Genomic DNA, 72,089 nt, shown 5'->3' on the forward strand with positions numbered 1-72,089 from the left:
GAGTTATGCATACTAAATAGGCACAGCTAATTGAGAGCTCTTCAATTAACTACAATAAGAACGTAGTTGAACAAATAGAGATTATACTACGGCTCAATTATATAAAAATATAACAAGAATTTATCCTACAAAAGGTTCCATCAAAACCTTAGATAACAAATTAGCTATTCATAATAGTATGTAAAACTACAATACTAAAAGTCATAACCAACAACGAAAAATAGGAAGAGGAAAGAAAAAACTTGTAGAAGAATTCCCAAGCCTTGCTCCTATTGTGTCTCTGCCTCTTTAGGTCAAATCTATGTCAAAAATATGTCCAATTCCTTTTCTTGGCCGGCTTCCTTGGTTTAATATAGGGTTTAGGGATTAAAATCCCGTGTTTTGTACTTTGGTCCCTGAAATTTACGCATCCTGCTGCAGTTCCACCGCGGTTACGCCGGAACCACGGCCAAACACCCTCTCAGGTTCTTCATTTGTCCGCGACTGCCTTCTGCCGCGGTCCTACCGTAACAGCATATTCTCACCCTGTTCCGTTTGGAATTTGGAAAAACGTAAAACATGAAAGTTGTAGACTTTTGAGTTATATTTCCAACCATATATTATGGAGCCCAAATGGAGTTCTGAGCAAAAGGTTATGTCTATTTTAGTAGACAGTATGCAATATGCCTCTTCGAATTTTCGTTTTGTTGTTTTATCATCCGTTGATCCCCGAACGCGATCCCGGCTTAATCTTGAGCTCTTACTCAGAATTCAAAGCTCCAAACCACTTAAATTCATTCCATAACATCTATATAGCTCAGAATCACACCTACCAGGCATAAAACACACAATTAGTGCAAAACACTAGCGATTAAAGCGCAAACTCAACTAAAGTGCAGTAAATTAGAGTGTAATAATCAACTAAAATACGTAATTATAGCCTATCATCAGATCTCTTTGGGTGGGATCGGTTTGTAAAGGTTGAGGCTATTTGGTATCTTTGATGCGCCCGATAGCTGACATGATGGCAGCTACATCAAACATAAAGTTGCATTCTGATAATCGTGGTGCTTCTTCAGGTTCGATAGGCTTGTCGAAGTCGTTCTTGCTCATGATCCATCCAGAGCTCTAGCCTCATTCATTTCTCCTTTCATTTCGTACAGAATTTATCCCAGATCCACTACTTCCGCAATCTCCATTATATGGCTGGTATCGATCTCTGTTCAATCTCGGTTCTTAGTCAATATCCCTCTTGATTCTATCAACGGGTCTGACAGGATAAACGGACCGGAAGGTGCCCCAAGTTGATCGTCTTCGACCCTGATCTTCAATTGGTACCGGTTATGCACATCGGCCCAAGTAACAATCAGGTATTCGATCAGATTCTACTTCAACCGTTGCGAAGCCACCGAGCTTCGAACATTGAGTCCTTGGGTGAAAGGTTGAACATCCCAATCATCAGCGATCGGTGGTAGGTCCATCTGTTCCATTTGGAATTGAGACACGAATTCTCTGAGCATTTCGTTGTCCTTCTTCCTTGCCTTGAAAAGGTCTGACTTCCTGGTCTCAACCTTGATGACCCCGGTGTGTGCCTTTATGAAAGACTGCAAACATAACAAATGAGTCAATAGAATTTGCTGGTAAATTGTGGTACCATATCATAGTTCCCTTTGACAGGGTCTCTCCGAATTTCTTTAGCAAGACAGATTCGATCTCGTCATCCTCTAGATCATTCCCTTTGATAACACATGTGTAAGAGGTTACATGCTCGTTCGAATCAGTCATTCCATTGTATTTAGGAATCTCGGGCATGCGAAACTTCTTGGGGATCGGCTTGGGAGCTGCGCTCGGGGGAAAAGGTTTTTACATGAACTTTTTGGAATCCAGACCCTTTAATATCGGTGGTGCTCCCGGATTTGATCGACCCCGGAGTTGTAAGTTTCCCCTTCTTGTCATTTGCCTCAATATTCTTTTTCCCCGACTCAATTCGTTTTGTTAGATCCTTGAGCATCTTCATGATTACAGGATTGATCCCCGGTTCTTTATCATTAGATTCCCTTAAGACCGATTCAACTCTATGAACAACTTCCTGGGACGGCTCGGGCTCAATCCTATTTGGTGGATGATTCTGGTTCTGGAGCTATGCTATCGCCGCCTGTTGAGCCTGCAACATTTTGAAGATCACCCGCAGGTTGATTCCGTCATCTTCGCCGCCATATGTGCTTTGAGCGGCTGATCGAACATCCCCAAGGACACTTCACTCGGGATCAGTGGCCAAATTTGCATTGATGGCTATATGTGAGTTAACATTGACTGGATTTACAGCAGGGACTCCGTCGAGATCGATGGGGGGTACGTCGTTCCCTAGTGCTATGATATTATTTTTGTCGTGGTGGTCGAAATCATTGTCAACGTGTAAAGGTGCTGATTGAGAGTTCGACATTTTGGTCTTGGAATCAAAGATACTCCAAAGAACAAGTGTAAAGTAATATCTGTTATGAAAGTTTGTACAAAGTAACCACTATTATTCTTAGCCCCACGATGGGCGCCAAACTGTTTACCCTTAAAATCAGATAACAATTGAATTTATACACAATTTTAAGGATACATGATATAACTTGATACAAATTAAGAAAACAGATTAATATTGAAATTAATGATAAGAAAATAAATGCAAACCACACAAATTGAACAATCTTAGCCTTTAAGTTTGATCACTCTCAAGCCAAGAAATGCCTTAACTGATGTTAGAGCAGAATAACAAGATGATAAGAACTAGAAATAGCAGTGTATTGCTTTTCGGTGCGTATTACAATGTGTATTACAAATAATTAAACCTCCTTTACATAGTAGGGGAGTCATACTTTAGATACAATTCCACAAAAGGTAAGAAATCTCATGATTTGCTAATTGTTCGGTAATTCATTGATACGTGCCGAGATTCTCTCCATGATATCCGACCGGTTATGGATATTTCAGCCTTCCTTCATTCGGTTCGATAATATTTCCTCGATCTGGTCGGAATCGGGGTCGGTTCAGGATCTACGGGCTCGATGATCTTGAAGAGGCATGCTCTAACTTCATACCTTGGTTTGATATAATCTAGGGTCGATTTTTAACCCATCACATTTCAGCCCCGGCATGTCATGTAATAGATGAGCCCGATTTTGACCGTATACACATCTGAAGTCAAAATTATTGTTACTACGTCAAGGGTTACTATCATGCTCTGTAATAGGAAAATGACTCGCGTTATTAACATCTTAACTTGCACAAATATTAGGATTTATATGATACGCAGTAAGTTAATTATATAAGAAAATAGTATACCATGCACTTGAATTTGTAAACAATTTTGGGAGGGAAGAAGACTTTGAAACTTACCACTAATTTAAATGAATAAGGTGATATTTTTCGAACTTGTTTCACAAAAAATCCCATTAATTAATTCAGATAGCCAAGATGAGTTTGTTCCCCGTTGTAGTTAAGGGTGGGCGTTCGGGCAATTAAAATTGAATATGAAAATTTCAGTTGAATTTTCGATTTTCGGATTGAAGAAATTACAATCCAAATCCATATAAGATCAAATTGGATCGGATTTTTAAATCCAATTTCAGCTTAATCGGATTTGGATATTTCGAATTTCTGATTTTGAACTGATAATTGAGATTCTTCGTTCTTCCTAAAAAAAAATTCAAGCAATATATTCATGTAACATTACCTTAATAGTTCCTCATTCTCACCACAATCATTCAAATGAAGTATTCATTCTAGCAATAAATCATTATTAAGGAAATACAAGTATGCAACAGGCGCATTAATAAGGCCTACGAATTAACAAGTCAAACATAATAAAACCATACCAAATTATTTAGTAACGCAACTTCAACCTCGAGTGTTCACAAACGCAAAAAATAGAAATTGGCGTGGGTAAAAATAAAAAGAATCCTATAAGGATTTAGTAGGCTATCAATATTGAACTTAGCAGTTAGTATTGGATATATAAGCTAATGTTTAATGGGCGGGGTATTGAATTACTAGTATTCAGTATATGAAAAAGGAGCATCTAATCGATATGGCTAAATATGAAGTATAAAAATTTTAAATTTTTGGATCACCAAAAATCCGAAGTCCCAGATCCGAAATTCAATACAAAATCTAAAGTTTTTAAAAATTAAATCCGAAACTAAATCTATAATTCGATAATCCAAGTCAAAAATCCAAAAAAGTTGGATGTCGATTTGAATTTCGCATTTGCCCAAACTATGCCCACCTCAATCGTAATTGTTGCCATTGTGCCATGTTAAACCTATTGGTGGTTGAAGCTTTTACCATTGCTGTTTCTTAAAAACAATTTTTGCCTAATTTTCTTTTTAGTTCCTTTTATAATTTGAGTAGTATCGTACGCCGGAAGTCATTTTCAATGGGGAATTTTCTCAAAAAAAATTTGGAAAATATTTTCTGATTTTTAGTTGATGATATAACTATTTTCAAAAAAATATATATATTAAAGATTAATAATAATAATAATAACAACAACAATAACAACAAATTGTAGAATATTTTGATGAAGTTTTTTAATATTAAAGATTAGCAATAAAGGCTAAATACTAGTAGGAGCAAGTAATATAATGTAAAAAGTTAAAATTATTGTAAGGAAGATGTAGTTACCTATAAATAAGATATTTCTTTTAATGCAACATGTTTTCCTTTATGGTAACCAAAAATTGGAAAATAACTTTTCAAGAAAAACATCCCTAACGTTGTTATGACTGTATACGTTAGACATAGGGCTACCAGATATCGTGGGCTCGAGGGTCACTTCAAGAGCGAGATCGAAATCGACTTGGAGCGAGCCTGATATATACGGTCAAAATCATATGCATCCGATTTTGTAGGCTCGGAAAATCGCATCGAGGACAAAAGTTCGATATAGACCAAGCTCGGGCTCGAAGGTAGAATAAGAGGCTCGAAGACCTAAGTGCTCAAGGAACATTGGAGCCAAGTACGACTGACTCCTAAACAGTGCCGTTATGAGTCTGTTACAGAAGGAAAGATTCCTGTCACGTCCCCAAGATCATGGCGTAAATTCCAAAATTTATTCGTGCGACCTAGTACGAATCCGTACTAGGCAGTTATACAGTTGTCCCCAATAAGATTCCTTAGTATAAATGGAAATGTACCCTATTTTAGGGTTTCCCTATTATATAAAGGGGACCCCAATCATTGGTAAAGATCATCTAATCATGGACAAAGAATATACTCTCTACTTTTCGCTCATTGTTCATCAGAATTGTCCTTTAGTTTTATTATTCTTGCCTTATTGTTCTTGACCCATCTCGAGGTCACTGAGCTCAAGGTCGATACTGTCTAGTAACACTGGTTTGATCTACTCATTTCTTTTATTTATACATTATACTTCTTGATTATTAATTGGCATTGAACTGAATCACATATCTTTAAAACTACAAATCAAGTTTAATTGTTACTCGTATTTTCGAGGTAAATAGTTTGGCGCCCCCCGTGGGGCTAAAGATAATAATGGTTATTTCAGTACTGATTCTGATAACACACGTTATTTTCACACTTGTTCTTGTCAAAGATTCTTTGTTTTCATGTTAAAACATGTCAAACTCGCAAAACGTGCCTGTGCACGGCGATGACGATCTTGGATTTCATGGGGAAAACGAAAATGTAGCTGCTCTGGGAGCCGGTGTACCACCGATTAACCCTGAAGAAGTGCAAAATGTGGAACTAGTGGATGTTAGTTACCGCATTACTTTGAATGCAGATTTAGGCGCAGGCCTCGAAAAAAGTGTACACAGGGAAGTCAGATCTGGTGGCCAAAGAACAAAAGGTGTAGTAGATGGGGGAATCAGCCTCCAAGTAATATTCGAGATACTACAAGCTCAACAGATTGCCATCGCTCAACTTCAAAGTCAGAACAAAACTCCAAGTATAGTCGAGCCAGAAAATACTCGATGTACTAAGCTGGTGCCAGAGAGATCAAATGGTAACGGCTTGGGGACTGACCCCACAATTATAAGGATGCTCAAAGAACTCACCAAGAGGATTGAGTCCGGGGAAAAGAAGATTGAGGATAATGACAAAAAGTTGGAGACTTATAACTCCCGTGTTGATCAAATACCAGGGGCATCCCCGGTCTTGAAAGGTTTGGATGCCAAAAGTTCATACAAAAGTCGTTCCCTCCAAGTGCGGTTCCGATGCCCATCCCTAAGAAGTTTCGTATGCTCGATATGCCAAAATACAATGGAACAAGCGATCCTAACGAGCATATTACTTCATACACTTGCGGGATCAAAGGGAATGACTTGAATGACGACGAGATCGAATCAGTATTGTTGAAAAGGTTTGGGGAAACATTGTCGAAAGGAGCCATGATTTGGTACCACAACTTGCCCCCGAACTCTATCGATTTGTTTGCTATGTTAGCAGTCTCCTTCGTAAAAGCACATGCCGGGGCCATAAAGGTGGTGATGAGGAAATCAGACGTTTTCAAGATAAAATAGACGAACGACGAGATGTTAAGGGAGTTCATGTCTAGGTTTCAGATTGAGAGAATGGAATTACCACCGGTATCGGATGACTGGGTAGTACAAGCTTTTATGTAGGGTTTGAATGAGAGGAGTTCGATCGCGTCTCAACAATTAAAGCAGAATTTGATCGAGTACCCAACTGTGACGTGGTCGGACGTACATAACCATTACCAATCGAAGATTAGGGTCGAGGACAACCAGTTGGGAGCCCTCTCGGGTTCAGTTCATCCTAACAGGTTGGCAGTTAAGCCCTTGAGGGTTACAGACAGGGAATCAAGATCCAACAAGGAGCGATATCAGCCATATGTCGATTAGAGAAACAACGACTTAGGTCGTAACGCTCCTTAGAATGATCGAAAAAACGATCGACGTCAAAGCTCTCGGGGACTCATGAGTAAGAACGGGTTCGATAAACATACCGACCCCATAGATGCACCTCGATTGTCAGAGTATAATTTAGTGTAGATAAATCAGTGATTGTGTCGGCTATTGGAAGAATCAAAGATACCAGAACTATACAAACTGATCCCTCTATAAAGAATCCAAACTTGATGTGTAAGTATCATGGTACACATAGCCATAAAACCGAAGACTGTAGGAAGATAAGGGGGGAGGTGGCTCGGTTGTTCAACGAGGGTTACCTTCGAGAATTTCTCAGTGATCAAGGTAAGAATCTGTTACGCCCCGCAGTGTTACGTCGATGTTATGCTTTGTAATAATATATTACGATGATGTTAACCTAGCAATAATATATTATGATGATGTTATGCCTTGTAGTATTACATTACGGTGATGTTACGCTTCACAGTATTAAGTTACGACGATATTGTACCCTCAAGTATTGTACGTTGAATTTATCTTAAGGTAATTGACATCAGTCCAAGTAAAAGATTATTTGGAGATTATAAGGATTATGCTATTTCACAAGTGATTAGTAAAGGTGAAAGGGGGAGCAAGTCAAAGAAAATGAATTTTCGTCCAAGGTTGTCATGTTGGGATAAAATACCTCTCGAGCTAAAATACTCGGTATTTATGGACTATTGCCATACAAAGTACCATATGACCATAATAGGAAGGTGTATAAGATATGTAAAAAGTGAGTAATATTTTAAGTAAGTGGGAATAATTTTCAATTTTGTGGGTAATTGATTAATTACCGGGTAACGAGACATTACCTAGTTAATTAATAAATTAAGTGAATAAATATCCTTTTTGGGGTTGCCACTTGGCATTAATTTAAGCCAAAGTGGCAACAAAAGGCTTGATGAGTCATTAGGCATGAGATGCCTTATTTACACGTACAATTCTTGAATTAAAAAAGTTAGGCTAAGTTACTTTGGTCTCTTTACCAATAAGTAACGTAAGGTTTTAGAAGAATATTCATCATTTCATAAAAATAGGAAGGGAAATGTTATTCCAAAATCTTTCTTCGGCCAAGATTTTCTTCAAGCAACATGATTGCGTTGAGCTTTTTATATGACTTGTTCCATGTTTTGTCGCAATTAATGTGTGCTGAAAAATTGTTAAGAGAACCGGTTCAAGTATATTAAGGCTATCCCTTCTTTCTTTTGGCATGATCCATACGATACGAACGAAACGTGCAAATGCACAAATTCCATAAATGACTCTATTCATAGAAGTATTAGAGATATCTATGTTCTTGAATTTCTATGTGTCATAATATTTTATCATCTATTCATGGGTCTCAGAAAAATATGAAAGTTGAAAAGAGTTTACTTTATGATATTACTCAAAGGCAAAATGGTCTTATGACATTCCGAAAGATTTTATTAACGTACTTTTCATGAATTGCATTCATGTACATTGACCTGTGACCAGATAGTGTTATATACGCATATATATGTATGTATGTGTATATATGTATATGGGATATGGGAAAGGTTATGGCGTTATATATGCACCACCACCTTATCAGCTGGTATACGTTGATGATTTTGCCCATAGTGGCCAATATGATATGATGGGATGCCCTCAGAGGCTGATGATGTTATGAAACATGTACCTATGCACGACATGACATTCATACGCATATACATGACGCTAAAAGTAATTTATGATTTACAAAGTTTTCCAAACTTACAGGTTGAGTCATTTACTCCATATTTCTTCCATGTCTGTTATGTACTTATTTATGTGCCTTACATACTCGATACATTATTCATACTGACGTCCATTTTGCCTGGGGATGCTGCATTTCATGCCCGCAGGTCCCGATAGACAGGTCGAGAGCCCTCCAAGTAGGCTATCAGCTCAGCGGAAGATGTTGGTGCGCTCCATTTGCTTCGGAGTTGCTTGTTTGTTTAGTATGATTTAGACATCTATTGTTTAGCATGGCGGGACTCTGTCCCGATTTTTATGACATTTATGTACTCTTAGAGGCTTGTAGACATATGTCGTGTATATGAAAGATTGTACTGCTTTGTCGGCCTATGTTTTGAGTTTATAAATGATCATGTTGGCCTATTAGGCCCGTATATCACGTGTATATGATGATGTAATAAGAAAGATATGTTACGTTGGTACTCGGTTGAGTAAGGTACCAGGTGCCCATCGCGGCCTATCGGTTTGGGTCGTGACAAAGTTGGTATCAGAGCAGTTTTGTCCTAGGGAATCTACAAGCCGTGTCTAGTAGAGTCTTGTTTATGGGTGTGTCATGCACCATACTTATAAGCAGGAGGCTACAGGACATTTAGGATTGTCACTCTTTCTTCTTGCTCTAGATTGTGTGGTAGAGCTCACTTATAAGAATTCAAATTCCGAATTTTTTTTATTCGTAATAAGACGATACCTACATTCGGAAAGAAGGTTGGAAAGAGAGATAGTTGTGGAAGAGCTGAGTGAGAGGAATTGGATTTTTGTATGATGCCTATGATAAGTAAATGTGAGGTCTTTAGCAGATCATGGGTGTACTGAAAGGTTTAAGCTTCCTGATAAAAAACCTTAAGGCAAGAATGTCTATCGATCATTATGGTGAAAGACAATGAGAAATTAAGAAGATAAATACAAGTTGCAACAAGCAAAAGAAGTAAGATGAAGAAGGGTACGAGGCGCCCAGTTAATGAAGGTTAACAGCGTTTATAATTGAGGTAGAGGAACATAAGCTTTTTGAGTTATATTCAATAGTAACAGAGCTATATACAATTGGTTGCACCCATTCCAGAAATATCATATGGGGGTTAACAGAAGTAGTATAAGATATGATGGATGAATTGTTTGCGTCAGTTGACATTTCCGAAGGATATTGCAATTGTGCTAATAGATCTCTTTATAAACACCCAGATGGTGCACTCTAAAATAGTGCAGCCATATATGAATACTACAAAGACATGCACTATAAGCCTTGAAGGGATAAATATTACCTTAGTGTGGCTTGCGTCCCTAGTAAAGCGAGAATGTTAAGCAACTTGAAGAGCTACTAGATGGAGCAAAGGGAAGATAAAAGCAAAAGAATGTCTTGTTCAAGTTTTCAGAATAAAGTGATAGGCATAAATGTTAGCAAGAAATAAGAAAAGAGTTAATGAAGCATTACGAGGAAGATGTGGTACATGGATGACAACGGTAGATCAAAAGATGACAATATTACAAAATCTATAGTCAAGTGAAGGAAGAGACAAAAGGTGACAGGCCTTAGGACAACATATGAGTATAGGCCATACAGTCATGTCCTCATTTCGAGAGATAAGTTTGCAACTCTAGCGCGATTACCAAGAGGAAAAGTTAGACCCCTGAGTAATAGAACTAATATAGATTGGTGAACAAGATAAACTAAACATGAATTAGGGACTGAGTGACTGATCATAGTCGCCATCATAAGAATTTCAAATTTTATTCCGGCAATAATAGAATGGACGACAAAAGAAGATTCATGAGAAATTCAGAGAATGGTCATTAGGAAGACGTTTCCCTACAGCAAGCAATGTGAGCAAAGTTCAGCTTAAGAGACTGTATGTGCCAGTTATACTAAATTTCACCCTCGTGAGTAAGGAATTTTGCTATCCTTGGTATGGAAGGATTACCGCAAGGTGAGTAAAGGTCATCGACGATGTGAAAGGATGCCAAAGATGAAGAGTTAAAATATCTATAGGTAGGTCACGTAGCTCCACTTTTTAGTACTCTCCAAAAGGGGGAATATGGAATGATGTGACATTAAGCCAGAATTAAGTGGTTCTAGTAATTATGGAATGATAAAGGAAGAATGCGAAAAAAATGAAAAGAGATGAGATTGAAATTATCTGAAGCCTACGTATATGTTACGATTCCAGAACATTATGCAAATATGACATCAAGGAGAGGAAGTAAAGGTTCCTGCCCAAAATGTTAGTAATAGATAAGGAGTCGGTACGAGCGGTAAGTTAAAACAAAGGAAATAGCCTAGGAAAGATTACACAAAAAATTGATATGAGAATGGGCCAACAAGTAGTCGGTAGTTGATTAAGGAAGAGCCTAGTTATGGCCAAACAGGAGGTTATAGATGAGTCAACATATCGTGCAAGATAAACATAGTAAAACCCAATATAGTGAACTCAGCCTCGCAGTAATATCATTGTAATACTTAAGAAGTATTCAGATAGGAGTTAGGGTTGTTAAGGGTACCTTATGAGTATTGTGGGAATGAAAGATAGTGCTACTGGGAAGACAATCAAAATATCAGTTCAGAAGCAACCCTACAAGCACAACGGTACTGAGGTAAGCAACTACGGATAATATAGGCAAGGAAAGACATCAAAAGGTCTGTAATAAGCTCACATCTTTACGAGGGTCAAGGGTTCTCCCTAAGTACTACAACGAAAGACTAGCTAAGGAAATAAGGAAGAAGGTTTCAACTTAAGCACAACAACTTAAAGAGGAAATGGTCATGTAACAACAGTCTTACAACAACATTATAAGCACTCCAAAGGAAAGTGGCACTTACCGTGACTAATGAAAGGGAAGTAAAATTAAAAGTAATATTCGAGATCATATGAGTTGCACGAAAACTCTAGCATGTGTAGGCACTAAGATGAGCTAAGTATGGACGCAACAATGGGGTAGAAAGACCAGGAAAAGTAATAGCTTACATTGAAAGAAAGCTAAAATGGAGCAAAAGAAATGAGCCCAGGTCACAGACGAAAGATTAAGTTGTTAAAGGATTGTATCATGCATATCCCATAGCGCCATGAAGGGCTAAAAGTAATAACTAACACCATGAGCCGCAGATCAGAAGATAGCTTAAGCCTACAAAAAGGTTGACCAGAGGAAAGAGAAAACTAAAGAGTTACATCACCCAAGTAAATCAGGAGTTTGATTATTGGACTCAGAAAAATTAAAACATCATGATCGAGAACATTGCAGGATCTCTCATAAAAATCAGAGGTACGAGAGAGATAGTACAACAACCATAGTCTATAACGGCTCTACATAATAAGTCAGTATAAAGCTCCCACCGAATTATAATGATATAATAGAGCTTCAGGTTGTGGTGTGAATCATACCTATGTGGAAGGGAGATTATAAAAGAGATAGAAGATATGGTGCAAGATTTTAAGTAAGTAAGATAAAGGTGAACAACGTACGAGATACTCAAATGCAGAAAGTTGTGAATAGTCCATACTTCGGGTAGAAGACTAGAAGCACGTGGATCCAATAATCGGGATGATAGCGGCATCGTCAGTGGCATGTCTTCCAGCCTATTATTTCTAAGTACTGAGAAATCTATCTAAGAGAGTAGAAAAGTGTTAGATACGATGTGATGTATCGCTTGACATTCCAGAATAACATAAGCAAATATATGGTGCAAGCAAATTTAAGGAAAGTTGTGAGTAGTATAAATAGATATGTATAGGTCGCAAGCTAAAATATAGTAAAGCGATAAAGTTTTATGACAAGATGTAAGAACGAGAAAAGGCGAGTGAGAAGGTGACTAGAATGGATTAGTCCTCGGGATTAGGACCATGAAAACAAGGGAGCTAATGGATTCTCTATGTTATAGTAAGCTTAGTATAGCCTTTATGGACTCAAAGGAGTTACTCTTCATAAGTAGCATTTAGAAGAGATGGAATGCTGCTCTAATAGTAGAATATGGGTGTAATTGGGATAGATAAAGGATGACGTTTGGGCCTTTGATTGAGATTTGAAAAAAAAAGGGATTCATGAATTATACGGAATTAAAATACTCACGTAAGAGAATCACCTTTGGATGCTATAGAATACGGTTATTGAAGTACAGTATCACCGCTAAGTGGATCAGGAAAGTTACTTCGAATATTCTTTAATGTAACGTAAGCCCTAGGGGCAAGGTATTACGTAAGAAGTTTCAAGTTATCAGTGGTATATTATAGATCAATATTGAGGTGAATCAACAATGGATGGACAAAAGTCGCAAAGCATGAGATGAGATTAGGCCGCCATTCTAAAGATGAGCAGTAATAAGGAAGCATTAAAGGACTTAAATTTATACATGTCGAATAAGCAACAAGAGTAAGCTGGGATTTGGTAGTAGACCTCAGCAACGGTAAATTAAAGTAAGAGTTATGGCAGTAAATTCATACGGATGGCTAAATAGACCTATGTGATGAGATATAGCAATATTTGTGAATTCAACAAAGTACCGAGCGAAGAACTTCAGTATACTTATAGATGCCTAAAGGGACATCTTATCAAGCTCTACATATAAAGCCTAGAGATTGGGCACACTTACAAGGTCAAAATTGTACAGGCTGCATGATGAAAGGTAGCAACAGATACGAGATTGAAAGGATTCCAACTACAAGTTGTGGTGTGAGAAGGAGGCCTAAAGGGGGAATGCCCTGGACTTTGGAGTTATTCACATAACATCACCTATATGGCAAGAGAAGTTCTAAAGTATTAAGAAGATATAAGTTATGAAACTGATAAGTGCATCAGTCAACATTCGAGGATGAATGTTCCAAAGGGGGGAATAATATTACGCCCCGCAGTGTTACGCCGATGTTATGCTCTGTAGTAATATATTACGATGATGTTACCTTAGTAGTAATATATTACGATGATGTTATGCCTTGTAGTATTACACTACAGTGATGTTACGCTTCGCAGTATTAAGTTACGACGATGTTGCACCTTGAAATATTGTACATTGAATTTGTCGTAACATAATTGACATCAGTCTAAGTAAAAGATTATTTGGAGATTATAAGGATTATGCTATTTCACAAGTGATTAGTAACGGTGAAAGGGGGAGCAAGTCAAAGAAAATGAATTTTCGTCCAAGTTTGGCATGTTGAGATAAAATACGGCTCGAGCTAAAATACTCGGTATTTATGGAGTAGTACCATACATGGTACCACATGACCATAATAGTAAGGTGTATAAGGTATGTGAAAAGTGAGTAATATTTTAAGTAAGTAAGAATAATTCTTAATTTTACGGGTAATTAATTAATTACCGGGTAACGAGACATTACCTAGTTAATTAATAAATTAAGTGGATAAATATCCTTTTTGGAGCTGCCACTTGGCATTAATCTAAGCCAAAGTGGTAACAAAAGGCTTGATGAGTCATTAGGCATGAGATGCCTTATTTACACGTACAATTCTTGAATTAAAAAGTTAGACTAAGTTACTTTGGTCTCTTTACCAATAAGTAATGTAAGGATATAGAATAATCTTCATCATTTCATAAAAATAGGAAGGGAAACGTTATTCCAGAGTCTTTCTTCGGCCAAGAGTTTCTTCAAGCAACGTGATTGCGTTGAGCTTTTCATACGACTTGTTCCATGTTTTGTCGTAATTAACGTGTGTTGAAAGATTGTTAAGAGAATCGACACAGGTATGTTAAGGTTATCCCTTCTTTCTTTTGGCATGATCCATACGATACGAATGAAACGTGCATATGCACAAATTCCATAAATGACTCTATTCATAGAAGTATTAGAGATATCTATGTTCTTGAATTTCCATGTGTCATAATATTTTATCATCTGTTCATGGGTCTCAGAAAAATACGAAAGTTGAAAAGAGTTTACTTTATGATATTTCTCAAAGGCAAAATGGTCTTATGACATCTGAAAGATTTTATTAACGTACTTTTCATGCATTGTATTCATGTACATTGCCCGTCACCAGATGGCATTATATATGCGTATATGTGCATGTATATATATGTATATGGGATATGGGAAAGGTTATGGCATTATATACGCACCACCACCTGATCAGCTGATATACGTTGATGATTTTGCCCACAGTTGCCGATATGATATGATGGGATGCCCTCAAAGGCTGATGGTGTTATGAAACATGTACCTATGCACGACATGACATTCATACGCATATACAAGACGCGAAAAGTATTTCGTAATTTACAGAGTTATCCAGACTTGCAGGTTGAGTCAATTACTCTATATTTCTTTCATGTCTGTTATGTACTTATTTATGTGCCTTACATACTTAGTACATTTTTTATACTGACGTCCCTTTTGCCTGGGGACGCTGCGTTTCATGCCCGCAGGTCCCGATAGACAGGTCGAGAGCCCTCCAAATAGGTTATCAGCTCAGCGGAAGATGTTGGTGCGCTCCATTTACTTCAGAGTTGCTTGTTTGGTTAGTATGATTTAGACGGGTATTGTTTAGCATGGCGGGACTCTAAACCGACCTTTATGACATTTATGTACTCTTAGAGGCTTGTATACATATGTTGTGTACGTGAAAGATTGTATTGTCTTGTCGGCCTATGTTTTGAGTTTATAAATGATCATGTTGGCCTATTAATCCTGTATGTCACATGTATATGATGATGTAATAAGAACGATACGTTATGTTGATACTCGGTTGAGTAAGGTATCGGGTGATTGTTGCGGCCCATCTATTTGGGTTGTGATAGAATCACTTCAGTGAGAGAGATGCAAGCAGAAAAATGAGCAGGAAGAAGCTTAATATGTAATCCACATGATCGTTGGTGGTGTCTATGTCCCACAAAGACTTGTATTCAAACGCACCAAGGTGTCGATCACCAGAGAAAAATGAACTCGGAGCTATGTGCATGAGGACGCCCTATCATTCTATGAAGAGGAAGCAGAAGGCATATCTCAGCCGCACAATGACGCCCTAGTAATTTCTATTCTCTTAAATAAGATTCAAGTTAAACGTGTTCTAGTGGATCTAGGTAGCTCAGCAAACATAATCAGATCGAGGGTCGCAGAATAGCTCGGCCTATAGGATAAGATTGTACCTGCATCCCGGGTCCTAAATAGCTTCAACATGGCAAGCAAAACAACAAAGTGAGAGACCATCCTTCCAGTAAACATAGCCGGGACCATACAAGATACAAAATTCCATATCATCGAAGGCGACATGAGGTTTAATGCGCTCCTCGGGAGACCATGGATGCACAACATGAGGGCAGTACCTTCAACTCTTCATCATCTGATGAAGTAACTAATAGAGGATTGTGTGAAAACGATTTACGGAGAGCAACACGCTGTAAAGGAAATGTTTGCAGTCGATGAAGTGACGCCAATACTAGAGCCCTCGACCTCGGAAAAGTCGAACACCAAAGGTAAGCAAGCAGCCAAATAGCAATCACCGATCACAGTCTCGATTGAATATCAACCTCGAACGGCCATCAAATCTCATATCCTAGCTAACTTCATGACCGATTTTACGCCGACCCTCGTATCCAAAGTGGAGGAAGAACTCCTACTAGGATCGGGTACATCATCGGGGATATGGACCCTTTTTACAGACAGTGCCTCGAATGTGAAGGGGTCCGAGATTGGCATCGTCTTGAAGCCACCTACAGGTAGTACCATTAGACAATCGATCAAAACTTCTAGGTTGACTAATAATGAGGCCGAGTATAAGGCCATGATTGCAGGTCTCGAGCTAGTTAAGAGCTTGGGGGCAGAAGTTATTGAAGCCAAGTGCGATTCACTGTTGGTGGTGTCGAGAGGATAGGATACAACCGTACTTGGATAAGCTACAAGTAACTTTTCACCGCTTCAAGGAATAGACTCTCGATCATGTGCCTCGAGAACAAAATAACGAAGCCGATGCACTTACTAATTTGGGATCCTCGGTTGAAGAAGATGATATCATCCCGGGGACTGTCGTCCAGTTATCGAGGTCCGTGGTCGAGGAGGGTCATGCCGAAATAAATTCTACGAGCTTGACTTCGGATTGGAGAAATAAGTATATCGATTATTTGAAATATGTAAAGCTCCCATCAGATAATAAAAAATCGAGAGCTCTACGAACCAAGGCCTCGAGGTTCACATTGGATGGAGATGGAACATTATACAGGAGGACTTTCGATAGACCGTTAGCGGTGTGTTTGGGGCAGGGGAACACCGATTATGTTCTACGATAAATCCATGAAGGTACTTAATTTAATCACTCTGGCGCCGAGTCTTTGATTTGCAAAATTATTAGAGCAGGGTATTACTGGGACAACATGAAAAAAAAAACTAAGGAGTTTGTCAAAAAATGTGATAAGTGCCAACAGTTTGCACCAATGATCCATCAGCCCGGAGAACAACTTCACTCGGTCCTATCCCCGTGGATTTTCATGAAATGGGGAATGGACATAGTCGGCCCTCTACCAACGGCCCCAAGTAAAGCTAAATTTATTCTATTTATGACTGATTATTTTTCTAAATGGGTGGAAGCACATGCCTTCGAGAAGGTCAGAGAAAAGGAAGTTATTGACTTCATCTGCGACCACATCATATGTCGGTGCGGGATGCCTACCGAGATTGTATGTGACAATGGAAAGACTTTCATCGACAGCAAGGTGACGGAGTTCCTCGAAGCACATAAAATAAAGAGGATCTTATCAACACCGTACCACCCAACTAGAAATGGACAAGTAATTCAAAACCTAAAGAAAAGGTTGGACGATGCAAAGGGAAAATGGAGAGAAGTCCTACCCGAGGTTCTTTGGGCATATCGAACAACATCAAAGTCTAGCACAGGGGCTACTCCGTTCTCTTTAGTATATGGCTCTGAGGCCCTTATCCCTGTCAAGGTCGAAGAACCCAGTGCCAGATTTTGACATGCAAGGAAGAGTCAAATTACGAGGCCATGAATACTAGCCTCAAGTTACTAGATAAAAAAGAGAAGCACCACTTGTTTGGATGGCGGTGCAGAAACAATGAATTGAGAGATATTATAATAGGAGGAGCAACTTTTGACACTTCAGGATAGGGGACTTAGTTCTACGGAAAGTCACCCTCAATACTCGAGACCTGAATGAAGGGAAACTAGGCCCGAATTAGGAAGGATCGTACCGAGTCATCGGAGTTGTCGGTAAAGGATCTTACAAACTTAGCACGATGGAAGGTGAACAACTGCCAAACAATTGGAACGTATCACTACTCAAACGATACTATTGCTAATGTATGACTTTTTCCTTTTGTCCATTTGAATATAAAGCTAATCCATTGCAGGTGACCAATAGAAGATATCGAAGACACATTTCTACACGAAGGCCTTAGGTTTTAAATCACGCATTGCACTCTTTTTCCCTTAGATCGGATTTTGTCCCAAATGGGTTTTACTGGCGAGGTTTTTAACGAGGCAACAACTATGTGCTACCTATGGAGAACTCAACAGTATCCAAGGCTTCTTTTCAATCAACCTCGAATACTGGGGAGCATCACCCTCAAAGGATATATTTTCGAGGAAAATACTTCACGCCAAAGAGGTCCTGGATAAGAGAACTTTGTAATGGGCCAAACGGTCAAATGAACCGTGTCCATATAGAATAATCGAGCCCTGATGGCAAAATATATATGCATGTATCAATTATCCAAGGAAGTATTCTTTCTATATCAAAACACTTTGTGTATCAAAGAAACTTGCTACTATATGAACATCATACTTGTGGTTCCACGAGAAACGGCTCAAGGGCCAAAACGCAAATATACCTCGAATACTTGGGACTATCATCGACAGTCAACACATTCGAGTATCTGAACTCGAATTTGTAAGACCTCAAAGAGGCATCCCTCGACGCAAAGGCCAAGGCCTTCATACTTAGGACTAATCTTTCGGACAAGTTCGAAAGGTTATCGGGAAACGAGTCCAAGAGGCATACCCGAAGGCCACTGCCATATTAAAGACTACAGCCATATTAAAGGCTACGGCCATATTAAAGACTACAATCATATTAAAGACTACAGTCATATAAAAGGCTACGACCGAAATAATGCGGCTTGAAAACGTCCGACTTCCACTATAAATTAAAGGCCTTCAAATACTTTGAAAAATCAGTTAAACTCGGCTACCCTCGGCAAAAGCAAAAAGAGCTTCGATAAAATCAGCTTTCGAATAATTTAAAGGCTTCGATAATATAAATTTCGGGATAGATTTGTATGAATTAGTACAAATCAGTACTAGGCGGTTATACAGCTATCCCCAATAAGATCCTTACTGTAAATAGAAATGTACCATATTTCAGGGTCCCCTATTATATAATGGGGACCCAAATTATTGGTAAAGATCATCTAATCATTGGCGAAGAATATACTCTTATTTTTACCTCATTGTTCATCAGAATTGTCCTTTAGCTTTATTATTCTTGCCTTATTGTTCTTGACTCATCTCGAGGTCGCGGAGCTCGAGGTCGATATTATCTAGTAATACTGGTTTGATCTACTCATTTTTTTCATTTATACATCTTGATTATTAATTGGTATTGAACTGAATCACATATCTTTAAAACCACAAATTAAATTTAATTATTATTCGTATATTCGAGGTAAATAATGACAACTAGGTTTAGTGCCAATTTGTTAGGATTAAACTAGAAATATAAGGAACACAACTAATTACACACAATAGTCAAGAAATGTTCTTACAATAAGAACTCTAATATTTTTGTCAAACCAACCACTAATTATCTACCAAAAGTACTACTTAATTATCTATATAGAAGTTGGTTCGATTTCCATTCTTGACGGTTGTTCACTGCAACAACTAAATCCAAGATTTAGCTTCCAATTTTTCAAAGTCAAAGCAAAGATGTTTTAGTTTTCTTTTTCTACTAAGCTGTATCAAATATTATCAATTTTGTTCGATAATATAGACAACTTCTTCTTCTATCTCAATATTCGACTATCGTCGTAATTTGTTTGATTATACGGGTTCGACCGAAATTAATAAATTTTGTTCAAATAGAGTATTTATAATTAATTAAGGATGTACACATGTTAAATTTAGAATTAAGTTATTAACAGTTGAAGCCGACGTTTTAAAATTCAAAACTTATAAAGTTAAAATCCTTGTTCTGCATATGTAAATTTGGCAGTAAACTTATTAATGATGAACGTTTTGAGAATTTAAGATGTTTGTTAATTTTTCGTACCTTTTAAACAAAAACTCTTAAAAATTCAAAATCTATTTGGAGACTTTGAAGATTAGACTTAGGTCATAGCTATTATGTTATTTAAATTAAAATTGACGATGAACTTTAGTTTTTGCTCGCTAAATCAGAGCTATCATCTGAGTTCGATTTAAATATACATCTTATATATAAAAAAATATTCAACATATTTAATAGATGTTAATTATAACTTATAACGAACCGTGTACATAAAATAATTCCACTACATTATATATTTCCATTAGGATCGCATAAAAATGCTGTAGGTGTCACATAGGCTTAAAATGTGATATTTATTCCTAAAGCTTAGGTATACAATTGAAAATTCGGGACAAGTACCAGGGATATTATGTATATCCCAAAAAGAAATTTGAATATATGATGTTTAGCTTAAAGCATATATATTTCTATGTATATCGCCTCATATTTTACTTTTGTTTCGTGAATTTGGGATGTTAAATGCTATGATTTATATTAATTTGAAGTGTTTTATGTGTAGGAATGATTCGGGAGCAATTGGTGGCGAAACACGCAAGATTTGAGTCAAAACGAACGAAATCGGGAAACTTGTGAATTTGGGCGCCACGCTAAAAATATTGGAGCACCATGGAGAGCGCCAGTGACGTGAATTTTCTCCAATTTCGCCCGGGACAAGGTTATTTCGGCCCTAGACCTACCCAACACGTATAAAAGCAAGACTAAACCTATTTTTGAGGAAAGAGACGCACTTTGGAGGAAAATATACGCACAAGAAACATCCGGGAGCAAGAACATCTCAGTTTTCTTTATCTTTTCTAGTATTTTCAATTAATTAAAACTTATGCAATTGTTTGATTACATCATGAGTGGCTAAACACCCATTGTTCTGGGGTTGTGATTTAGCCATGAATATTGTTGTTTGATATTAGCTTGACCTTGATTATAATTCACCAATATATATGGTTGTTTCTTCAATTTTGTGTTTAATTGCTTAATTGTCTGGCCAGCAGTTACGTTCTATATACTATCTATGCTATGCTTGGGAAAGCCGTGTTTAGATTAGAGAAGATTTAAAGAGAGCATGATCTTAACTCTTAGGGGGAGCGGATTTGTGGTTAGGATAGAAATATACCTAGTCATCGTGCTTAATTAAATATCGTAATCTTAATGCGTTCTTAATAGATTGATTTCATAGGAATATATGCGTTAATCTATTGAGAATAGGTGAGTAGTACTTCGGAAGAAGGTTATGAGAGCATTTATCGATTAATTAGCAACCATGAGTGCATTATATGAAAGAGAGAGTTAATTAGAACACAATACGAATGGTGAATCGATCACAACCCTAGAATACTTATCTCTACTGAATACACAACAATCAACTCGTTACTTGATAATTTAGTTATTATTTAGAATCGTAGTATAATATAATCATATTGGTGGACCTTGATTTTAGCTGGATTGAATAATTTAGTGATTTAGTGAGTAGTTTATACAAGTCTTTGTGGGTACGACACTCAACTTATCATTATATTACTTGTCGACCACGTATACTTGTGTGTGCGTTTGGGAGCAACAAGTTTTTGGCGCCATTGCCGGGGACTTGAATATAAATTACTTTCTAGTTTTTGCTTTAATTATTTATTTCATCTAGTCTAACGTTACTTGAAAGTTGCTCTAATCTTAGGAACTTTGATTGAATGCGCAGGGTCAGAAGCCAGGACAGACTCAACGGCTTTGACCCAGAACCTGAGAAAATATTTCACAGGAGGTTGAGGGAAGCAAGGGATACAAATAATATTCAAGCACTCATTCAATTTCCTGTGAAGAGGAGCAACATATGACTGTTCAGGAGGTAGCAAGGCCCAGTATTACTAGTGTTACCTCCAGCATAGTGATGCCCATAATCACTGGGCACTTTGAGCTGAAACAGAGAATGATCCAGCTACTTCATGCAAACAGGCAGTTTATGGGTCTTCCACACGAGGATCCATAGCAGCATATTCTAAACTTCTTGGAGATTAGTGATACTTATATCACTAAGGGGTCACTCCAGATTATGTGAGGCTTACACTTTTTCCATTCTCTCTGTTGGGCGAAGCTAAGCGATGGCTAAAGGCAGAACCAGCTAATTCCATTACATCATGGGATGATTTGGCAAGAAAATTTCTGGCAAGGTTCTTTCCTTCAGGCAAAACTGCAAAGATCAGAAGTGAGATAGTCGCCTTCAAACAAAAAGTAGGAGAATCTTTATACTTAGCTTGGGAAAGGTTCAAGGGGATACTCAGAGACTATCCTCATCACAATCAGACAAATGAAGTGTTAGTTCACACTTTCATAGAAGGGCTCCATCCCCAAACAAAAATTGTAGTATATGCTGCAGCTGGAGGTCAAGTACTGGAGAAAAACTTTGATGAAATTTATGCATTATTGAACAAATTCTCGAAAAGCAATCCGGATTGGCAAGGAGAGATGGGTAGGAACATGGTAGAAAAATCACCAGGGGTTCTTGAATTAGATGTTGTTTCAGCATTGTCAGCACAGGTCTCCACACTGACCTACCAAGTCAATCAGATGACCATGATCATTAACAAGCAAAAAGCCCAGCCATTGCAACAAGATCCAAAGAAAAAGAAGAACACAGCTCATCCTGAAGAAGAATTAATTCCCAAGCCAGTTGATGGGAATGAGAAAGATAATAAAGGACCCGAGCCAATAATTGAGACTAGGCCACCACCTCCGTTTCCACAAATACTGCAGAAGCAAAAAGATGATGCTACGTACAAGAAATTCCTAGATATTTTGAGCCAAGTGAGTGTGAATTTGCCTTTGGTGGAAATTTTGCAGGAAGTGCCTAAGTATGCAAGGTATCTCAGAGATATTGTGGCAAACAAATGAAGACATGAAGAGTTCGAAACAGTTGCACTTACTGAAGAGTGCAGTGCCCGAGTTCAGAGTAAACTTCCTCCTAAGTTGAAGGATCCTAGGAGTTTCACAATTCCTTTGTCTCTTGGAAAACAAGAAGTTGGTAGAACGCTGTGTGATTTAGGGGCTAGTATAAATTTAATGCCATCCTCTTTGTTCAAGAAACTCGGATTGGGGGTGCTTAGACCTACTACAATCACTTTACAGTTAGCAGATAGGTCACTAGTCATGCCAGAAGGAATTATTGAGGATGTGTTAGTTCGAGTGGGAAATTTTATTCTTCCTGCTGATTTTATTTTTCTTGATTACGAGGCAGATGAGGAAGTGCCCATTATTTTGGGGCGGCCATTCTTAGCTACTGGTGGAGCAATTATTGATGTGAGGGCAGAGAAGTTAAAAATGAGAGTTGATGATGAGGAGGTCACTTTAAATGTGTACAAGGCACTTAAGCTCCCTAAGCATTATAAAGACTTGTGTATGATTACTGTGGTCGAATTGAAGGGAATAGAGAAGAGTCAGTATGTAAATTATAGTGATCCAGATGGAACAACTAAGTTAGAGGAGGTGGTGTTTGCAGCTGAGCGTGTAAAGATGATTGAGAAAAGAGCCAGAGATGAAAGAGGAGACCTTCCGAGAGCGTGCAAAAAGGCTAGACTTCATGGGAGAAAGAAGAAGAGAAAGCGCTCAACTTGAGCAAAGTAGCAGAGTCGTGTCACGACTATAAATAAGGCGCTTGTTGGGAGGCAATCCAACATGTATATCTTTCATTTATTGATTATTTTTTAGTGTCAAGTTTTGTATTATTTTTTTTTTGCAGAGTAGGGGAAGTCTGAGTACCCAAAGTTGAAGCCGGAGAGCATGTTTGAGCTTAAGTGTGGGGTCGTCCCGGCCCTTAATATTGAGGATCATGTTCGAGCTCGGCCCGAGAGGGTCTCAGGGTGTATTTCTTACCCCTTTTTAGGATCATGCATCGAGGACTATGCATAATATAAGTGTGGGGTGGGGAAACTAATTTCTGAAGTGTAATTGTATAAAAAAAATTATTAGTTAAGAAACGAAAAAAAAATAGAAAAAAGCTCGGACTTTTCCCAATGATGGATCTGTTGGACAATTTTCTTGAGGGATAAAGTCTGACTAAAATACCAAAAAGATTTTTTTTAGGATAGTTAGGTAGTATCCCTTGATTTTTCTTTGGGCGCCGGTTCTTTTCCAAGGGTGTAGCTCGAACCGGGTACTTTATTTTTTTAGGAATAGTTATGAAGAAACTAAGTCGCTCTGAGATACTCATTGACATGGTTGATGCTGGCACATTAGGCTAGGACATACATTATGTTTTCCTGTGTATTTGGTTTGAATTGTGAAGCCTAAGTAGAGTAAATAGCCTATTTTGTGACGCCTTGTCTCAGTCGTTTGACTCGTATACCACATAGTGCAATATTGCTTAAATTTCTCAATTATGTGTGCTTGCTTGACATGAGAGTTGAACAGAACCGTCTTGATTGAGTCATGTGCAATGTGTGTGTGAGGATTTCTGATTTTCTGTGCTATCCTGTGTAGTCTATAACTTTCCCCGTGTGTTAATTGAAGCGAAATTGTAAGTTGTGCTAATCTAGGAGATGACGTAGGCATTTTCTTGCTTGATCATGGATGTGCTTGTGACATAAAAATAAAATTTTCTGTTGCTAGCTCCTTTGAGCCTATAGGCCTTTCTTTTGGCACCCACATTACAAGTCATACCTCTATTTTGTTCTTAATTGGATATTGATTGAACCTTTACCTCCTAAGGCACTTAGTCGCTAAAAGAAGTACGGTTAGAGATTGGGGAGTAGCTTTTGATTGGAACCACGGAAGGGCGCGTTGGTGCACTAAAGTTGAAATCAAAAGACACTAGCCAATGAACCTTAATGTATGGTGTTTGTGAAAAGAAAAAATATTGCAAGAAAAAAAAAATGATAGTTCAAATAATGTAGAAAAACACATACACCTCCAATTCTTATTGATTTGTGCTAGTGGGATTATAGAAGTGCTTAATTGAAAAGAGGGTTATGTTGTATATGGTGTGTGACAAGTGAATTGGTTTAGAAGAATATGTGCTTGAATTGTGAATGTAGTGTATTAAAGTGCTTAGGAGGGTTAGTCACTATCTCTAAATGTATCATACCCGCCCCTTAGCCTACATTACAACCTTAAAGTCCTAATTGATCCTAGATATGACTAGCTTAAATTAGTAGAAATATACACTACGGGCAAGCTTATGGTACGACCACGGGATGCATATGAACTCTTTGTGAGAGTGAGTGAATTTGGTTCAATTGTGTGATGTCCTTAAATTATGTTCAAAAGCATATTTGAATGTGTGGACTAGTCTATATTGACTCTTTTGTTTGTTGGTGATGGAACATGATCTCATGAATGATTGGTAATGTTGTAAATTTTCTTGTTAGGTAAGTGCATGAATTGAGGGTACTTAGTAGTTACAAGTCGGTTTTTGAGGTTGCGTGGTGACAAATATGCTGTTGGAATTGATTGAATTGAAGGGTTATACTTGGTCATGCTTAAACGGGAAGAATGTGAATTTTTGTGTGTTCATGTTTGTGTGTCGGTATTGATCATAGTCAAGGGTATAGTGTATGGTTAAAAGTTAAAGTGCTCCTCTATAATTGATACTTGTACATAGTTGGAGGGTAGTAGATTGTCCCATTGCTCGAGGACGAGCAAGAGTCTAAGTGTGGGATGTTGATGTTTTGCTTAAAGCATATATATATTTTTATATATATTGCCTCATATTTTACTTTTGTTTCGTGAATTTGGGATGTTAAATGCTATGATTTATATTAATTTAAAGTGTTTTTATGTGTATGAATGATTCGGGAGCAATTGGGGATGAAACGCGCAAGGTTTGAGCCAAAACGAACGAAACTGGGAAACTTGTGAATTTGGGTGCCACCCTATGGCGCCTAGCCCTACCTGTTGCGCCAAAAATAGTAGCTAAAAATATTGGAGCGCCATGGAGGGCGCCTGGCGCTAGCAGGGCGCTAATGACGTGAATTTTCTCCAATTTCACATGGGACAAGGTTATTTCGGCCCTAGACCTACCCAACACGTATAAAAGCAAGACTAAACCTATTTTTGAGGGAAGAGACGCACTTTGGACGAAAAAAATACACACAAGAAATATCCGGGAGCAAGAACATCTCAGTTTTCTTCATCTTTTCTAGTATTTTCAATTATTCAAAACTTATGCAATTGTTTGATTATATCATGAGTAGCTAAACACCCATTGTTCTGGGGTTGTGATTTAGCCATGAATATTTTTGTTTGATATTAGTTTGACCTTGATTACAATTTATCAATATATGATTGTTTCTTCAATTCTATGTTTAATTGCTTAATTGTCTGGCTAACAGTTAGGTTCTATTTACTATCTATGCTATGCTTGGGAAAACCGTGTTTAGATTAGAGAAGAATTAAAGAGAGCATGATCTTAACCCTTAGGGGGAGCGAATTTGTGGTTAGGATAAGAATATACCTAGTCACCGTGCTTAATTAAATATCGTAATCTTAATGTGTTCTTAATAGATTGATTTCATAGAAATATATGCGTTAATCTATTGAGAATAGGTGAGTAGTACTTCGGGAGAAGGCTATGAGAGCATTTATCGATTAATTAGCAACCATGAGTGACTTATATGAAAGAGAGAGTTAATTAGAACACAATACGAATGGTGAATCGATCACAACCCTGGAATACTTGTCTCTACTGAATACACAACAATCAACTCGTCACTTGATAATTTAGTTACTATTTAGAATCGTAGTATAATATAATCATATTAGTGGACTTTGATTTTAGCTGGATTGAATAACAATTTTAGTGATTTAGTGAGTAGTTTATACAAGTCTCTGTGGGTTCGACACTCAACTTATCATTATATTACTTGTCGACCACGTATACTTGCGTGTGCGTTTGAGAGCAACAATATACATTAGTGCCCGTTTGGACATAAAATTTGATGGAAGATTTTTTCAACAAAATTTCACTTTTTTCGAAATCAGGGTTTGTTCATAAAATTTTCAATTTTCACTTGAAGATGCATTTTAGAAATTTTCGAAAATTTGAAAAACTGCAAAAAACTAATTTTCAAAATTTACTCAAATCACTCACAAAACTTCAAAAACAATCCAAACTGAATTTTATGTCCAAACACAACTCTAAATTTCAAATACCATTTTCACTTGAAAAATATTTTCACCATTCTTTTTGAATTTTACAATTCTTATGTCCAAACGCCTACTAAATCCTTAAAATTTGTGCCAAAATAATACTAGAAGCCAAGAAGAAGAAAGTCTTGGACACGTAATGGATTTTTGAAGTATTATTTCTATATCTCTATGACCAAATCTAGCTACATTAGTATTACTCGTTAAATGGTTGATTCAATGTGATAGATTTGTCTTAAAAAACAAAAATTTCTGATCCGGAAGAGATAATATCAATCATTGAGCCGCACCCAAAATTTTGAGTTTTCCTTCGATAGCATGAAAAAATGAGTATCAGTCAACATGGGCACCACTACTTGCCTTTATCACTTTGCTTTATCCTTCTTAGTCAATCTTTTAAGGAGGGCAGAAAGGAGAAACAATATTAAATTTATTACGCAACTTGCAATTTGCAAAGATAATTCTTGGCATTTAATAGACAGTGACAATTTTTCAACTTACTTTAAGATAATTATGTTTGATACAAAATCCGGGAGCTGTAGTACTGCTGAAATTAAGCACATGGTTTGAATATCATATTTAAGTTATATCCATCGAAAGTATAAAGGCTTTTTATGTAATCTGTGAAGCTTAACCTATTATAACTTGTCGCTCTTTCCGTTTTAATTTATGTGAACTTATTTAATTAGACACAAAATTTAAACAAAAAATACTTTTGAAATTTATAGTCTTAAACAAGTCAAAAAGGGGTCAAGAATATTTGTGTAGTTATAAAAACTTCTCATTAAAGGTAAAATTGAAAGTTTAAGCTAAATTGTTTTCAAATTTAGAAAGGGGTTATTCTTTTTGGAACAGACTAAAAAGGAAATATGTTCACATAAATTGGAATGGAGAGAGTAGTTATTATTTTTATTATGTTGTTAATCAATACTTGGAGCAACGGTAAAGTTGTCTTCGTATAACCTACATGTTATGGGTTTGAGCCGTGAAAGCAGTCACTAATGCTTGCATTATATGATAATCTATTTACATCACACCCCTTGATCGTGCGGTTCTTTCCCGGACCCTAACGCGAGATGAGTTGTACCAAGCTGTCCTTTTTCTAATTAATATTTATCATGAATGTTTGCTTAAAGTTATTTTATTAATGACTTGATTATATAAATATTTTTTGCATTATCAATACATTTAACTTAAAGTACTCTTGAATGGCTGAGGCAAGAAGATGAGGTCTATATAAAGGCAGCAGCAAAAGCATACTTGATATGCTAACAGAGAAACCAGTGTTTTCTTTTTGTCAATGCACACTTACAATTTCTAGCATAACAAAAATAAAGGGGTCATCCATTTTCCACAGTCATGGCAGCTTGTCAAGTGGATGAAAATGGATATGATGATGGATATACAAAAGATGGAACAGTGGATCTCAAAGGCAATCCTGTTCTTCGATCCAAGAGAGGTGGATGGAAAGCTTGTTCCTTCATTGTTGGTATGGTATCTTACCTCCCTCTCTCCCCCCTCCACCCCCACCCCCCCACCCAAAAAAAAACTCCCCCATAGACGGACAACAATGGCATGACGCTTCAGCTTCAAATAAGTTAAGGTCGGCTATATAAATTCTTACTGTTTATATCGCTTCATTAGTCCTGCCAAAGCTCCATATGAATCATCAATGTCTAGTGTCTTTAATTTCTTTAGCTTATCCCTTTGTAAACCTGTAGGAATCATCTTCTACCCAAAACTTTTTTTACCTGATTAATCTCTTTGCCTCTTAAGCAATATATACTGTTATATCCTGTTGGGGCGGGGCTAGAACAAGACGTTCGGGTATGGCCGAAATCAGTAACCTTTGTTTAAAATATGTATTTGTTTTAAGAAATTCATAAAATATATATAATTTTTTTAATTAAAATCCAGTAAATTAAATATATTAGATTCCCGAATAAACTTCAAATTATAAATCTACCTCTGATATCCTAGCAAATAGTTGTTGCTTTTACACACACGTTTCATCCTCTTTTGGATGAATTGGTTTGCTGTGAGTTATCTTCCAATAATGCAAATCCCATGCTACTGTATTAAAATCTGTGTCCCACGATGAGAAAAAAAACATCGTTGAACTTAACTACCCGGCGAATTTAAGATTTGAATTTTATTGGTTCAATTTTTAATAATTTTAATTAGCATTAAACAATTATATTTTTAGATTTTATGAATTAAACTTTTAAATTATATTCCGTATTAAAAGTAATAATTTCAAATAAACTCAATATCGTAACACTGCATCCGCATATGATGTTAGGTCCTTCAACTAGGGATGCTTACTAGTGACATATCTTTAGGTCCCTACTTTATGTTGTATTCAATTTTCAAGAGAAGTTTCTTTTTTAAGTCAGGACTATGACAGTTTTTTCCGATTACACGTTGGTCTTTTTTTTCTAATTTATAAGCTACATCTTGATTACATTAAGTCTAATTAAAAAATTATGTTTGGCTGATTGTTAAGTCGACGAAAATTTAAGGATCCGTTTGGCCATGAATTTTGCCAAAATAAATTTAAAATTTATTTGGCAAACTCATGTATGGCCATAAATTTTGCCCATGCAAAATCTCAAATCCCAAACCCTAAATCCCAAAATCACCCCAATTGCTGATTTTGAGCCAAAATCTCAAAACTTGGGAATTATATATATGTTTTTCCAAAATAAAGTTGAGAAATATATTTTGAAAACGTATGTCCAAACACATTTTCATCTTCAAACCAAACTTCACCCAAATCAAATTTTTCAAAACACATTTGGAAATCTATAGTCAAACGCTAGCTAGGAAGCTTTTAGGACTTTCTTCTCCACCGAAGAGTTTCTGAAATGCCATGTGATGTAACTTGTAAGTCATGAAGTTGCATTTTATCAAGTAGTACATACAGTGAAGGACCCAGGATTTTGTGCAAGCTGGTTCAATTTTAGATGTATATAACTTTAGTCGTAAAATAGTAGTTGTCAAGTGGGTTCAAATAAATATTTATATAAAATTTATACAGCTTTAATCCTAATTTATACATATACACGGTATTATTTTTTTGGTGAAGCGGGTTCAGTTAAACCCGCCAGCCACCACTTGGGTCCACCACTGAGTACGTAACTGTGGAATCCATATTCTAAATAAAGAAAGACTCTCTTCATACCCAATTCCAAGAAAATGCATTCAAAATTGGGATTATCCTAAAGGTAGTTTACTCTAATGTCAGGCACCGTCTATGCCACATTTTTTGGGTACAGTTCTTTCTGAAATATTTTGTGCACCGAATTACCATGTTTCAGATTTACTCAGATATGCTTTAATGATACTCAGATATGCTTTAATTTCTCCATTCTTTGGGTATGTAATTTGGACTGTTTTGTTCCATATCTTTTGAGTCGCACCAACCCAAGTCTCCCAACCAACTCAACCATAATGAGTTAAACAACCAAAGACTAAGGAGCTCATTACTAAAGCTACCTATCATATCCAGAGGCAAACTTAATGTGAAATATTGAGGGGGTCACGAGGGTACTCCGTAAATTTTGGCAGGAATTTAGTATGTATATGCTTTAAAAATAATTAATTTAGGTCACTCGACACTCTGAACAACACTAAAAGCTTTTACGGAATTCTGATTAAGCAGAATACTATGCCCCTATCACGTTAAAATCCTGAGTCCACATCTGAACATATTAAACAGTTTGTCTCCTTACTTTCTCGTCTACCTTCATTTAAATAGTTTAACAATTCTCTTAATTGACTTACTTTTAAGTTGAATATTGCAGTTTATGAAGTGTTCGAACGTATGGCATATTATGGAATATCATCAAACTTGGTAATATACTTAACTGAGAAACTGCACCAAGGCACAGTGAAATCTTCAAACAATGTGACAAATTGGGTGGGCACAATTTGGATGACCCCTATCTTGGGCGCCTACTTTGCTGACGCTTTTCTTGGACGTTATTGGACTTTCTTGATTGCCTCTGCTATTTATCTCTTGGTACGTCACTACTCCTCCCACTCCAACTTATTACACAATCTCTATAATAGTCTTATTTGTTATTTTTTTGGTTGCTATGGTAAAATAATGTCATATAGCATGTATATTATAGTATAATATAAAAAACGATTCCGAAAAAAGTTTGGCCATTATAATAAAAACTTATATGACTGTTATAGAGAAATTTGACTGTATCTGTATTTTTTGTAAAAATACAACTTGTTTCGGGTTGAGTCGCAACACTTGTACTTCGTCATAGAACAACACAACATCTTAGTATAATCGCCTAGTGCCAAAAGTATGTTGGACATGTTTGAAACCTATGTTATGAGTCGTAACCTACGGTTAAACCTCTCTATAACACTTTATTTTTTGCTTCTATGTGGAGTGTTGTTATATAAGACATATATTGTAATTTAACATGAAAAAATTTAGTTGTTAAAATAAAGTATTAATATTATAGACGATGACTGTTATAGAGAGGTTGGACCGTATTATATATTCCATCGTTACATTAAATATGTCATGTCGACAAGTTACTGATTTTCTTAGAAGATTTATGACTATTATGGGGTGCAATATTTCCTTATATCAAACTTGTTGAGTTCATTTTGTGAAATAAAAATTTACTTACCAAAAACTTGTTGAGCTCATGTTATCAAATTGATGCTTAGTAATCGATTGCATAAAAAGTCTACTCAAAATGTCTTGATAGCTAGGGTAAGTCGGTTTAAATAAAAAAAAAGTTTCATTTACTCCTTCAATACTTCATTTTCTTAATTAAATTTGACGTTGAAAATTTTTTCCTTTTATTTATTTCATATGAACTTTTCAGATGGTGACATAAATAGACCCATACTTGTACGTTTGTCTCTTGTCGCATCCTACAACAATTTTGATTATTTTAATTGGCTATAGGTCATCAAAATGATAAATTGACCATGAATGGTCATGCTCTTGTACTAAAATATAAATTAAGGATAAGGCCATTGCTAACTTGAAGGCAAATCCGATGTACAAAGTGTTTGATATTCGCATAGGGTTTGGGGAAGAATCATACTTATAAGCATATGATGCAGGTAACCTACACTTAATGCAAGCATTAGTGGTTGCTCCACTACTCAAACTTATGACCTAAAAGTCATACGAAAATAATTTTACCGATACTCCAAAGCTGTAAAACAAAAGCTATAAAACAAATAGAAAAGATGAAGTCATGACAAAGGTAACAGTACTACTCCCTCTATATCAATTTAGATAAGGTAGAGTGACTCAACAAGGAGTTTAAGAGAAAAAGGGAAGACTTTTAAAACTTATGATCTTAAAAGCTTTATGGGGTCATGATATTTGTATGGTTATAAAATTTTCTCATTAAGGATAAAACAGATAAAATGAAAAATTTAAAGTTGAATTATTTTCAATTAAAGAAACACAAAAATATTTCTTGTACTTAGCATTTGTCAGCTCAGTCCATTATTGTGACTCTAATTGACGTTCCTAGTATCTAGCTAGAGAGAATCTATTTTTGGAATTTTCCTTGCTTATTCCAATAAGATACAGACACCCCCCCCCCTCCCCCGGCCCCCCAACCCACCCTTTTTCTTTTCTTATTTAGTTTGTTTTCTTGTGCAAGTAGGTGGTGCGCTTATCCAGAAAATTACTTCAAATTAATCATGATATACATTAATTTGTTTCTTATTAAGATTTGAAGTTTTTTTATTTATTCTTTTAAATGCTTAACCAGCGGACCAAGTAGTCCAAATTAACCATGTGGTATAATTCTATATTATTTATACAGAATTTGTTATTTTTTGCATATTATTTATATGTGTATTCAGTGAAATTTTCCGGCGAAGCGATGTCACATGATACCGCTTGGCCTAAGATAAATCCACCCCTGGTCACGAATATAAACCCTACATCGGATCATAAAGGACAGTCTTGTGCATAGAGTATCTCGCATTCTCTCATGGTTCGGAGAAGTGTCGCACCCAAGCAGTGGCGGAGCCACATTGAATCAAGGGGTGTCAAGCGACACCCCTTTGCCGAAAAATTACACTATATTGCTATATAAATTTTTTTATTTATGTATATTTACTATACATTGACACCCTTGACTTTTCGATGTATCCAATTATTTATATTTTGACACCCCTTGATAAAAATTCTGACTCCGTCACTGATCCCAAGGGTATGATCTAAACAACCTATCCTAATGCAAGTATTGATGTCTGCTTCCACGGCTCGAACCGAGACCTATAGATCAAAATGAGACAACTTTACTGTTGCTCTAAGGTTAAACCCTAGCAGAATGAACTGTAAACTTGATAATTAAGATATTTATTGAGTTTTGAACCATTCCTGAGCCGAGGGTCTACCTGAAACAGCCTCTCTGCCTTCTTAAAGGCTAAGGTTAGGTCTGCATATACTCTACCCTCCCAGACCTCATTTGTGGGACTATGCTGATATGTTGTTGTTATACTACTGAATTTTGAACCATGCGTGAGCTAATCATTATATATGGTATGTCACTAGTATTGTATATACTTATACCATGATTAACCAACGTTTATTAAAAATTGTAACAGGGTATGTCTCTACTAACACTAGCTGTATCAATCCATGGCCTAAAGCCTCCTCCTTGTGCCAGTCCAACTGCAGCTAACTGCAAGAAAGCATCCACACTTCAACTAGCTGTGTTTTTTGGTGCACTCTACACCTTAGCCGTCGGCACCGGCGGCACGAAGCCCAATATATCGACAATCGGCGCCGATCAATTCGACGAGTTTCATCCAAAAGAAAAATCTCAAAAACTTTCATTTTTCAATTGGTGGATGTTTAGTATTTTCTTGGGAACTCTCTTTGCTAACACTGTGCTTGTGTATATTCAAGACAATGTGGGCTGGACTCTTGGGTATGGGCTTCCAACAGTGGGCCTTGGTATATCAATAATGATATTTTTGGCTGGATCATCTTTTTATAGGCATAAAAAGCCCAGAGGAAGCCCATTTACAAGAATGGCTAAGGTCATTATAGCTGCCTTAAGGAAATGGAAAGTTACAGTCCCTACTGATCCAAAAGAGTTGTATGAGCTTGATTTGGGAGAATATACCAAAAATGGAAAAGTCAGAATTGACTCCACACCTACATTGAGGTTTGTATTTAATTTTGTCTTTTAGTTATCTTAAACTAATAATGGACGTAAAGAAATTTCAGGGCAAGTTACACATTTGGCCGGTCGGCTAAAAATAATTACATCTAATAGACAAAATAGTCTTTTAATTATTTTCCTATTTTTTAGCACTTTGAAATCACCTAAAAGTTTGGTTACTAAATATTTTTTTCATTTGAACTATATGGGAAGTATTAATATTTAGGTCTTTCAAATCGATTAGCATTTTACATACCTTACATATTAATTTTCTAATATTTAATATTTTAAATATTATTATGTACATAGAGTTTAAGAAATTAGATATACTAATATAATATAGGAGTACTAATTATGATTAAAGAGAATACATAATAAAGTGTGACTAGTTTAATGAATTTTAAATTTTGACAATTGTAAAATTTGTATGGTATCAAAAATATTAGAACTTTTCAAAATGGAAGGAGTGTCATGAAAATTGGAATGAGGGACTACTTGTTTTGTTTATGTCCATTGTTTATATAGGTCTCTAAACCATACATAACAAGAAAACACACACACTAAAATAGGATAAGAAAGAAAAGAAGAGGAAAAAGAATCCCAAGAGTATTTTTGTATTCGAAATGGCATCTCTACCTTCACAAGATAGGTGTAAGATATGCATACACACTATCAAAAGCTGACTCACGATTTGAAGGTCGGGGTGCACTTTTGAGTTCAACCAAATTCTGCTTTTTATATAGGGGTTCATCTACTAATATATCACTATTTTCTAAAGACATATATATGTGGAATTTTTGCCGAACTTTACGGGTGCTGATGACCCCTCTCGATATAGCATATGTTCGCCTCTGCACACTACCCTCCCAGACCCCACTTGTGGGATTACACTAGGTTTATTATTGTTGTTGCTATTTGTTTTGGATGACGTAATAATCCGGTAAAACATTTTGTTGCAGGTTTCTGAATAAAGCTTGTGTGAAAACAGATACAAATGATCCATGGATGTTATGTTCAGTAACTCAAGTGGAAGAAACTAAGCAAATGCTAAGGATGATACCAATCTTGATAGCTACATTCATTCCAAGCACAATGATAGCTCAAATCAACACACTTTTTGTCAAACAAGGCACAACCCTAAAGAGAAACATTGGTAATTTCAGTATCCCTCCAGCTAGTTTAGGTGCATTCGTTACCATATCGTTGCTAGTCTCCGTTGTGCTCTACGATCGTTTCTTCATGAAAATCGCCAAAAGACTGACGAAAAATCCAAGAGGTATAAATATACTTCAAAGAATGGGAATTGGAATGGCATTCCATATTCTGATCATGTTAGTAGCATCGTTCGTCGAAAGGCATAGACTTAGTGTAGCTAAGGATAATGGCCTAGTTGAAAATGGTAAACAAGTACCATTATCTATATTGATTTTGCTACCTCAGTTTATTCTTATGGGAACAGCTGATGCATTTTTGGAAGTAGCTAAGATTGAGTTCTTTTATGATCAAGCACCAGAAGGAATGAAGAGTTTAGGAACTTCTTATTCTATGACAAGTCTTGGAGTTGGGAATTTCATTAGTAGTTTCTTGCTTTCAACAGTTTCTGATATTACTAAAAAGCATGGGAATCACAGAGGATGGATCTTAAACAACTTGAATGCATCTCATCTTGACTATTACTATGCGTTATTCGCGGTACTTAACTTATTGAACTTCATCTTTTTCTTGTTTGTGAGCAAGTTTTATGTGTATAAAGCTGAAGTCTCAGATTCATTGGCTGTGCTAAGGCAAGAATTGGAGATTGGATCAAAACATAGGGTGACTAATAGCCAAGAAGCTTCAACCAACACACAAATTTGATGGTAGGATATTAACTAACCTATTTAGTTAGGTAGTGTACTATATAGTTAGGTAATATTTGATGGCGCGGATCCTCCAAAATTGGCACAACGCATGTCGGATCTTCCGAAAATGCATGTCACTTCAGACATATCGGATCCTCCAAATATTATGTATTTTTGGAGGATCCGACATGAGTGCTGCAGCATTTTTGGAGAATTCGATCGTCGTAGCTACATAGTCCAATAATTTTCTTCATCATTCTCTCCTGTCTCTTTGTTATGATTTTCACACGATTGTAATGATAATCAGTTAAATTTAGTTCTTTCGAGGTATGAAATGTGTGTATCTTCTTGAGCAGCATTTTCAATTCCATAGCTGGTATTTATAAAGGAAATGGTTCTTTATATGGGTTGAATATGATGGTCTGTTTAAGCTCTTCTAAAAAAGGCAGCACAGTGTACTAAGCTCCCGCTATGTGCGGGGTGCGAGAAAGGATCGGATCACAAGGATCTATTGTACACAGTCTTACCCTGTATTTCTGCAAGAAACTGTTTCCATGGCTTGAATCCGTGACCTCCGGGTCACATGACAGCAATTTTACCAGTTACGCCAAGACTCCCCTTCAACTCATATACTAATATAATAATATTCCTTCACTATATACAATAATATGTGGTCAATAGTAATCTCACAAGTAATACAAAACATATCAAAAGAATTATACATTAGAGCATTCCACCACAAGTGTAAAGTACTGATAATGCCTTGTCCAATAAAGAAGAAAAGAAAGAAAAATTAGTACACTGCTTCCTCAAGTAACTCTAGTACTCCAGCAGCCTTTTAACTTATCATCTTTTCTTTAAAATCCTTCAAATGAATCAACCTAATAGCAGATTCCCTGCAAAATGTTCTTCTTTTCTTCCCTTTTTCCCTTTCCTGTTTATTTTTCAATACATTTGGTTCTTTTTCTATAAGTATGTTGGCCTGTTTTCTCAATATGGCCTCTTCTTCTAAGTTGCTTAAACTCGGGTGTGGGTGCATGATGTAGGTGAGGATCTTTCATGATCTAAATTTTAAGATTCGAGGTTACGGATCCAGGTAGAACTACTAGTACAGAGATTCGGCTACAAATAATTCAAATATCTAAAAAAAAAAGAGATACAAAAACATCTCTAAATTATTTATATTATGCGAAAAACATACAAGGTCTCTGAGAAGGAGAAAATATTGATTAATACAAAAATTTCTATATATAAATTATTCCATTTTCTTCAATTTCACCCTAGCTTTTGTTTTAATTTCAGAAATCATTGTATCTGTGCCAAATTTCTTGGCCGATTTTGGTCAAAGCACACAAAATTGGTTGACCTTATGCGGTACAGATCCCACACCCGTGTCGTATCTACATGGATACGACACCGAAAGTGAAGATTCCGAGCAACTTAGCTATTTTTTGCTAATTGGAATGTTTTCTTCAAAAACTCATTAGCAACTTTATCATTTCTATGACAAATTACCCTCAAGATTGTATTAGGATCTGATCTGTTCCATCTTCATGTTGTTGGAGGCATAGGTATTTCCTATCCTGATTGTATACGGTCGAAGTTGGGCTCAACTATTGCACGACAGATTGCGATTGAAACGCGATGGGTTGAAGATCGACCTCGGGATCCATCGAACCGACATACGAGGTCAGGATGCCCGTCTTCGAGAACATCGAGTCCATGGTCCCGGAATCAACCTTGACCCCGAATGAGCTCGAGGAAACATTGTCAGACCGAATAACGGGAGGCAAAATATCCGCAACCGGTCGGGTATCACGGCTCGAATCTCACCACGTATCAATGAAAAACCCGCTAATTAGCAAATCATGAGATCTTTTACCTTTTATAGAATTGTACCTAAAATAGGACTCCTCTACTATATAAAGGGGGTCTGATCATTTGTAAAACACATTGTAACTCGCATCCCAAAGCATTATAGTACTATTTCATTTCAGCAAACCACTGCTCTTATGTATTTGATATCATTTGAATTACATCTGCTTCAAGTGAAACTTACATTTCAAGACTATAATTGTTCAAGTCACACGGTTTGAATTTACTTTATTATTGTTCGTTTTATTTATAATTCAATTTATCGCTTTGTGTCAAATTAGTCCACGTATCCTTAAAACCACTTATAAATTCTATTGCTATCCAATTTTGAGGGTAAACAGTTTGGCACCCACCGTGGGGCTAAGGATAATAGTGATTATTTGATACAAATTTCCATAACACACACTATTTTACACTTGTTCTTTGAAGCGTCTCTGATTTCAGGCTTAAGCTCAAAATGTCAAACTCACAATTAGCACCTTTACTTGCTGACAATGAGTCTGGTCACCACGGTGAAAATAATAACATATCATCCGGTAATGAGGTACCGCCCGCTGATCCCCTAGGAATTCCAATTGAGGACTTGTTGGATTCTAATTCGCATATGGATATCGATACAAGCTTCCCTACTGACCCCGAGAATAGCATATGTGGTGGAGCCCGGTTGACAACCCAGAATACTCAAAACAAATGAGGAGACGGGATCAATCTACGGATGATCTTTGAAATGTTACAAGCTCAACAGGCAGCAATAGCTCAGTTACAAAACCAAAGCCACGTACCGAGCAAAATCAAGCCTGATTCATCTTGAGAGACTACCCGCAAAGAGGAACAGCTCACGGAGAGGTCGAGTAGGAACGAGTCGGGTAATAACCCCGAGATCATAAAAATGCTTGAGGAACTGACGAAACGAAAAGAATCAGGGGAAAAGAAAATCAAAGCGAACGACAAAAAGGTGAAAACCTACAATTCCAGGGTCGACCAGATCCCGGGAGCACCGCCGATATTGAAAGGCTTGGATTACAAGAATTTTATACAAAAACCTTTCCCTCCGAGTGCAGCTCCAAAGTTGATCCATAAAACATTCTGCATGCCCGAGATTCCTAAGTACAACAGGACGACTGATCTAAACGAGCATGTCACTTCATACACATGCTCCATCAAAGGAAACGACTTGGATGATGATGAGATCGAGTCTGTCTTGCTGAATAAATTCGGAGAAACCTTGTCAAAGCGAGCTATGATATTGACTCATTTGCTATGCTTGCAGACTCTTTTGTGAAAGCATACGCTGGGGCTATCATGGTCGAAACCAGGAAGTCGAACCTCTTCAAAGTAAGGTAGAAGGATAATGAAATGCTTAGAGAGTTCGTATCTCAGTTTCAAATGGAACGGATGGACTTGCCACCAGTCGCTGATGATTGGGCCATTCAAGCTTTTACCCAAGCACTCAATGTTCGAAGTTTAGTGGCTTCACAGAAGTTGAAGCTGAATCTGATAGAATATCCGGCTGTCACTTGGGTTGTTGTGCATAACCGACATCAATTGAAGATCAGAGTCGAAGGTGATCAACTAGAATCTTCTTTTAGGTCCGTTTATCCTGTTAGACCCATCCACAGAGTGAAGAGAGATATCGACCGTGAACCAAGGACAAACAGGGATCGATATCAGTCGTATAATGAGGATCGAAGAAGCAGCGGGTCCGAATGGGAGTTCTTTGCAAAATAAAATGAGAAATGACCGAGGCCAGAACAGTCGAGGACTCATGAATAAGAACATATTCGGTAGGCCTATCGGACCTAAAGAAGCACCAAGGTTATCGGAATATAACTTTAACGTTGGTGTTGCTGCCATCGTATCGGCTATCGCACGCATCAAAATACCAAATGGCCTCGACCTCTACAATCCGACCCAGCCCAAAGGGATCCAAACCAGATGAACAAATTTCATGGCACTCACGGCCACAAAATAGAGGATCGCTGGCAGTTGATAGAGGAGGTAGCCCGGTTATTCAACCACGGGTATCTTTGAGAAATCTTGAGAGACTGAGCCAAGAATTATTTCAGAAATAGGGACTCTAATAAACAAATCAAGAATAACCTCAACACGTCATTCACATGATCATCGAAGGGATCGATGTTTGATAACTACGAATTCTAGCCTATCTTATGCTCTCTTTTGCTTAGGTTTTGGACAAAAAATGTGTAAAAGTATTCCCGAAAACTAGCTTAGTATGCTTGTTTGCAGGGTTTGGTCAAAATGAGGCAAGAAAGTCATAACCAGCTCATAAAGGAGTTAAATCTGCACAAGTTCAAAGCTGAGATAAAAGCACTAACAGCGAAGGAAAAGGGCAGTCGTGGAAGGTCCACCGCTTAGGCGACCATAATTACGCTGACATCAAAATTAAGGTTCAGAGAAGATGTTTTGGATGCAAACAGCTACCGCTGACCACAGTGAAATAGAGCGGCCGCGGTGCAAATTCTGCTGAGGGTGGAATTGAGATTCAGAGGCCTGGAAATCTGAGCTCATATAAAGAGTGCGGTCCACGAACATTTTATGCGGCCGCGGTTGAAGACAATGCTGAGGCGGTTTCTTTTACACTCCCAGTGAAAGCAAGCCCAGTCCCAGTCCAAAATCGCAGAAACACAGTCCGCGCTCGCTTTTGCGCGGCCGCAAAAATTCATACGCTGAGGCGCTCAGTATTCCGCTGACTGCGGAACATCCGTAGGGGTATTTTTTTTCCAGTAATTTTAGCTATGTATAAATAGATCTTTTTCATATTTTTAGGTCATTTTTGTATTAGGGAGCTCGTGAATAACCGTACTTTGCTATTTGGAGTAATTTTAGAGTAGCTTTAGCCTATAATCTTAGATTTTATTCTTGTAATTAACTTTTATGGCTTATATTTCATCTCCATATTTGATTTCTACCTTGATTATGAGCAGCTAAACCCATTAGCTAGGGTTGTGACCTAACCCTAGTGTGGGTATTTAATGGGTCTTCTAATTTAGGGCTTATTTGTTTATGGGTTAGTGATATTTAGCTTGATTCATGCTTTAATTGTAGAATTGGTGGTTGCAAACACTGATTCATGCCTTTATGACTTAGGATCTTCTTGAGAAAGAGAGACTAAGTCTAGGAAAATTAGGCTAACAAGGAATTAGGGTGCACTCAAGAGATTGATAGCCCCAATTAAAGGGTTAAACCTAGAAATAGTAATACCTGACTTGAGTCAATTTTACTTGTATTATTTGAACACCCAATTGGGCTTGAGAAATCCAATTAGGGCAAAGTCACTCAAACTACCGAGAGGTATAGAGTGAGTAGTTATGTGTAATGGTTATATCAGAACCCCAAATATAACAAGCTTGTCCTAAATTTTAGATCCCATTAGATACTTGCCTATGTGTAAGTCACTTCCCTAGTGCTTTTTATCACTTGAGAAAACTTTACAAAAATATTGTACTTAGTTTATTTTCAGCAATTATTAGCATTAAAAGTAGTATAGAAACAAATCCAAACATGGTTAGAAGGGCAATTAAAAGTAACACGCATAGCTAGATTAGATAGAAACTCAACTCCTAACCAATATTAACTCCCTGTAGAAATCGATCCCGACCTTTCGGGTAAAAGCTACATTGATCTCTCCTCACCATTATATAATGGTGCAGGGTTGGAGCCGATCAATGTTCCTCAAGGACCAATGTTAAAGCGCACCAAAGTATCTATCACGAGGGAAAAATGGACTCGAGATTACATACCAAAAGGAACCTTGTCTTTCAGTGACGAGGACGCAAAAGGAATTGTGCAGCCCCACAATGATGAACTGGTAATATCTGTACTCATGTATAAGTCTCGAGTTAAATGTGTCTTAATTGATCCAGGTAGCTCGGCCAGCATCATTTGATCGAGGGTCATAGAACAGCTCAACCTACAAGACCAAATCGTTCCTACATCCTGAATTCTAAACGAATTCAACATGGCATGTGAAACTACTAAGGGAGAAATAACATTACCAGTAAACGCCATCGGGACCATCTGGGAAACCAAGTTTTATGTGATCGAAGGGGCCATAAGGTACAACTCCCTATTTGGGAGGCCATGGATCTACAACATGATGACAGTACCCTCGACTCTTCACCAAGCGTTAAAATTCCCAACGTTAGGAGGGATTAAAACGGTCTATGGGGAGAAACTAGCTGCAAAGGAAATGTTTGCAGTTGAAGAAGTGATTCCGTTATCAACACTGGCGACATCAAAGGAACCGAGTTCGGATACAAAGCAGGAAGCTAAATAGCATTTATCAACACCAGTCGCGCCTCAATCGGATAAATAGGGGACTGATGAAGACGATGATTACAGGGTTTCCAGATCTTTTATAGTCCCCCATGATTTTGACGCTACAAAATCAATGGTCGAAGAGCTGGAACAAGTCACATTACTGGAACATCTACCCGACCGGAAGGTATACCTGGGCACAAGGCTAACCCCCGAGCTCACGAAAAATTCATTCAATTTCTTGTAATTAGCATAGATTGTTTTGCTTGGTCCCATCTTGATATGAAAGGGATCCCACCGGAGATTACCACTCATAAGCTAAGCCTGGCCCGGAAATTCCACCCGGTCAAACAGAAGAAGAGACCCCAATCCGAGATCAAACATGCTTTCATCAAGGACGAGGTAACTAAAATCTTTAAAATAGGGTTCATTCATGAAATTAAATACCTGAAATGGTTAACAAACATAGTGGTAGTCCCTACAAAAGGGAACAAATTGAGAATGTGTATAGATTACAAGGATTTAAATAAAGCATGTCCCAAAGACTCTTTCCCTTTGCTCAACATCGATCGCATGATCGATGCCATGGCTGGCCATGAGATCCTCAGTTTTCTCGATGCATACTCTGGGTACAACCAAATACGGATGAACCCGGATGATCAGGAAAAAACCTCCTTCATCACTAAGTACGGCGCGTACTGCTATAATGTGATTCCATTCAGGTTAAAAACACTAGTGCCACTTACCAATGCCTAGTAAATCGGATGTTCGAAGAACAAATAGGGAAATCCATGGAAGTTTACATTGATGATATGTTGGTTAAGTCCCTGCGAACAGAGGACCATTTAAAGCATTTGCAGAAAACCTTCAGCATATTGAAGAAGTACAATATGAAGTTGAATCCAGAGAAATGTGCGTTCAAAGTCGGATCAGGTAAATTTCTCTAGTTCATGGTATCCAACCGGGGTATCGAGATCAACCCCGACAAGATCAAAGCTATCGAGTATATCACGATAGTGGACAACGTGAAGGCTGTGCAAAGGCTAACCGAGCGCATTGATACCCTGGTATGATTTATCTCGAGGTCCTTTGATAAGAGCCACCAATTTTTCTAGTTACTACAGAAGAAAAACAACCCGGAATTCCAATGGGCCTTGGAAGAACTCAAGCGATATCTATCGAGCCTGCCACTGCTTCACATGTTGAAGGCAGACGAACAACTATATATGTACTTGACAGTACTGGAGATAGAGGTAAGTGGAGTCCTAGTTCTGGAAGAGCAAGGTACATAATTTTCAATTTACTATGTTAGTAAGACCCTGGGTGAGGCCGACACTAGGTACCCTCACCTAGAAAAATTGGCGCTCCCTTTGTTAAGCGCCTCTAGGAAACTAAAACTATATTTTTGGTACCATCCTATATGTGTTGTGACTACTTACCCATTGCAAAATATAATGCACAAACCCAAACTCTCGGGACGATTGGCCAAATGGGCCGTAGAAATCAGCGAGTACGACAATGAGTATCAATGATACTCGAGGTTGAAAGAGAATTGTTGGTAAACTCGGGGACGTCTTCAGGAATCTGGATCCTCTTTACGAATGGTGCCTCGAAAGCAAAAGGGTCCGGAATTGCATCGTATTGAAGCCTCCCATAGGCAATATAGTTAGACAATCTATTATAGATGTGAAATTAACTAACAATAAAGCCAAAAATGAGGCCATTTTGCAGGTCTCGAACTAGCCAAAAGCTTGGGGTGGAGATGATCGAAGCTAAGTGTAACTCCGTCCTTGTGGTGAACCAAGTTAATATGACCTTCGAGGTCAGAGAAGAACAAAAGCCAAGGTACCTAGATAAATTGCAGGTAACATTACATCGGTTCAAGGAGTGGACTTTGCAACATGTACCTCGGGATCAAAATAGCGAAGCCGATGATCTTGCAAACTTAGGGTCGTCGGTCGAGGACGACGAATTTAACTCGGGGGCATTCATACAACTCATGAGATTAGTAGTGGAAGAAGGTCACGTCGAAATAAACTCTACAAGCTTGACTTGGGATTGGAGAAACAAATATGTAAAATATCTGAAGACTGGGAAAGTAACCTCAAATCTAAAAGAATCAAGGATCTTGTGTACAAAGGCAACCCGATTTAGCATGTCCGAAAACGAGACCTTGTTCAGAATAACGTTCGATGGCTCATTGACAATATGTCTAGGACCCGGAGATACCTAGTACGCTATGAGGGAAGTTCACGAGGGCACCTACAAAAATCATTCAGACGTCGAATCATTGGTTCGAACGATAATCGGAGCCGGCTATTACTGGATCGACATGGAAAAAGACGCGAAGGAGTTCGTACAAAAATGTGATGAATGCCAAAGACATGCTCTGGTGATTCACCAACCCGGGGAGTTGCTGCATTCGGTCTTGTCATTGTGGTCATTCATGAAGTGGGGAATGGACATCGTTGACCCCCTTCCATAGGCACCTGATAAGGCTCAATTTATATTATTTAAGACTGACTATTTTCATAAGTGGGTGGAAGCTCAGGCATACGAGAAGGTCAGGGAGAAAGAAATCATCAACTTCATTTGGGATCACATCATATGTCGTTTAGGAATGCCGTCCGAAATCGTGTGCGACAATAGGAAACAATTTATCGGCAGCAAGGTAACCAAATTTCTCGAAGACCATAAGATCAAAAGAATCCTGTTAATAACTTATCACCTTAGTGGAAACGGACAAGCAGAATCGACCAATAAAACCATAGTCCAAAATCTCAAAAATAGATTAACTAACGCCAACGGAAAATGGAAGGAAATCCTACCCAAAGTCCTATGGGCATACCGTACGACCTCGAAGTCCGGTACCGGGGCCACGATATTATGATTGGTTTACGGTGTCGAGGCTTTAATACCGGTCAAAGTCAGAGAACCAAGACGACGTCATGAATATGAGCCTGGAGCTATTAGATGAAAGATGCAAAGCCGACCTTGTCTGGTTGGCTGCCCAAAACAGCGGATCGAGAGATATTACAATCGAAGGGCCAACCTCCGACACTTCAATATTGGGGACATAATACTAAGGAAATTCACACTAAGCACATGAAACCCGAATGAAGGGAAGTTAGGACCAAACTTGGAAGGACCATACCAAGTTATCGAGATCACCGGAAAGGGATCCTACAAACTCGGAACAATGAAGGGTGAGCAACTACCAAATAATTGGAACATAACTCACTTAAAGCGATACTACTTCTAAGGTACGACCCCTTTCATTTCCTTTTACTTATTTTTGAACTAACATTTGTAGGTAACCAATAAAATGCGGTATAGATTTGTAGGTCTGAAAGCACGTATTGCACTCTTTTTCCCTTGAACCAGTTTTGTCCCAAATGGGTTTTCCGGCAAGGTTTTTAACGAGGAAATAGTGGATCGTGCTAACTTAGAATAGAAAGACGGTCATGAACCAGTATCAAAGATTGCATCAACGGTATCTGAGGTTTCTCTTTACGATCAACCTCAAATACTAGGAGGGCATTACCCTCGGATATCGACTTTAGTAAGGAAAGAAACTTCGTGATTGAAGGTCCTCGATAGATAGGATTTATTATAAGGGACAAACGGTCAAACGAACCGTATACGTATAGACTTCACAAGCCCTGCCACAAAGCATGTAATCATGTATAACTATTTTTCACAAGAATAAAAAAAAAGTCTCTTCCTTGCGGATAAATAACTTGTCCTTTTAAAAACAATTCTTGAATTTTCTCAAGGAATTTCCTACACCCCTAATGGTATCGAGCCCAAGAGACACCTTAACCCAAGTTCGAAAAACTCTCACTGGGGGCTGCTGTCCGAAAACAAACTTGAACGGTCTGGATTGTCGGAACTCGAGGGAACAAGACCTATTAGGCAAGCGCCCGAATTTTAGAGGCTACAGCCATCTCCCTCGGGGACTGTTATCCTAGGTAAGCAGGGATAATTCGGGGTGACAAACCCACTAGGCAACACCTAAATTAAAAAGGCTACAGCCAAATTAAAACAGCTCGGAGACATTCGAGACCCGTAACAAAAACAATAAGGCCTCAAAATTTTCTAGCCGATTCTAAAAGCTACCCTCGGAAAACTATAATCTAAGAAAGTATAAGTACTTTGGGGAAAAAAATTTCAGCCACACCGAAACCCCACAATGCCTTAAAGACAAAATTATGTTAAAGGCAAGGCTTGTTCAAACCTCCGGGCATAAACCAAACTATTTCATATTAAGGCATGTTAATTGTTGCGAAAATAAAAAAGCAAAGAACTTAGAAATTGATGAAGGGAAAAAAGGCTTTATATATATCAAAAAAATTTACAAGGTCCGAAACGGCCTCGATAAAAATTCTTTATAAAGACCAAACAGCGTCAACCAAAGAGATAAACAAAACAAATTTTAAAGAGCCTAAGTGGCCTAGTCTTCGCCGGGGGCCGCCTCATCACCCTCGGGATCTCCTCCGTCTTCGGACTCGCTTAAACCCTCGGAGTCATTATCATCCTCAGGATAAGCCAACTTTTAGCCTCGCCTTCGAGCTCCTTGGCACTCTCGATTTCGGCCGACAAGTCGAAACCTCGAGCATGATTTTCCTTAAGAGCCTTCCTTTAGTATTATCATTTTGGGAGTTTGACAAGATCCTTTGCTCGAACTAGGGACGCCTTGGCATCGTCTTTGTAAACGGCCACCATCTCCTCGACATCAGCCCAGACCACCTAGGCCTCCGACCTGGCCGTCTCAAGCTCTTTGGCCAGATTTTCTCGATCGAAGACGGCCAAATTCAGCTAGGACTGGAGCTCCTCGATTTTCTTGATCTGTACCAAGGTTTCTCCTTCATAGCCTGAAGAGGGAACTCAGCCGAAGCCAGTTGTGCCCAGGTGGTCTCCTTTTCTGAGGTCAGGCGGTCCATGTTCTTTTTCCATTCTTCAGTCTCGGCCTTCATCACATCCACATATGCCTAGAGTTGTTCGACCTGGTCGAGCTTCTATTGGACCTGTGGGTTCGAGCCATTAGCCACCATATCTGACTCATCATCACTAACCTCAAATGCTCTTCTTACCTGCTCGACTAGGTCGACATGCTGCATCCGAGCCTCCTCCAGCTCAGCTTGAAGTTTCTTGACCTTCCCCTCACGTTGCTCACTGAAAAGCTTGTAAATATCCTTCTTCTTAATGAGCTCTCGAGTCTCGGCCTCATGTTGGTTTAACTCTTCTCGATATCGGAGAAAAGTCTCGTGATGAAGCACCAAGGCCTACAAACACAAAGGAAAGAGTTACAATCTTTTATGACTTAGTCTAAGTATATAACAAAAGTCGTCAAGAGGCATTCGAAGTTACCCGGTTTAACGCATGTTGGGCTTCGTTGAACAGGCAGGGCGTTTCCACCTTATTCATCTTTGCTTTATCCTCTTCAATCATCAGGCATCGAAGGTAACTTTCAACCCCCACGGGGGTAAAAAGACCCGAGCATCCTCCAGAATAGACATAATAATCGATCGCTTCCCGTCGGGATTTGGACTTGGAGCTAGGAACCAGTTTACTAGTTTCAAACTCGAAGAAGGCCCGCTGGTTGCCGAAGATGGACTCTTCTTTGGTACCGGCAAATCACCCAACCTAGTGACGTCCTCCGAAGTAGTATAGTCTAAACTATCAAAAAAATATGAAATGGGTCTGCCTCCCCATGGGGCCTCTCGATAGGGAGAGGTTTCGCTGCTTGAGCCTCATTGATCATTGACTTAGTGAATGAAGGCGACTCGGGTGATGTCTTTTACACCAAGTACATGCTTCGAGGCTCCGCCCTCATCCCTAGAGGTCCCAATCACGGAATCCATATTGGCCTCGACCTCGGCCTCCGTATCGGCCTAGATTATGGCCTCAACACCGGACTTGACCGCAATCTCCTTGTTGACCCCCCTAGAACGAGGCAGATCGCCCCACCTCTCTCTGACTCGGAGGCCCCTCGTACCTCGACCCCTTACCCCACACAGGCCACCAGTTCAGAGTTTTCTTCTTCTTCTTCTAACTTGTCCCTCAAGGAGTGAGTCCGAAGAGGGCGCCCGTGCACTAGTGCTACCCTTAGATTTCCGCACCAGACTTCTTTTTATTCTCTTCTTTTCTGTGCTCGGAGAACTCGGGGCCCTCACCTTTTTCTTCTCATCACCCTGCCTCAGAGCAGGGGACATGGCGGTTACATCCTCGTCATCGGATAGAGGCCTCATAGCAATATCCTTGGAACGGCCTGCAAAGGAGATAGAAAGAGTAAGAACTCAACGACACGGGGAAAAGGTCAAGTATTATTCACTCAGGAACGAAAACTCACCGTGAGTACAAGCCTCCTACCGGCCCTTTGAAAGCTTGCGCCATGCGCGCTTGAAATATGATTTTTTGGACACAAGGCCCTTGACCCACTCCTTGAGTCAAGGAATTGCATCCAGAGCCCGAGCAACAGCTGCATCGACACCAAACATCGATAACAAAGGAGAAAAAGAGAGTAAAGGTAAAATTTCAGAAAAAATGCAGCTTGACTTACGTTTTGTTTTTCACTCCTCGGGGAATGGCATGTCCTCGGCCAAGATCAGATCCGAGATCCTCACACAGACAAATCGTCCTAGCCAACCTCGGTCTTGATCTTCATTGATGCTCGAGAATGGGGCTTTAGAGGCCCGACGCGCAAGTTTAATCAGTCCCCCCGGAAGAATTGGGGCTGTGAATGGGCATCCGTCAATCATGCTCACGAAGAATCGGAGAAAAATGACTATCCTCTAGAACGAGGGGTGGATCTGACCAAGGGACAATTCGTATCTTTTATAGAATTGGATGATCATCGGATCCAAAAGACCCAACGTAAAGGGAAAAGTGTAAATACTTAAGTATCCCTTAATGTGGGTCTCTTCAGTGATCGAGCAAATATATCTCGATACCTTTTCACCCTGGCCCGGAATGGGTGAAGGTTTTTCAACTTTAAAGTCGGCGGTCACTAAGCATCCGCCAGGAATAAAAGCTTCAAGAGGAGGTTTCGCCGCTGGTTCCTCGCCGGCCGGCCGTGATGAAGAAGCATTTTCTTTTTGAGGAACTATCTTAGAAGTCTTCGCTATTTTTCTTTTCAAATAAAAGGCAAAAGATGAAGGAGAGGAAGTGAAAAGGGTACACTTAATGATTTGGAGTAAAGACAAGCAAGAGTTCTTACAAAAACCTCAAGAAATCTAGGTATAAGTGCTATGAAATGCAAAGATTTTTAAGAACAAGGGTAGAGGAGGCTTGAATGTAAAGTTTAAATGAATGAAGAAGGAGGTACTTATAGTTTTCAAACGACGGTTCAAAAGCAGGAGTGGCCGGCCAGCAACTGACGAGCATTTAATGCCCTTAAGACGTGACTGACGACATGTTTCGTTCATTTTTCTCGTTTCTGACGCATAGTATCAAGGCGAAAATTGGGGGCTCATATCGTTTCTAGTCCTTTATCCTCCGAAAAATAAGGGGACTATCTGTATACGGTCGAAATCGGGCTCAACTATTGCACGATAGATCAGGATTGAAACGCGATGGGTTGAAGATCGACACCGGGAACTATCGAACCGAGATACGAGGTCAGGATGCTCGTCCTCAAGAACATCGAGTCCATGGTCCCGAAATCAACCTTGACCCCGAATGTGCTCGAGGAAACATTGCCGGACCGAGTAACATGAGGCAAAATATCCACAACTGGTCGGGTATCACTGCGGGAATCTCGGCACGTATCACTGAGAAACCGGCTAATTAGCAAATCATGAAATCTTTTATATTTTATAGAATTATACCTAAAGTAGGACTCCCCTACTATATAAAGGGGGTCTGATCATTTGTAAAACGCATTGTAACATACATCCCAAAGTATTATAATACTATTTTCTTTCTGCGAGCCACTGTTCTTTTGTATTTGATATTATTTGAATTACATCTAGTTCAAGTGAAACTTACTTTTCAAGACTATAATTATTCAAGTCACACAGTTTAAATTTACTTTATTATTGTTCGCTTTATTTATAATTCAATTTATCGCTTTGTGTCAATTAATCCACGTATTCTTAAAACCACTTATAAATTTAATTGTTATCTTATTTTGAGGGTAAACACCGATTCCACAAAAGAGTGAGGTTTTGCTTAAAGCCGGTAGACTATGTGTGTTCTCAATGTCCCTTATATAGAGGCTTCAGTAGAATGCAGTGTAAGAATCGAAGAAAATGAGACGATAAGCTGCAACTTCTGATGCATGTTGTACAGCTACATGGATGGCTGAACACGTGTGACACATGAGGCGAAGCGCATATCAATAAAAGACAAGAGAGATGCAAGTAAACAAGCATTAAAACCTATTGACACGTTTTAAAGTCGTGCGAGGCTAAGCTAAAAGCGGACAATATCACTAGTGAACTAGGTTGTTACAGCAAGTGTAATCAAAAGTAGGAATAGCTTTTAATTTGTCGATTCTTGCTGTGACGACTTCTTGAAGAAGGGATAACTTTTGAGGAGAGTGATAATGTTTTGTCAAGGGAATGGAGTTGCAGAAGAAAGTAAAGTATTAAGCCTGATATATAGGTGTTGAGTGCCACGTCTTGTTTTGATCATCTGCCCCTACACTGCAAATAGCCATCTTCCACAGTTTGGAATATCAACAACGACAACATATCCAGTATAATCTCACAAGTAAGATGTGGGGAGGATAGTGTATACGTACACCTTACCCCTACCTTATGAAGGTGGATAAGTTATTTCCGAATAATCCTCGGCTCAAGGATCTTCCGCAGTTTGTTAGAGGAGGAAGTGTAGGAATGTAACTTTGTTTTGAGCCTGCAAAAGGATACCAAAGCGAAAAAGAACAAAAACTATTTGAGCATCAAAAATAACTTTTGGTCAGACAAAGTACTTATTTTGGTATAAAATGAAATTTGCTTCATGAATTGGCTCTTACCGGCCATAGCAAGAATGTAATGCCACAGCTGCTATTCCTAGGATGCCATTTCTTAAGACCATAAGTTTAAAAGTTATTTTTTCTTCTTAAACTTCATGTCCGATCAAATTTACGTCAAATAAATTAAATGGAGAAAGTATAACGTTAACTTCTATATGGTATTGAATAGGTCACGTAAAAGTCAATTGTATATAACAGATAGAATTAGTAAGATGAAAAATAAAGCACCGCCTATAACATGTGAAAATATAGTGATAGTGTAAAAATATCTTACATCGTTTGTGAATATAAGTTAAATCCGAAATTCCTGTAAAACTATTCTTTCTTTTGAACCATATCTGCACTTTTCTTTCACATCACAAATACAATATGAAGCGGTTGGTGGGACTTTCTTATAAGAGCAACATGGCAGGCCTGCCCTAGTTCTATAAATTGGGCTTTCCCTAATAATGAATCTATTTAAGTAAAGTAGCCCATTTTATCTTCTAATATTGGTCCAATCACCAGTGTTATCGCTGTATAAAGGGAATATGATATTGTGTAACCGCTATTAAAATAATAGACGAAAAAAAGAAAGAAATTCAAAAATAGTTAAATTTACAAGTGGTCATTCAAAAATAGCCACAATTTCAAAAGTAATCAAAATTAAGCCACTTTTCATGTAAAGATAAATCTGAACGAAAATACTGTTCAAAATTCGGAAAAATACTCCAGTATAATATACTGGAACTCCAGTATATCATATTGGAGTTCTAATATATTATACCAGTCCATCATAATATACTGGAACTTTTCGCGTGTTGGGGTTCCAACATAATATGCTGGAAGTTCATACACAGGTACACCGATCTCCAGTATATTATGTTGGAACTTTCCGTGTTGCAGCAAAATAGTAGCTATTTTTCAATGACTTTGCAAACGCTGGCTATTTTTGAATGACCAGATCGAAAACTGGCTAGCCCATGCTATTTTTACCAAAAAGAATGTATATTTTTTGTATATATATACATTCTATATGTTATACAAATTTTATACATTTTTTCGACTGCCGAATATAAATAATTTCTGGCGCGGGCTAAAAGTAATAATACCCCTTCTATAAATAACCTTTTTTCTTGGGCTTTTAACATATTTAGCCTCTCGGTTGCACTTATTATGTATAAAACTTATATTAATATATAAAAATATATATTTTTCGACTAATATTTTGAAGGGCGGAAATACAATGTAGATTTTTCCTTTTTTTTTTCCTTCCTCTTCTATGAATGACTTTTTAAAGTTAGTAAAAGGAGGACGATCCAAACCCAAGCTAATTTCTTGCAGGGAATTAAAGTTTATATAAAAAGTAATTAAAAACACAGGAAGAGAGAGGAGGATAAAAGAAGATAATACGGAGGCACATTACGATTGTTCTTTTAGTTATATGGTTCTTTTAACCGGAAACGTGTAATCTATAACATAAAATAAAAGAAGATAAATAAAGTACAAAAACTTTATATAATTATTTTCTTCAAATCAGATTATAAATGATCATCGAAAATCATTTCCTCATACTTATTAAAAGCCTATATTGCACTTTTGACTTATAAATGGTCCAATTCTTGTTTCGGTATAAGTTGAGTCTTGTTAACAAATTTGTGAAGCTTAGAATATACGTATTGTGATAAGAAGATTCCAATGAACATTTTATTAATAAAATTTCAGACATGTATTATGCCTGCGTTGTTTTAAATATAAAAAACGTGAAATTGTACGTAGGTGTTTGTCAAATGAAATCCTAACCTAATTATAATTTTATAATGTGTACATACCCATTAAATGGCTAATTTGTAATCTAAAATGATCTATATGTACGAAAAGTATGTTCACATATTAAGCTCCAAAACTACAAACAATTTTTTCGAGCATTTTTCGACAAAAAATGTCCTTTTACCTTCGTATACTTGACAATCACCCAAGCTTCTTGCACAAATTTTGGGGAATTTTTTTTTAGAGTATGTTACTCTGGCTCCCTGAAAATGTTGTTTTATTCATATCGAATTCTCCAAAAATAGTCATGCAACATATAAAGATAGTTTTTTTGGGGGAAGATCTTTTTAGAAAAGAAAATGAATTTACACAAAATAGGGATAAGATTTGCGCATATAATATTATCTTCATACTTCACTTGTGAGATTACGTACGTGGTTATTGTTATTTAAGTTCACAGATATTTCCTATTAAAGAAATGTGCCCAGAGGCATTTATGAATAGAAATTTCGATAATTACTGGAAAGCCAAACCAACAAATACATTTCTTTAAAAAAAAAAAAAAAAAAAGGTTTTGTCTTTCGGTGGGTGAAGAATCAAGGTAAATTCCATCTTCTATGCATGAAAAGACAAAGCAAAGCAAAGTATCCGATGCTGTAACAGTCACTATTGGATTTCTTTTAGTTAAAGTCAACAGTTAAATTCTTTGTTAAAACATATTATAAATTAATTAATCTTTGGTTTTAATAAGACCTTGTCAAAGTGGAGGGTAGAATTATTAGACCTACTAAAATATAAAAGGAGAGCTTGCATCATGAAATTCCTGGGGTAATATTTTAATGAAATTATCTCTTGTGCTTGTTGCAATTTCAACGAAAGAAAATGAATATACAAAAATCTCATATGTTTTATTTATAATTTTTTTTGTATTATTTTTTATTTATCTTCTGACAAAAAAGTCATGTAATTAAAATAATATTTATAATGGACTACAAAACCAAATTTATATAATATTAAAAAAAATTATTGACACGTCATGGATACAATTTAGTTGGACCCTCTGTTTCGAGAGTAAGTGTAAATATATAATTTTATGAAATTTTAACTACATAGACATGTTTAATTAGACACAAAGACGAATTAATATATTTGTTTTTGTTCCGATCATGAGTAAACAATCTCCTATGTCTACATACAATTTGAGTAGAAAAATATTTTTGTATACGATCGAAGTCGGGCTCTTCTATTGCATGACAGATCGGGACTGAAACGTAAAGGATTCAAGATCGACCCCTAGTTCCATCGAACCAAGGTACGAGGTTAGAACAAACGTCTTCAAGATTGCCGAGTCCGTAACTCCGGAATCGACCCCAATTCCGAACGAGCTCGAGAAAATATTGTCAGAACGAATGACTGAAGGCCGAAATATCTGTAATCGGTCGAATATCACGGCGGGAATCTCGGCACGTATCAATGAGAGACCGACAGATTAGCAAATCATGGGATTTTCTACCTTTTATAGAATTGTACCTAAAGCACGACACCTCTACTATATAAAAGGGGTCTGATACTTTGCAAAACACATTGTAACACGCATTCCAAAGTATTATAATATTATTTTATTTCTGCAAGCTACTGTTCTTCTGTATTTGACATCATTTGAATCATATCCAGTTCGAGTGAGACTTATTTTCCAAGTTATAATTGTTCAAGCCACACAGTTTGAATTTACTTTATTATTGGTTGCTTCATTTATAATTCAATCTATTGAATTGTGTCAAATCAATCCGTGTATCCTTAAAACCACTTATAAATTTAATTGTTATCCGATTTTGAGGGTCAACAGTTTAGCGCCCACCGTGGGGCTAAAAATAATAGTGGTTATTTGATACAAATTTCCATAACACACACTATTTTACACTTGTTCTTTGAAGTGTCTCTGATTTTAGGTTAAAACTCAAAATGTCAAACTCACAATTGGCACCCCTACTTGTTGACAATGATTCCGGTCACCATGGTGAAAATAACAACATATCACCCGGTAACGAGGTACCGCCCATAGATCCCATCGAAATTCCAATCACGGACCCGTTGAACGCTAACTCGCATGTGCCTACGGACCCCGAGAATAGCATTAGTGATGGAACCTGATCGACAGCGTAGAATACTCAAAACAATGGAGGAGACCGGACCAATCTATGGATGATCTTCAAAATATTACAGGCTCAACAGGCAGCGATGGCTCAGTTACAAAATCAAAACCGCACACCAAGCAGAATTGAACTCGATCTGTCCCGGGAAATCACCCGCAGGAAAGAACTGGAACCAGAGCATCGAATGGAGATGAGTCGAGGACTAACCCCGAGATTATAAAAATGCTAGAGGAGTTGACGAAACGGATAGAATCAGGGGAGAAGAAAATCGAAGCAAATGACAGAAAGGTGGAAACCTACAATTTCAGGGTCGACCAGATCCTCGGAGCGCCGCCAATACTGAAAGGCTTGGATTCCAAGAAGTTCGTGCAAAAATCTTTCCCTCCAAGTGCGGCTCCAAAGCCGATCCCTAAAAAATTCCGCATGCCCGAGATTTCTAAGTATAACGGAACGACTGACTCGAACGAGCATGTCACTTCATACATATGCACCATCAAAGGAAAAAATTTGGAGGATGATGAGATCGAGTTTGTCTTGCAGAAGAAATTCATAGAAATATTCTGTGTTCTGAGGCCTTAAAAACCTCTTTTAGCATCACCTCAATTTGCGTGCACAGTCCGGGCGTGTAGCCGGAAAGCCTATATGTAAAAATCTGTGAAAAATGATAAGTTTTGACTATAAAATGAATTAATTTGACTTCGGTTAACATTTTGGGTAAACGGACTCGGACCCGTGATTTGACGGCCTCAGAGGTCCATATGAAAATATGAGACATGGGCGTATGCCTGGAATCGAATTCTGAGGTCCCAAGCCCGAGAAATGAATTTTTGAAAGAAATTATTTTCTGAAAAATATAAAGGTTTTTGAAAGTGAAATGTTATGTGAAACCTGTGGTATCAGGCCCGTATTATGGTTTCGAAGTCCGGTACATGTTCGATATGATTTATATATGTTGTTTGTAAAGTTTGGTGAACAACGGAGTTTATTTGACCTGAGTTGGACTTCTGGTTGGAGAATTATGAACTTTGAGAGTTCTTGATGAAAATGTTGAGTTTTGAGGTTTAATTCATGATTTTACATGTTATTTCGATGATGTGATCGCACGAGTAGGTTCAGACGATGTTTTTGAGATTGTGTGTATATTTGGTTTGGAGCCCCGAGGGCTCGGGTGAGTTTCGGGTAGGTTCCGGGGTGTCTTAGGCTTAAACATGGCTATTGGCGCACTGGTGGCTATGCAACCGCAGTGGATCTTGTGTGGTCCGCACAGGTTTACTGGTGGCTGTGCGGCCGTAGTGGATCTTGTGCGGTCCGCACAGGTTCACTGGTGACTGTGCGGCCGCAGTTGATTTTGTGCGGTCCGCACAGGGAGTCTGAGAGGTTGTGCGGCCGTAGTTGATTTTGTGCGGTCCGCACAGGGAGTCTGAGAGGCTGTGCAGCCGCAGTTGATTTTGTGCGGTCCGCACAGGAGGTCTGAGAGGAGTATATTAAGATGGGATTTTCAGTTATTTTTTCATTTTTCAAAACCCCAAAAACATAAGAGGCGATTTTTCAAACAACCTTTCTTCTCTAAAACGTTGGTAAATGATTTCTAACTCATTTTCTTCACTCCTTAACATCTTTTAACATGATTTCAACTAAAAATCAATGATTTTCACGGGGGAAATTGGGTGTTTTGAGTAGAACCTAGGTTTTTCAAAAATTGGGGATTTGGACCTCGATTTGAGGTCCGATTTCAAAACAAATTATATATTTGAGTTCGTGGGGGAATGGGTAATCGGGTTTTGGTTCGAACCTCGGGTTTTGACCATGTGGGCCTGGGGGGATTTTTGACTTTTGGGTAAAACCTTAGAAAATTCATTCATGCATTAGGGTTGATTCATTTAGCGTTTATTGACATAATTAAGTAATTTGTGACTAGATACGAGCAAATTGGTGGTGGAATCAAGGGGTAAACAGGGACGGATGCAACATACATCTACCGGATTCAACTTAACCCAGTACTTTCGATGTGAAACATAACTTTATATGTAAAAATTAATAAATTTATAATAAACAGTATATATGAACCCATAACTTTAAAATATAATAGGTTCAATGCTAAAAACTTTAAATGTTGAACCCGTAGAATTAAAATCCTAGATTCGCCTCTGGGGGGTAAAGCTATAGTTGAATCGTGAATTCTGTTCGTGGCATCGAGGTAAGTGTTTGGTCTAACTTTAGCTTGAGGGATTAGGAGTTGTGTCTTATTTGCTACATGTTAATTGAGGAGTACGACGTATAGGCATGGTGACGAGTATCTATACGTTAGTGTCAAGCATGCCCGTGAGTCTTGTATTATAATTGTTATAACTCTGTTGTGGTTTACTGCGCTTCATATGTTATTATCACCATTATTCCCTTGCCGGGATGTTTGTTTGATATTAATGATCCCTTGTCGGGATGTTTGTTTTGATAGTATTGTTCCCTTGCCGGGATGTTATTGAAATATCATTATTCTCTTTCCGGGAAGTTGTTATATTGCTCTTGTTCCCTTGCCGGGATTCCTTGTGATTATTGTTGGCTTGTAAATGGGAGCGGGTGGTACGCCTACCACAAGATATAATGAAATGGGAGCGGGTGGTACGCCTACCACAAGATATAATGAAATGGGAGCGGGTGGTACGCCTACCACAAGATATAATGAAATGGGAGCGGGTGGTACGCCTACCACAAGATATAATGAAATGGGAGCGGGTGGTACGCCTACCACAAGATAAATAAAATGGGAGCGGGTGACATGCCTGCCACGAGATAAATGAAATGGGAGCGGGTGGCACGCCTGCCACGAGATACAGGAAATGGGATCGGGTTGCACGCCTGCAACAAGATGTGAAAAGAAAGTGAAATCTGCCTTTGTTTTCCTTATTCTTGTTAGTGGGTGGATTTTGATTCCTTTATAGTTCTCTTGATGTTCTGTTTTACCTGTTTTCTCCGAAGCATGTTTCCCCTTCCCATCTTTATTTGTTTATTCTGCTTTACTTTCCGTTGTATATTATATAACTGCACAGGTTTATTTGGTAGTCTGGTCCTAGCCTCGTCACTACTTCGCCGAGGTTAGGCTAGACACTTACCAGCACATGGTGTTGGTTGTGCTGATACTACACTTTGCACGATGTGCATATCCCAGAGCAGCTTTCGGACCGTAGTGTAGAGGCTACCTTCAGTCCACGCGGAGATCCAAGGTAGACCTGCAGGCGTCCGCAGGCCTTGACGTCTCCTCTATTCCTATTTCCTGTTTCATTTTTCTTTTATCCAGAAATAGTGTATTGTCATTTTCTTCAGACTTTGTATGTAGTAATCTCTTAGACAGTCTGTGACATTGTGACACCAGGTTTTAGGTGGTTAAGGCTTAAGTATTTGTAATAGATGCATTTTTCATAAATTTTATTGTTGTCTTCCGCTTAAATTTGAATTTTCGTTGTTACCACGTTATTGTCTTATAATTGTTAAAAAGAAATAATTGGTTAATGAAGTACTTAGATTAAAGGTTTGTCTTGCCTAGCTCACCTTAGTAGGCGCCATCACGACTCCTGAGGGTGGAAAATCCGGGTCGTGACAAGTTGGTATCAGAGCTCTAGATTACATGGGTTTCACAGTTCACAGACAAGCTTAGTAGAGTCAGAGGGATCGGTAAGGAGACGTATGTATTTATCCCCCAAAGGCTACTGAGTTAGGAAGAACTTCACATTTATTCTTTCCTATCGTGCGGTTCGGTTCCTCAATGCTAATTAATTTTTTACTCTGTTCTTTCGCAGATGGCAAGAACACGCGCTTCCTCATCCACTGACCAGCAGCACGAGCCCCCAGCAACACCTTCCACGAGGGGAAGAGGGCGAGGGTGAGGTAGGCACAGAGCTCAGCCCCGAGCAACAACACCAACGGCGGAGCCTCAGGTTGATTTTGATGATGAGGTTCCGGCCCCAGCAGTTTCACTGGGCCCAGCTCAGGTCCTAGAGGGGTTTATTGCTACCCCAGTTCTTCAGGATGCTCTGGTCCATTTAGTGGGCCTTATGGAGAGTGTCACCCGAGCAGGCTTGCTTCCTGTAGCACCAGCCGTCTCTCAGGCTGGAGGAGGAGCCCAAACTCCTGCTAGTCGCACTCTGGAGCAGGTAGCTCCCCAGATTCAAACTCTAGTAGTTCAGCCAGTTGGAGCAGTTCAGCCGAGTGTGGTAGCTCAGACTGGTGATGGAGCAGTTATGACTGCCGATGCTTTGTGGAGGCTGGATAGGTTCACCAAGCTCTTCACTACTTCTTTCAGCGGTGCATCTACTGAGGATCCCCAGGATTATCTAGACAACTTCCACGTGGTTCTCAGGAACATGGGGATAGTTGAGACCAATGGGGTCGATTTTGCTACTTTTCGCTTGTCTGGATCTGTCAAGACTTGGTGGAGGGATTTCTGTTTGGCTAGACCAGTCAGATCGCCAGCTTTGACTTGGGAGCAGTTTACTCAGCTATTTCTGGAGAAGTTTCTCCCTATCACTCAGAGAGAGGCCTACCGGAGGCAGTTTGAGCGTCTCCAGCAGGGTTCTATGACTGTTACCCAGTATGAGACCAGATTCATCGACCTAGCTCATCATGCTTTTGTCATACTTCTCACCGAGAGAGAGAGGGTGAGGAGGTTCATTGATGGTCTTATTCAGCCGATTCGTCTTTAGATGGCTAGAGAGACTGGGAGTGAGATATCTTTCCAGGAGGCGGCCAATGTGGCCCGGAGAGTTGAAATGGTTCTGTCACAGGGAGGTGGTCATGGGTCGGACAAGAGGCCTCGTCATTCAGGTAGATTCAGTGGTACCTTTTCTGGCGGTAGGGATTCATATGGTAGGGGCCATCCTCCCAGGCCTTTCCAGTCAGCACTTTAGGTTTCTCACGGTGCTTCAAGCGGCTGTGGTTCTCAAATGCAGTATTCTAATTAGCAGTCCTACAATGCACCACCAGCTCTTATCGGTGCATCGCTGCTTCAGAGTTTCCAGGGTCATCAGCCCCAGCACCCGAGGGCTTGTTTTACTTGTGGCAACACGAAGCACATTGCTAGGTATTGCCCTCGAGCTTCGAACAGTTCTCAGTAGTAGGGTTCCCATGCCATGGTTCAGGCACCAGGTGTTCCACAGCCCGCCCAGCCAGCTAGAGGTGGGGGTAGAGGTGCTAGAGATGGAGGTAGAGGTACTAGAGGTAGAGCTCAGGCCGCTAGAGTTGGAGGCCAGCCTCGATGTTATGTTCTTCAAGCAAGGCCCGAGGCTGAGGCTTCCGATGCAGTTATCACAGGTACGGTTCTAGTTTGTGATAGAGATGCTTCAGTGTTATTTGATCCAGGGTCTGCCTACTCGTATGTGTCATCTTATTTTGCACAGTATCTAGTCATGCCTAGTGATTCTTTGAGTGCTCATGTTTATGTGTCTACACCAGTGGGTGATTCTATTGTGGTAAATCGAGTCCATCGTTCATGTATAGTTGTGATTTGGGGTTTTGAGACTCGTGTAGATTTGCTTCTTTTGGACATAGTTGATTTTGATGCCATATTGGGGATAGACTGGTTATCACCTTACCACGTTATCTTGGATTGTCATGCCAAGACTGTGACCTTAGCCTTGTCGGGTTTACCTCGTTTAGAGTGGAGAGGGACTCCTGGTCATTCTACCCGTAGTGTTATCTCTTATGTGAAGGCTCGTCGTATGGTTGAGAAGGGGTGTTTGGCCTATTTAGCATATGTTCGTGATTCTAGTGCTGAAGTTCCTTCTATTGATTCTGTGACCGTTGTTCGTGAGTTTCTTGCGGTTTTTCCTTCAGACCTGCCAGGTATGCCACCCGATAGGGATATTGACTTTTGCATTAATTTGGCTCCGGGCACTCAGCCCATTTCTATCCCGCCGTATCGTATGGCCCCGCCTGAGTTGAAAGAGTTGAAGGAGCAGTTGCAAAACTTGCTTGAGAAGGGTTTCATTAGGCCGAGTGTTTCGCTTTGGGGTGCGTTGGTGCTGTTTGTTAAGAAGAAGGACGGATCGATGAGAATGTGTATTGATTATCGGCAGTTGAACAAGGTTACAATCAAGAATAAGTATCCATTGTCGAGGATTGATGATTTGTTTGATCAGCTTCAGGGTGCCAAGGTATTCTCAAAGATTGACTTAAGATGTGGATACCATCAATTGAGGATTAGGGCATCTGATGTCCCTAAGACAGCTTTCCGCACTCGGTACGAGCATTATGAGTTCTTGGTGATGTCATTCAGGTTGACAAATGCCCCAACATCTTTTATGGATTTGATGAACCGAGTGTTCATGCCTTACTTGGATTCGTTTGTGATAGTCTTCATTGATGATATTTTGATATATTCTTGTAGCCGGGAGGAGCACGAGCAACATCTTAGAGTGGTTCTTCAGACCTTGAGGGATAGTCAGTTATATGCTAAATTCTCGAAGTGTGAGTTCTGCTTGAGTTCAGTTACATTTCTGGGTCATGTTGTATCAGCAGAGGGTATTCAGGTTGATCCGAAGAAGATTGAGGCAGTCAAGAACTGGCCTAGACTAGCATCAGCTATAGAGATTCGGAGTTTCTTAGGATTGGCAGGCTACTATCGTCGGTTCATGGAGGGGTTTTCATCTATCGCAACCCCGATGACCAGGTTGACCCAGAAGAGTGCCCAGTTCAGATGGTCGGATGAGGGTGAGGCGAGCTTTCAAAAGCTCAAGACAGCTCTGACTACGACATATGTGTTGGTTTTGCCAACAGGTTCAGGGCCTTATACAGTCTATTGTGATGCATCTTGCATTGGACTTGGTGCATTGTTGATGCAGGATGGCAAGGTCATTGCCTATGCTTCGCGGCAGTTGAAGATTCATGAGAAAAGCTATAGGATTCATGATTTGGAGTTGGCAGCCATTGTTCACGCGTTGAAGATTTCGAGGCATTATCTGTATGGCGTGGTATGTGAAGTGTTCACGGATCACAAGAGTCTTCAGTATTTGTTCAAGCAAAAGGAGTTGAATTTGAGGCAGAGGAGGTGGTTGGAGTTTTTGAAAGATTATGATGTCACTATCTTATATCACCCAGGAAAGACCAATGTGGTGGCCGATGCTTTGAGTAGGAAGTCAGCCAATATGAGCAGTCTTGCTTATATTCCGGTCGGTGAGAGACCGCTTGCTTTGGATGTTCAAGCTTTGGCCAATCAGTTCGTGAGGTTGGATGTTTCTGAGCCCAGCCGTATGTTAGCTTGCACAGTTGCTCATTCTTCTTTATTAGAGTGTATCCAAGATCGGTAGTATGATGATCCCCATTTATGTGTCCTCAGAGACACGGTGCAGCACGGAGGTGCTAAGCAGGTTACCTTAGGTGATGATGGAGTTTTGAGATTGCAGGGTCGAGTTTGTGTGCCTAATATGGATGGGCTCCGAGAGTTGATTTTAGAGGAGGCCCATAGTTCCCGGTACTCTATTCATCAGGGCGTCGCGAAGATGTATCAGGATTTGCGGCAGCATTATTGGTGGCGGAGAATGAAGAAGGATATCGTTGCATATCTGGCTTGGTGTTTGAATTGTCAGCAGGCCAAGTATGAGCATTAGAGGCCTGGTGGTTTGTTCCAGAAGATTGAGATTCCTGAGTGGAAGTGGGAGCGGATCACTATGGACTTCGTTGTTGGACTCCCACAGACTTTGAGGAAGTTCAATGTAGTGTGGGTTATGGAAGTCTCTTATTCTTTCGAGAGGTTAGCTGAGATCTATATCTGGGAGATTGTTCGCCTTCATGGTGTGCCCGGGTCTATCATTTCGGATTGAGGTACGCAGTTTACCTCCCATTTCTAGAGAGCAGTTCAGCAAGAGTTGGGCATACGAGTTGAGTTGAGCATAGCGTTTCATCCTCATACGGACGGGCAGTCTAAGCGGACCATTTAGATTTTGGAGGATTGCTCCGAGCTTGTGTCATTGACTTTGGAGACTCGTGGGATCAGTTTTTGCCCTTAGCAGAGTTTGCCTACAACAACAACTACCAGTCGAGCATCCAGATGGCTCCTTATGAAGCTTTATATGGTAGGCGGTGTCGGTCTTCGATTGGATGGTTTGAGTCAGGAGAGGCTCGGTTTTTGGGTACGGATCTGGTTCAAGATGCCTTGCACAAGGTCAAGATTATTCAGGATAGGCTTCGTACAGCTCAGTCAAAGCAAAAGAGTTATGCCGACCGCAAGGTTCGAGATTTGGCTTTCATGGTCGGTGAGCGAGTATTGCTCCGAGTGTCGCCTATGAAGGGCGTGATGAGATTTGGGAAGAAGGGCAAGCTTAACCTTAGGTTCATTAGCCCGTTTGAAATTCTTGATCGAGTGGGAGAGGTGGCTTATAGACTTGCATTGCTTCCGAGCTTATCAGCCGTACATCCAGTGTTTCATGTGTCCATTTTTCGGAAGTATCGCGATCCATCCCACGTGTTAGATTTCAGCACTGTCCAGTTGGACAAGGATTTGTCTTATGAGGAGGAGCCGGTGGCTATTCTAGACCGGAAGGTTCGTCAATTGAGATCGAAGAATTTTTCTTCTGTTCCTGTTCAGTGGAGTGGTCAGCCTCCTGAGGCATCGACCTGGGAGTCCGAGTCCGATATGCGGAACCGTTATCCCCATCTTTTTCCGGACTCAGATACTTCCTTCTTATGTCCGTTCGAGGACGAACGGTTGTTTTAGAGGTGGAGAATGTGATGACAAATGGCATCACTTATTTTAAAACAAAATTCTATGTTTTGAGGCCTTAAAAACCTCTTTTAGAATCACTTTGATTTGCGTGCGCAGCCCGGACGTGTAGCCGGAAAGCCTATATGTAAAAATCTGTGAAAAATGATAAGTTTTGACTGTAAAATGAATTAATTTGACTTTGGTCAACATTTTGGGTAAACGGACTCGGACCCATGATTTGACGGTCCCGGAGGGTCTGTAGGAAAATATGGGACATAGGCGTATGCCCGGAATTGAATTCCGACGTCCCAAGCCCGAGAAATGAATTTTTGAAGAAAATTGTTTTCTGAAAAATTTAAAGGTTTTTAAAAGTGAAATGTTATGTGAAACCTTTGGTATCGGGCCCGTATTATGTTCCGGAGCCCGGTATAAATTCAATATGATTTATATATGTTGTCTGTAAAGTTTGGTGAACAACGGAGTTTATTTGACGTGAGTTGGACTTCCGGTTGGAGAGTTATGAACTTTGAGAGTTCTTGATGAAAATGTTGAGTTTTGAGGTTTAATTCATGATTTTACATATTATTTAGATGATGTGATCGCACGAGTAGGTCCATACGATATTTTTGAGGTTGTGTGTATATTTGGTTTGGAGCTCCGAGGGTTTGGATGAGTTCGGGTAGGTTCCGGGGTGTCTTAGGCTTAAACATGGCTATTAGAGGTTCAAAAAAAATTGCAGCTCTCTGAACCTGCTAGTGCGGTCCACACTGGTTTTGTGTTGTCCGCACTGGTGGTTGTGCGGCCGCAGTGGATCTGTGCAGTCCGCACATGTTCACTGGTGACTGTGCGGCCACAGTTGATTTTGTGCTGTCCGCACAGGGAGTCTGAGAGGTTGTGCGGCCGCAGTTGATTTTGTGTGGTCCGCACAGGGGGTCTGAGAGGAGTATATTAAGATGGGATTTTTAGTTATTTTTTCATTTTTCAAAACCCCAAAAACATAAGAAGCGATTTTTCAAACAACCTTTCTTCTCTAAAACATTGATAAGTGATTTCTAACTCATTTTCTTCACTCTTTACTATCTTTTAACGTGATTTCAACTCAAAATCAATGATTTTTATGGGGGAAATTGGGTGTTTTGGGTAGAATCTAGGTTTTTCAAAAATTGGGGATTTGGACCTCGATTTGAGGTTCGATTTCAAAATAAATTATATATTTAAGTTCGTGGGGGAATGGGTAATCGGGTTTTGATTCGAACCTCGGGTTTTGACCATGTGGGCCCCGGGGCAATTTTTCACTTTTGTGTAAAACTTTAGAAAATTCATTTTCATGCATTGGGATTGATTCATTTAGTGTTTATTGATATAATTAAGTAACTTGTGACTAGATACGAGCGAATTGGTGGTGGAATCAAGGGGTAAAGCTATAGTTGAATCGTGAATTGTGTTCGTGGCATCGAGGTAAGTGTTTGGTCTAACCTTAGCTTGAGAGATTAGGAGTTATGTCTTATATGCTACATGTTAATTGTGGAGTACGACGGATAAGCATGGTGACGAGTATCTATATGTTGGTGTCAAGCATGCCCGTGAGTCTTGTATTATAATTGTTATGACTCCGTTGTGGCTTATTGCGCTTTATATGTTATTATCACCATTGTTCCCTTGCCGGGATATTTGTTTGATATTAATGATCCTTTGCCGGGATGTTTGTTTTGATAGTATTGTTGCTTTGCCGGTATGTTGTTGAAATATCATTGTTCCCTTGCCGGGAAGTTGTTATATTGCTCTTGTTCCCTTACCGGAATTCCTTGTGATTATTGTTGGCTTGTAAATAGGAGCGGGTGGTACGCCTACCACAAGATATAATGAAATGTGAGCGGGTGGTACGCCTACCACAAGATATAATGAAATGGGAGCGGGTGACACGCATACCTCAAGATAAAATAAAATGGGAGCGAGTGGTACGCCTACCACAAGATATAATGAAATGGGAGCAGGTGATACGCCTACCACAAGATATAATGAAATGGGAGTGGGTGGTACGCCTACCACAAGATATAATGAAATGGGAGCGGGTGGTATGCCTACTACAAGATATAATAAAATAGGAGCGGGTGGTATGCCTACCATGAGATAAATGAAATGGGAGCGGGTGGCACGCCTGCCACAAGATAAATGAAATGGGAGCAGGTGGGAAATCTTATAATTATTACCATGTTATCGTATTATAATTGTTAAGTAGAAATAATTAGTTAATGAATTAATTAGATTAAAGGTTTGGCTGGCCTAGCTCACATTAGTAGGCGTCATCACGACTTTCGAGGGTGGAAAATCCGGGTCGTGACAGAAACCCTATCAAAGGGAGCTATGATATGGTATCACAACTTACCTCCTAAATCTATTGACTCATTTGCTATGCTTGTAGACTCTTTCGTGAAAGCGCATGCTGGGCTATCAAAGCCGAGACCAGAAAGTCGGACCTCTTCAAAGTAAGACAAAAGGATAACGAAATGCATGAGAGTTCGTGCCTCGGTTCCAAATGGAAGGAATGGACCTACCACTGGGCGCCGATAATTGGACCGTTCAAGCTTTCACCTAATGCCTCAATGTTTGAATCTCGGTGGCTTTGCAGCAGTTAAAGCAGAATGTGATAAAATATCTGGCTGTTACTTGGGTTGATGTCCATAACCGATATCAATCAAAAATCAGAGTCGAAGGTAATCAACTGGGGCTCTTTCCGGGTCCGTTTATCCTGTTAGATACGCCGATATAGTCAAGAGACATATCGATCATGAACCAAGGTCGAACATGATCGGCATCAGCCTTACAATGGAGATCGAAGAAGTAGTGGATCAGGGCCGAATTTTGTGCGAAGTGAATGGATAAGTGACCGAGGTCAAAATATCTAGGGACTCATGAGCAAGAACGGTTTCGATAGGCTAAGGAAGTACCAAGGTTATCAGGATATAACTTTAACGCCGATACTGCCGCCATTATATCAGCTATCAGACGCATCAAAGACACCAAATGGCCTCGACCTCTACATTCGACCCAGCCCAAAGGGATCCGAACCAAATGTGCAAATATCATGGCACTCACGGCCACAGAACAGAGGATTGTCGACAGTTAAGGGAGGAGGTAGCTCGATTATTCAACAATGGGAATCTTCGAAAGTTCCTGAGCGACGGAGCCAAAAATCATTTCAAAAATGTGGATTCTAATAAACAGACTGAACAAGAAGAACCTCAACATGTCATTAACATGATCATTGGAGGGTTTGATGTTCCTCAAGGACCGATGATAAAATGCACAAAGGTATCCATCACAAGGGAAACGCGACCTCGAGATTACATACCAGAAGGGACTTTGTCTTTTAACGACGATGATGCAGAAGGGATTGTGCAGCCCCACAACAATGCACTAGTAATATTTGTACTCATGAATAAATTTCGAGTTAAATGTGTGTTAATTGATCCAGGTAGCTCGACCAACATCATCCGATCGAGGGTCGTAGAACAGCTCGGCCTCCAAGATCAAATCGTACCTGCAGTCCGAGTTTTAAACAAATTCAACATGGCATGTGAAATCACAAAGGGATGAAATAATATTACCAGTAAATGCCGATGGGACCATCTAATAAATCAAGTATTATGTGATCGAAGGGGACTGAGGTACAATGCCCTATTCGGAGGCAATGAATCCACAACATGAGGGCAATGCCCTCGACTCTTCACCAAGTGTTAAAATTCCCAACACCATGACGGATTAAAAAATCTACGGGGAGCAACCAGCCGCAAAGGAAATGCTTACTGTCGAAGAAGTGATTCTGGTATCAACACTGGCAACATCAAAGGGACCAAGTTCGGATATAAAGCAAGAGGCTAAATAGCAATTATCGACTCGAGCCACGACCCAATCGGATAAACAAGGGATTGGTGAAGACGATGATTATGGGGTTCCCAGATCTTTTATTGTCCCCGATGATTCTGACGCCACCAAATCAATGGTCGAGGAGCTGGAAGCGGTCACATTGATCAAATGCTACCTGATCGGAAGGTATACCTGGGCACGGGGTTAACCCCCGAGCTCAGAAAAAAACCTATTCAATTTCTTTTAGCTAACATAAATTGTTTCGCTTGGTCCCATCTTGATATGACCGGAATCTCGATGGAGATTACCACTCACAAGCTAAGCCTGGACCCGAAATTCTACCCAGCACAAACATGCTTTCATCAAAAACGAGGTATCTAAACTCCTTAAAATAGGGTCCATTCGGGAGGTGAAATACCCGAAATGGTCAACAACGTAGTGGTAGTCCCTGAAAAGGGGAACAAATTAAGAACGTGTGTAGACTATAAGGACTTAAATAAAGCATGTCCTAAGGACTCTTTCCCTTTGCCCAATATCGATCACATGATCAATGCTACGGTCAGCCACGAGATCCTCAATTTTCTCGATGCCTACTCCGGGTACAACCAAATACGGATGAACCCGGATGATTAGGAAAAAACCTCTTTCATCACTAAATATGGCACATACTATTATAATGTGATGCCATTTGGGTTAAAGAACGCCAATGCCACTTACCAACCCCTAGTAAACCGGATGTTCGAAGAAAAAATAGGGAATCCATGGAAGTTTACATTAAGGATATGTTGGTTAAGCCCCTGTGAGCAGAGGACCATTTAAAAAATTTGCAAGAAACATTCAGTATATTGAAGAAGTACAACATGAAGCTGAATCCGGAGAAATGTGCATTCAGAGTCGGATCAGGTAAATTTCTCGGGTTCATGGTATCCAACCGAGGAATCGAGATCAACCCCGACAAGATCAAAGCTATCGAGGATATCACGGTAGTGGACAATGTGAAGGTCGTGCGAAGGCTAACCGGGCACATTGCCACCCTGGGGCGATTCATCTCGAGGTCCTCCGATAAGAGCCACAGATTTTTCTCGTTACTGAAAGAAAAACAACTTCTCATAGACATCGGAATGCCAATCGGCCTCGGAAGAACTCAAGCGATATCTATCAAGCCCGCCACTACTTCACACGCCGAAGGTAGATGAACAACTATACATGTACTTGGCAGTATCGGAGATAGCGGTAAGCGGAGTTCTAGTTCTGGAAGAGCAAGGTACGCAATTTCCAATTTACTATGTTAGTAGGACCTGGGTGAGGCTAAAACTAGGTACCCTCACCTAGAAAAATTAGCACTCACTTTGCTAAGAGCCTCTAGGAAACTGAATCCATATTTTTAATGCTATCCTATATGTGTTTTGACTACTTACCCATTGCAAAATGTAATGCACAAACCTGAACTATCGAGACGGTTGGCCAAGTGGGCCGTAGAAATCAGCGGGTACGATATTGAATATTGACCCCGGACAGTCATTAAATCTCAAATTTTGGTAAACTTCGTGGTTGACTTTATGCCGGCCCTAATACCCGAGGTCGAAAGAGAATTGTTGGTAAACTCGGGAATGTCTTTGGGAATCTGGACCCTCTTTACGGACGGCGCCTCGAATGAAAAAGGGTCTGGGCTTGGGATCAAATTGAAGCCACCCATAGGCAATGTAGTTATATAATCTATTAGAACTATGAAATTGACTAACAATGAGGCCGAGTATGACGCCATGATTGCAGGTCTCGAATTAGCCAAAAGCTTGGGGGTGGAGGTAATTAAAGCTAAGTACGACTCCCTTCTTGTGGTAAACCAAGTTAATGTGACATTCGAAGTCAGAGAAGAACAAATGCAAAGGCATCTAGATAAGTTGCAGGTAACAATACATCGGTTCAAGGAGTGGACTTTGCATAACGTACCTTGGGATCAAAATAGCAAGGTCGGTGCCCTTGCGAACTTAGGGTTGTCGGTCGAAGATGACGAGCTCAACTCGGGGGCAGCCGTACAAATCATGAAGCCGGTAGTGGAAGAAGGTCACACCAAAATAAACTCTAAAAGCTTGACTTGGGATTGGAGAAACAAATATGTAGAATATTTGAAGATCGGGAAACTGCCCTCAGATCCAAAAGAATTGAGTACCCTGCGCACAAAGGCATCCCAATTCAGTTTGTTCGAAGATGGAACCTTGTTCAGAAGAATGTTCGATGGCCCACTAGCAATATGTTTCGGACTAGGAGATACTGCAACAACAACAACAACAACCTAGTATAATCCCACACGTGGGGTCTGGGGAGGGTAACATGTACGCAGACCTTACCCCTACCCCGAAGGGTAGAGAGGCTGTTTCCAGGAGACCCTCGACTCAAAAAGCAACAGAACCCGATATATTAGTACCATAAAAATGCATAATAAAATAACAGCAATACAATAATAGCAATACAATAGATATGAAATACAGAATACGACATACGAAAAAGTTGACTGGTATAGTAAGACTAGCAGGTAAAGCCCTGCATTAATAGATGACCAATGACATTCTTAGTCTAACTCCTAACTGGCTAGTCTCACTGGACTAGGAGATACTGATAAGAGAAAAATATCATGCATAAGTTGAGCTAGAATTTAATTTTTAGTACTAATATTTTTCTCTTTCTTTGCAGGAAATAATTAAACTAATAAGAAAAAGGAACAATGAGAAGAAAAAGTTCACTTTCCAAGTTTGCAAAGAAAAACTATAATGCTGAAAAGTTAAAAGTAAAGTGGTTTATGCAACTTTACAAATGATGAAAGTAGTTGTGCACATAAAAAACCCAAGACAAATAAAATGGAGAAAGAAAAGGGACAACCATTGCTGGAAAGAGGAAACCAAAAAGGAGTAAAATCATTAGTAGCAAGTGGACATGTGCTACTTTTGAAAGAAAATTTTGTCAGCAAAATCAATTTCAAGACACAAAGTTTAATTTGCCAAGTAGATCCAAGTTGCCGTGAAATCAATTTGGCATTTGTTAGTTGGCAACTTGGGCCAACTTAAATGAAAAAGTAGACAAAGTTTTATTTAATTGAAAAAGAAGTCCAGAAATAACGGGAATTGTTGGGGAGACCTTGCTATAAATAGCTGCATCTTAAGCTGTTTGAACCAGAGAGCAGAAAGCAGAAGCCTCATTCTTGATCAACTCATTTCTTTCATTTTTCTAAGTTCTTATTTTGTGAATATTTTCTTTCTTCTTTTAGCCACTATACTGGCTTCATTTCTAGTTCCGAATAAATTATAATATTGGAAATTACTCTAGCACCTGTTTTTAATTAAATAGGGGGAATTATTCTCTTGAATATTTCTTTCTATTTTCTTATTTAATGGGCAAGAATATTTCCGTTGTCAGTACTAACTCCATTATGGAGTAACTTTTCTTGTGCTGGTAGAGTGATGGATCTTAATATTTCTATATAATAGTAGATATTATTCCTCAATTTCACATGTTTGACCTGAAGTTTTTCATTTAAATTTTATCTGATTTATAGTTAGGTGTTATTTAATTTGTTAACATCTATCTATTTTATACTAAACATTAACTTTTACTAATTCTGTAATCGAAAGAGGAGAAAGAGTAAATAGTTAATTTTGGTATTGATAAATGTTAACTTTTATTTAGTGACATCTAACTCGTATATGTTAAAATTGATTCTACACTTATTTGTAATCGAAAAAAACGAATATTGTAGTAATTAGTTATAACAAGTAGGGTCACCGAAAGGGACTTACTAAAAAGAGCAAGTTTTAGTTTAAGCATATATTTCTGGCTCTTTAATATTACTATTCTAACGATTAATTTATAAACCGAGAGCAGTGCAATTAATTGTTCAACTTAAGTAATGATATATAAATGTAATCGTGAGAGGCATTTATATATTTGCGAGAAATAGAAATTGAAGGATAGTTTTACCTATTATATAATAGATATATTAAGTGAAGTTATGATCCCAATACCTTTTTATTATATTTGTGAAAAACAAAATATTTTCTATTGCTATATTCATGCATTTTTAGTTAGTTAATTCACAACTCAACTCTTCTTGGTTTCCTCAAATAGTAATTAAAACAAGAAATATTTGTAGAATAGATAAACCAATCTCTGTGGGTTTGATATCTTTCTATACTATAATTTGACAGAGTATTAGTTTAAATTTTATACACGACAGACAGTCAAATATTTGGCGTCGTTGCGGGGGATTGGCAACATCTACTTCAGATTAATTGTTTTGTTATTAATTTGAGAACTTGAGAACTTACTATTATTATTAGTAGTAGTAGTAGTAGTAGTATTAGTATTATTGTTATCTTTGTTTTGTTTTTTTTGTTACTACTGTAATTATTGTTACTAGTAATGTCTTTCTAGAATCTCTTATTAACAATATTACTACTTACGGTTT

The 72,089-nt window shown here is 38.8% G+C and overlaps 2 protein-coding genes and 1 non-coding gene across 3 annotated transcripts; 2 read left to right on the forward strand and 1 right to left on the reverse strand.

The window, feature by feature from the left end:
- Positions 1 to 21,714: 21,714 nt before the first annotated feature.
- LOC142172439 (uncharacterized) lies at positions 21,715 to 23,492 on the forward strand. Its single transcript, XM_075236052.1, has 3 exons — positions 21,715 to 21,847; positions 21,931 to 22,732; positions 22,775 to 23,492. The coding sequence occupies exons 1-3, from the start codon at positions 21,715 to 21,717 to the stop codon at positions 23,490 to 23,492; spliced, it is 1,653 nt and encodes a 550-aa protein (XP_075092153.1).
- Positions 22,077 to 22,181, reverse strand: LOC142173128 (small nucleolar RNA R71). Its single transcript, XR_012702559.1, has one exon. It is a non-coding gene; the product is annotated as a small nucleolar RNA R71 (small nucleolar RNA).
- A 4,724-nt stretch (positions 23,493 to 28,216) lies between the features above and the next one.
- On the forward strand, positions 28,217 to 36,371 carry LOC107777890 (protein NRT1/ PTR FAMILY 5.2-like). Its single transcript, XM_016598054.2, has 4 exons — positions 28,217 to 28,509; positions 30,827 to 31,044; positions 33,633 to 34,198; positions 35,155 to 36,371. The coding sequence occupies exons 1-4, from the start codon at positions 28,380 to 28,382 to the stop codon at positions 36,050 to 36,052; spliced, it is 1,812 nt and encodes a 603-aa protein (XP_016453540.1). The 5' UTR covers positions 28,217 to 28,379; the 3' UTR covers positions 36,053 to 36,371.
- The last annotated feature ends 35,718 nt before the right edge of the window (positions 36,372 to 72,089 follow it).

Source organism: Nicotiana tabacum, chromosome 18 (genome assembly GCF_000715075.1).
Source record: "Nicotiana tabacum cultivar K326 chromosome 18, ASM71507v2, whole genome shotgun sequence".
Lineage (NCBI taxonomy): Eukaryota > Viridiplantae > Streptophyta > Magnoliopsida > Solanales > Solanaceae > Nicotiana > Nicotiana tabacum.

What these genes read in the sequence shown, in the direction of transcription:
- LOC107777890 (XM_016598054.2), top strand. Translation starts at nt 28,380, where the DNA reads ATGGCAGCTTGTCAAGTGGATGAAAATGGATATGATGATGGATATACA. An exon ending in AGCTTGTTCCTTCATTGTTG is followed by an intron (nt 28,510 to 30,826) that starts GTATGGTATCTT and finishes TGAATATTGCAG; the next exon opens with TTTATGAAGTGTTCGAACGT. An exon ending in GACTCCACACCTACATTGAG is followed by an intron (nt 34,199 to 35,154) that starts GTTTGTATTTAA and finishes ATTTTGTTGCAG; the next exon opens with GTTTCTGAATAAAGCTTGTG.
- LOC142172439 (XM_075236052.1), top strand. Translation starts at nt 21,715, where the DNA reads ATGACTGTTCAGGAGGTAGCAAGGCCCAGTATTACTAGTGTTACCTCC. An exon ending in TGCAAACAGGCAGTTTATGG is followed by an intron (nt 21,848 to 21,930) that starts GTCTTCCACACG and finishes GGGTCACTCCAG; the next exon opens with ATTATGTGAGGCTTACACTT. An exon ending in ATTTTGCAGGAAGTGCCTAA is followed by an intron (nt 22,733 to 22,774) that starts GTATGCAAGGTA and finishes AAACAAATGAAG; the next exon opens with ACATGAAGAGTTCGAAACAG.